Source organism: Macrosteles quadrilineatus, unplaced genomic scaffold (assembly GCF_028750875.1).
Source record: "Macrosteles quadrilineatus isolate MER2022 unplaced genomic scaffold, UCM_ALF_1.0 Scaffold_1__1_contigs__length_201487025, whole genome shotgun sequence".
In the NCBI taxonomy this organism is placed as follows: Eukaryota; Metazoa; Arthropoda; class Insecta; order Hemiptera; family Cicadellidae; genus Macrosteles; species Macrosteles quadrilineatus.
Window position 1 is genome coordinate 171277152 of NW_026542594.1, and position 72089 is coordinate 171349240.

General features: G+C 32.2%; 2 protein-coding genes across 3 annotated transcripts in view; one reads left to right on the forward strand and one right to left on the reverse strand.

Annotated features, from left to right (window-relative positions):
- Positions 1-3817, reverse strand: part of LOC128983195 (uncharacterized) — a 9723-nt gene extending 5906 nt beyond the window's left edge. Inside the window, exons 1-2 of one of the 2 annotated variants that reach the window (XM_054402388.1) lie at positions 3616-3817; positions 761-832 (exon numbers count right to left, since the gene is read on the reverse strand). In XM_054402388.1, coding sequence (XP_054258363.1) covers positions 761-832; positions 3616-3690 — 147 coding nt within the window. In that variant the 5' untranslated portion in view covers positions 3691-3817. The remainder of the gene's footprint in view (positions 1-760; positions 833-3615) is intronic. The other variant, XM_054402387.1, reaches the window with a different exon arrangement.
- A 44446-nt stretch (positions 3818-48263) lies between these two features.
- On the forward strand, positions 48264-59623 carry LOC128983196 (voltage-dependent calcium channel gamma-7 subunit-like). The gene is made up of 5 exons (XM_054402390.1): positions 48264-48492; positions 50401-50521; positions 51577-51701; positions 56950-57247; positions 59107-59623. Exons 1-5 carry the CDS (start codon positions 48276-48278, stop codon positions 59621-59623), a joined length of 1278 nt encoding a protein of 425 aa, XP_054258365.1. The 5' UTR covers positions 48264-48275.
- The last annotated feature ends 12466 nt before the right edge of the window (positions 59624-72089 follow it).

The window sequence follows — 72089 nt, forward strand, 5'->3', positions numbered from 1 at the left end:
ACGCAATTTGTAGCTGACATTAATTATTAATTTATTTTTTGCTGTATTTAAAAAACAAATTAAAACTATCGAATCTCCCACTGCGTGCGAGATAAGGTCAGTGATAAGCTTTATACCAGAAGAAACATATCCGATGCTGACATTCATCATCAGATGACTTACGTTTATAACCCTGATGCAATGATAGAGGGGAAATTGCAGACATAGGCTAGGGAGTTAAAAAGTGGACCTGAAACAGTTCATTTTGGAGGGAATTGTGTTTTTGGTAAGTACCCAGACTTCTCAAAGATGACCAAAAATAAGGAATGGATTTCACGGTAAGTTAATTTTTACACTTCATAACACATTTCCGCACTTACCCTCACTCTTTGCATTAGGTCCATAGTCTTCAGTCATCTGGCGATGAATGTCTGCAAAAAACTTATCACTGATCATCTTGCTTGTGGCGAGATTCAACAATAAAAATAATTTAAAAAACGCACAGCAAAGCCTATGTGTCAGCTACAGAGCTGCAAATGGTGTCATTTAGATCAAAAATGATTCCAGTAAGTTGCAAGGAGCCTTGTTGTGCCGTACTACAGATTTATACGCAAAAATCGCTCTTACTTAAAAAACCACCCTCATAGAATGAGAAAGTGATTTAAAATGACAGATGCAAATGGACAGTGGCTGGTTTTAAAGGTAAGGAGAACGAGATAGTGGAATGCATGGGTCAAATTTAGCAAAATTTTGAGATTATTATTTTATTAGACTTCCTTACCATTTTTATACCACTTTCCAACTCTTCTAACCTTGTTAATGTTTCTTCTATAGATTCTTCAAGCTTTTCCATCTGTAACGATAGTTTTGATTAGGTATTTTTACAAAAGCCTGTGTTGTATCATGCAGTTTTAAGAGTAGTAAAACTTAACTTAGGGCCTACGTTAAATAAGTTCTTTTTAATATCCAAAGAGGTTTCAGACTTAGGGCCTAAGTTACCATTAAGAAATACGTTAGAAATTTCAACTTAGTGAGGAGAGGCTTTTAGTTTATTTTGATTTGGGGATGTCAAGCGAATCGACAGAATAAAATCATCACTTGATACCAACCAAATAAGTTTCTTGGTCTTTGGAGGGTAGCTGTCATCTTGGATGATTTCAAACAGCTGCTGAAGAGTTATTTATCATCCAAAAATATTTGTTCAAACACCAAAGTGATTAGTAAAGCTTAGAAATGTTCTTTGTAACTTAGTTTTGATTTGTTCTCCAAGGGAGTCCATGGAAGCTAACGTCCATCTTGGATTTTTCCGTCATAAGAGTAATATTAATTTTGTTAATTTCAAACAGTCGCTGAAGAGTTATTTACCATTTTAAAATATTTTTTAAACACAAGAGCGATTGTAATTTAACTATCTAAGTTAGTAAACTGTGAGATTAGACATTTTCTTTGTGGTTTTTTTAATGTTTTACGTACAAGTTAGAGCGTCTAGGCTCCAAGGACTCTTTTTATTAGGCTCTAAGTTAAGCTAACTTATATAGGCCTATTTAGAGAATCAACATGACAACTTAACAACCCTGTAGCGTAGGTCCTGACTTAGGTATACTCTGGAGAAATCATTAGGATAGTAATTAAGAATATTAACAAAATAATAGCCTAACTTATTGTTCTAAATATCTTTTGGGGTTATAGAAAGAGACATAGGGTATCCTGGGGATAGCCAACACTTGTAAACAAGTTTTAATGGTTGGTTAAATGTTCAATATTTTACATGCAATGTAAAAAGCTGATAAACAAGTAACTTAAGTAAACTTATGCAGAGGATACCTGTCCGGTAACCAAATTTGGATTAGGCGTCCGGCAGTGACGTCACCAGGTTGTGGGGGCCCGGAACACCATTACCACAACGATACGATGTAGGGCTATAGGTGTTAGTGGTGATTAGGGGTGTAGTGGATAGGGGACTCGGCTGATGTACAAGAGGTATCTAGATCGAATCCCATGGGTGACACCAACATTTTGTCAAAGATTTTGCTTAGAGTGCCATTTCTTCTTACCCCTATGCTAGGCCTATCTTTTGTTAGAATTTGAGTCATTTATAATTTTATTTTATGAACAGAATTTATTCTTCATTCGATTTTTTCATTATCCCTCCAAATGTCCATAGTTTAGGCCTTAATGTCCACCTATTTTTGGCGCATTTGCAAGGTTTTATTAAAACGGATCTGAGAAGCTTAAAACAATGTTAATTCTAATGTTCTATATACCATTTTGTTTGGAAAATCATGGGCTTCAATATTATATATAAAACATAAGGAACATTTTTTCAAAAAAAATTTTTAGGTAAAAAAAATATAATTTCGAAAATTTTCAAAAAAAAAAAATAAGTTCGCGCTCAATGAAATTGTATAAATTATAGGCCTATAAATATTTGAAAATAGCCACTTTGTTCTAAATTTTATGAGGATTACAAATATATAATAATATAAGGAAGTAGATTTGCAAATAAATAAGTTATGGGCAAAAAACTGATTTCAGTACATAGCGTTTAGCTAAGAATGCATAGCCTAACCATAGCTAGGAATCTGGCTGATAATTTACATCAATATCACCACCTACTTCTTCAGGATCATCAACCAGCACTTCAAAACCACTTAAATCTTCTTATAATGCACCACGTATATCACTACTTTTGATTTTTAACACTAAAACAATGATAAACGTAATAAAACACATCAGTCATCGGTCCGGGGGAACCTAGCTGTTTACAAATACACGCACGTCAGCTGTCTGCTACAATATTTTCGGAACTAAAATGAATAGCGCTTAGAGACAGACCTCTGGAGAAAGCTTAGAATATTACGGAAAGAACGATACCTAACTCGATCCAGTTCAATCCGATTCAGTCAGTCATAGAGCCTTCGCCGTAAACGATGTCTGCGTGTCGAAAAATCGACAAGTAACACTACACAAAGTGTGCTGCTTGTCGAATTTTCGTCAAGTAACACTGGGAGGGTTATTAACTTAGCAAGTTTGGTTAGTTAGGTTAGGTTATGACAGTAACTGCCGGACGCCTAATCCAGGCCTGGTTACCGGACGCGTATCCTCTGCCAATAACTTATACTAAAGCTAAGGCTAATGAACATTAAGAGTAAACAAAAACTTTTTTTACATTTTTTTTGCTTGGAGCGATTGCAGCGATAGTAGTTGGGCACTGTTCAAACGGAGTTTGCGTAGTCCTGTTTTGCTTAGAGCCACTGTCGCAAGTGTCGCTAGCTACAGTCGCGGACCACTGCCCTGGGTACCAGTCTTGCGATAATCGTGCCGCGACTGATGCACAGCGACACATGCGCAGAACCTCAAAACAGTGCAGTTCACTCAGTAGGCACATTAATATTAGGGGTTAAAATAACCATAGGGCTAACTTACTTTTTCCCTGTGCGACTATCGCAACAGTCGCCCCAAGCAAAATGGGCCTTAAGGCTTTAAGAAAATCTTTGGTTTAAAATTTTAATAAACTAAAGTTTTGTAAAACATCTATTCATTGAAGTGCTGAGTAAATAATAAATTAGTTAACATAAAATTGCTAAATGCCTATATAATATGTTATCCTGTGTTATGGTAATCCCAGATACTTACATGACTTTGATTGTCGACTTTTACAAAAGAAGAGTAAGACACTGCTAGTTTTCTTGCAAATTCTTCATTTTCCATTTTAAAATATTGTAAAGCAATACGAAAATAAAAAATGAGACGCCAAGTAATCTCTAAATAAAGGTTTACACCAGTAACGTAACTAACCAACGATCTAACCTAAACGATCAAAACAAACAACGAATGAAAGTAAATGAATGACTGTTTGTTACTGACAACAAGATAATGACAAAAAAAGACATGGGTGACACTCACTACAAACAGACCACGGGAATCGGGATAGACCACTGAGCTAAAATTATAATTTACTAGCTGTAACCCGCGGGCTTTGCCCCGTTTAACTTCTTAATTTTCAAGATTATCTCGTTCGCATGGCTCAATCACGTCCTGGTTGAAGTTTGTTCGCTACGCTCACTCACCTTTAGGTTGGAGCTCGTTCGCTACGCTCACTCACCTTTAGGTTGGAGCTTGTTCGCTACGCTAACTCGCCTCCAGGTTGAAGTTCGTTCGCTACGCTCACTCACCTTTTGGTTGCAAATTAGCTTTTGTCATAAATGTAAAAGAAATAATAGTGCTGCACCCTGTTGGTAATCCTTGTAACTTTAATGCTATTGAACATAATAGAACAGAACCAACTTGTCTAATTGAAACAGCTGTTAAGATTCAATAATTCCATTTCTCATAAGGTTATCATGGGAAACTCCGGAGCCACTGGGGTGGAGCCCGAAAGGATTTTTGAAATAAGAATATGCCTATATGTTAATCGGGAATGTGAGCTATCATCATGCCAAATTTCAGCCCAATCCGACCAGTATTTTTCGCGTTCACTTGTCACAAACATACATCCATACATCCATACATCCAAACTTTCTCATTTATAATATTAGTAGGATATTATAGCTCAAGCAGTCTGTGGGGTGGTGGGGTATATACAGGGTGTATATAAAGTCCCGCACGGGCTTAATATTTTCCAAACGACAACAGATAAATCAATAAGATTTGGTACATCAACACCACACCTAAAAATCTACTTTTTCAAGGAACTATGAATTTTCTGTCATATCATGGGGACGTCCCGCAAGAAGTCAGAAGGAAATCTTAAATAGAAGCATAGGTTGACATGTACATCAAATTAAAGACCTCTACTAGCAGAGTACAATGCCGCAAATTTGAACTCAAACGGACAACCGAGCCAAGAATGTTCAAATATTCATTAATTTGCATTGCTATTATACGCTTACTCCTCGGGGGCCCGAGTAAGCCCTAGGAATCGAAAGAAAACTGTTAACGTAAGCATAGGTCGATATGTACATCAAATTAAAGTTTTTCACTAGTAGATTACAGTGCCGTAAATTCAAGCTCAAAAGAACGCCTGAGTAAAAAGTGGCAGTCGTTCAAAGATTCAAAATGGCCGATTCAAGAAATCTTTGAACGGCCGCCATTTTGTAACGGGTGATCCTTTTGAGGCGCGGTTTCCGGCATTGAATTCTGCTAGCTAAGCCCTTTAAACTGATGTGCATATTGACCTATGCTCCTGTTTAAGATTTCCTTCTGACTCCTTGCGGGACGTCCCCATGATATGACAGAAAATTCATAGTTCCTTGTAGATTTTTAGGTGTGGTGTTGATGTACCAAATCTTATTGATTTATCTGTTGTCGTCTAGAAAATATTAAGCCCGGTCGGGACTTTATATACACCCTGTATAGTCAATGAGTCCATAAAATTAGATCAGGTTTACCACAATATTATATACCAAGGCTCTTACTTGAAATCTTCTACTCGTGTCGTTAACATTATCTTTACGCGATTTTTGCGTAGACTACTATTTTAACCAAGACCAGCTGCTTTATTTATTTATTTGTACGGCAAACACCATTTTTACAATAATTTTACATTGTGATACACGCGACAAGATGCTTATTACATGCTCATGCTGTTAAATGTTGTGAAGATAATATAAATACAGTGATACATGCAAAGATTGTGTTCAATGAAAATGACGTGCAGTTGTAATAACAATATGAAGGGTGATAGTTGAATTAACTAGTTTAGGTAAACCTGATAATTAAGTAACATGCTCGGCGAATAATAGACTATAACTAGGTAACAATAACAATTAAATATAAAATATTCTTGGCGATAAATAATCTATAACAATAATAATTGGCAACAATACTGGCAATGGTGATAGATGCAATATGGAAACGAGTAAATAGTGATAACAATAACAGACTAGAAATAAATAACAGTGATAATGAATAAGTATAGGCAACAGTCATAAAATTTATAAAATATAACAAAGTGAGATTCTGATGCAAACAGCAGATAAATCGAAACGCAGAGGATACACGTCCGGTAACCGAAGGTGGATTTGGCGTCCGGCAGTGACGTCACCGGGTTGTGGGGGCCCGTAACACCATTACCACAACGATACGATGTACAACCATCGGTGTTCGTGGTGTATTGGATAGAGAAATCGGCACGAATACTAGAAAAATACCGGTATGGATCATAAACATAAACAAATTACGTTTTTGGTCCGAAAATAAACATTATTTTACATTGCTTGGAACTGCCAAAACACATGTTCAATGCTATAAGATTTGGGACAACAAATGTCATTTGTTTATGTTTATGATCCATACCGTGGAAATCGGCTGATGTACAAGAGGTATCCAGATCGAATCCCATCGGTGACATTAAATTTTTGTCAAAGATTTTGCTTAGAATGCCATTTCTACTTAACTTTACATCTTTTGTTAGAATTTGAGGCGTTTAAAATTTTATTTTATTAACAGAATTTAACCTTCATTCGATTTTTTTACTATCGGCAAGTTTGCTTAGTTAGGTTAGGTTATGTCAGTAACTGCCGGACGCCTAATCCACGTCTGGTTACCAGACGCGTATCCTTTGCCAAATCGAAAACACTCCCCACAGTGTGGTTGTGACCCTTAAGGCACCATCAATAACAAAACACAACACCGTTTCATGACTAGAACACTAGCGACGAGCAAAGTCACTTTAGTGGAGTTCTTCATTCTGCATAGACAACGCACAAACGTTCATCAAATGTCCAATGATCGATGATGGTTGATGTTTGATACGTTTTATGTTTTAGAAAGGCTTATAGTCTTTAATCGACTCGGGGTCAAACTGAAAAACTTAGAACAAACATCATTGACCAATAAAACTGAGTTGGAAACGACCAAGCTTAAATTCGGGCCAGGCTCAAAATTAAGTCACTTGATAAATATTTCCTCCTTCTTATGTCCTATAGCCTAGACTAGAATTATTAACTCGTATTCTGTATTCAATAATTTGGATAGTGAAGTTTAACTAAAGAATACACACAATGGTTCTAGAATAGTTAATTGCAATTGGTACAATGGTCAATTGCATAGAAGTTGTTAAAACATAACTATCTATATTTTAAAACTTTATATATTGTACACCTCTATGGCCTTTTTAGATTCCTACTCAACCTCGATAAAGTGAAACAATTTACAAGAGAGATTTATAACGACGGTATCAAGTCTATTCCAGCGAGAAGGAAACTCAATCAAACTTTCATTTGCTAACATGAGCTGGAGTTGATATTGGACAAGTTTGTACCATTACAGTGTGACTAAAGACTTTCAACTAAAATGTTACGTCACGATATAATCTAGTTTCTTTGTAGCTTTGATTACTTTTGTAATTACTCATGAAATACGAACATAATTTTGAGTATGGGTTTAGATTTGAATTTGTCAACGAATGTTTCACGGATGTTCAACAAGAATAAAAATGAAATGTATTTGTGGCATTTTTTAAAAGTTTTGTATTGAAAGTTTGTCACCAAATATTACATGTCAATGTGATATGAATGACAATAAGCAACTTTTAGATATTGAAAAAATGTTTAATAGATAACGTCATTTCAGTTACCACCCCTCCCATAAAGGTTTTTACGGGTAATCGATATTCTCGGTCAATTATTCAACAAATTAACTGATACTAAATCTTTTCAAATAGTCCAAGTAAAAGTCTACAGTCTTCTTTACATGAGTAAAAAGTACTTTACGTGAGTTAAAACAAACATAACCTAAAATAAATGTCAAAGGCTGCTAATGATTAATTGTATACAGCAGCGAAGCCAGGAATTTCTTTTGGGGGGCAAACCGGGGGTCTGAGGGGTTACCCCAGGGGTCGAGGGGGTCCGGGGACTTCACTAGAGCTTTTTGTATTTTAAGGTGCTAAAATTCAGTATACAACACCCCTGAAGCCTCTAAAGTTGAGAATAGTGTCGGAATAATAACACTTATAATGTATAGTCCATCTGACCGGAAATGATTGATTGGCGAAGGGAGAAAAGTGGGAATGGGTCAGCTGGTTGGTGTTACTGTTGTCTTAATCAGCTGATGACCAAGAGATAACTTTTTTGGCCCTAATTTTAATTTCCACTAAATCTCGTTCAGTTTCCTCATGTGTTATTATTTGTATAGTAAAATCCATAACAACATTTCATTACTTTTAAAAATTTTACACCAGGCAAATGCCTCTTTGGACCTTCTCCACCAACAGATTTTCTATAGGCAGTTTTTTGATGATTTTTGATAAGTTTTAGGAATTAACTGGGCTATAATTTGTTGAAAGTTTCTTTTCAGTTGTTCCAACAATGTTTCGCGTGTGTGATGTGCTGGTTGATCACCACATAATTCAAGCACCCTGTCAACTAAAATACCTATATATATAATAGCTCGTTTCATTAGAGAAGATTTGTTTGAAAAATCTGCCTCAACAGCCTGCTGTTGACCCACTCTGAATACCCACTCTGAATGAATTCTTTGCTAGCCTTGATCTATGCGTGTTAGTTCTTAGGATAACTTACTTTTGCAAAAATGTTAGCACAAATCCTTATGCAAAATGAGATAAAGGGAAGCAAACGAAAGTCCTAAAGTCTGTGAATCTCTAATGATTCCTGTTTCATTAGATTTCTTTACAATGTAGAAAGCTTTTTGCTCAGTTGGACGATTAAATTTACTATATACTCCTCTCTAAAATTCCTTTAAGTTTGTGCGGATTATAAATCTATAAAAACCCTAAACAATTTAAACACATTGAACAGTGTTTGTACTATCCATCTAGTAAATAGGTCCTTATAAATTACAAACCGGCAACAATGAGGTGTTAAATTGTCAGTGTTGCTAAAAAAGGAAACTGAAATTAAATCACCCAATAAAAGCACACACACATATAAAAGAAATCAAAATAAATAAGTAAATCGGTTCCGGGTTTAGGTCCTACCACTAGTTTCTTCCCTACAAGGAAATTTGCTAAAACGAAACTATTCAAATACGATTGTTATCCATTATCAAATTAGAAATCAGTGTTGATATACATAATCTACTCATCATTCATGTACATCCTGCTTGACAGCCCCACCGGGGAACACAACACTAAATATTATGGTACATTTTTTTCGAAGGTGTAAGACAGAAACACATTTCCATTTCATGGACAAAATGTCAGTTTATCAGCGCTGTACGTCATCGATGTGAATTCAATTTGGCTGATCTCCCTTTCAAAAAAGAATTCCCTAAGTCCTACGATCGAAACGGCTTTCACCCTCCGTATTGTATCGTTAACAAGTTTTAGACTGTTTTGGAAAAACGTTTGCAGGAGTTGTGGCGTTTTAGGTAAGTCAATAAAAGGACTTAGTCGTTGCTCGTTTTGTGAAAAGTTTTAAAGGGATAGTCTGATTCCCTTTGATATTGGGAATCCAAAAAAGTTGGTAAACTAATTTGGATTAAGAAGAGAAGTGCGGCAGTTTTGTAGTTGATCTTGATGAATGTATAAACCGAAACTGTTCAATTTAATAGAATTTTTAAAACAACACTAATTAATTTTTGAAATAGATGGGCAGAATCCGTATATAAATTTAAATAGGCTCAAGAGTAAGCAAAACATGAATTAAAAATAAAAAATAACATGGGCCTTATGGGTTGCCATGTTGGTGACGAAATAACAACAAAATATAAACAGAAAATCAAAACAAATTTAAGAAATTCCAATAACATGTTTTATTTACAGCGTAGGGGTGAGAAAATACTCGTATAAGTTCGCGAAATACATACTTTTGGTCGAGTTTTCAACAACGGGCGAGCTCTAGAATAGAGATCGATGGCTCTAGTAAATACTTAATCTTCATTGGTTATAACGGTTATACAGTACCGTTAGGTGAAATAGCACGAAATAAATACTAAACATCAACACATTAAAAATATACAGTTCTGGGAAATCTTCCAAATCTTCATCAGCTGATCCAAAACTATGAAAAATATTAGAAAGTATGATATTAAAACATTTTATGGACGATATTTTAATCAACAAATCTACTGTATATACAATCTCTAAATACATTTAATCACTAACAACGATGAGATAAACTAATTGTAAGTATGTAAAATAATCCATTAATTTTAAACTAAACTAAAAAAATCAAGTGTATTTTTTTTACAAACAAATATCCAATATCCTAAATATCCTTAGTTTACTTACCAAAAAATATCCAACAAAGGCGATATCCTTCGACTTGGATCATAAAAGGTTTCGGTCGTTTGCTTGCAAAGTTATAAAAGTTACAAAAGCCAAGTTTCAAAGCCAGGCTTGCTCAATATACATTATGTATGTATTCATATATTCTTTGATCACAGTCAAGGGATATTCAAATATTGCGTGGTGAAATAACTTGCCCAGGTATTGGTTTTTTACCGATCTTTTGTCTAAGCTTTCTTTACAAACCAACAAGCCATTTAATTATAAAAGAAGTACCGGTATTAAAAGAAGGTAAATAGAAAATTATATTATTAACTTTAAAAAAAGAACCACATTTTTGATTAGTATGTTAACCAGTGTTCCACAATTGGGTGAGAAAGCTAAATGGAATTTACTCGTAGAGTTTACTATCACCAATATCATTGTTTAAATAATTTTACCACCTACACAAAATATTCTAATATTCTTAAAATAATTCACTTTATAACGGCTTAATGCAATCAAATGTTCAGCAGTGCAGGATATATCCTGCATCTATTTATCTATTATAAACAAGTGAGTTATAAAAAACATTAAACAATAATCGGTATCAGCAATCTGACACATACTTTCTCCCATTAGCTTATCAACAACATTTATCATGGGTAAGCAATGAGAATAACTAACTATGATATTTAATAGGTAAAAAGATGCATTAACTTTTGAACGGTAATTTTTACAGGAATGGAGGATTGTACTATTTTGATTAGAATTATAAGGACCGCAAGAGACGAATTTCAATCGGAATCGATTTTTTTTTTCGAAAAATCCATTTTTATTTCTTGAAAATATTTTCCTTTTTTTATACAATAACTTTTGAAACGTGAATTTTACAGCAATTGGGGGTGCAGTATGTTATAGAGTTATATTATTATTATTATAATCTTACTAATATTATAAATGTGAAAGTTTGTGTGTTTGTTTGTTTGTGTGTTTGAAGTTCAATCACGCATAAACCACTGGACGGATTGGGCTGAAATTTGGTATGATAATAGCTTACATTCCCGATTAACATATAGGCATATTCTTATCTCAAAAATCCTTTCGGGCTCCGCCCCAGTGGCTCTGTAATTCCCCATGTTAACCTTATGAGTATTCATATTTAAAGGGAATTAAAGAATTTAGTCAGCTGTTTCAACTAAAAAAGTTGGTTCTATGATATTGGAAAAGCATTAAAAAGTTATAAGATTTACCAACAGGGTGCAGAACTATATTATTTTGCATTTATGAAAACAGCTAATTTGAACTAAGCAACAACAAAAAAACTGTGATTCGCAATGAGAACTGTCAAAGTAGGATTGTTTACAGTTATGTTTATGTTTTTCATTTCATGAATAATTTGTGATATTTTGCGAATTGTTGATAATTTATTTTTCTCTATTGTTTAGGTGAAGTGGTAGAACATTATGGCTATGGTAGATGTGTAATACTATAGAATACTGTAAATTTAAAAAAGCAAATTTTATCAAACTGTGTCCTCCCTTATTGCAAACGCAAAGCTTGAGTATAACTGCAATAAGCAATAAGCATATTCCAACCCCGTACGAAGGACGGGTACTCTGCTAGTTATAATTATAATGACCATTTCAATCAAAACCGGCTTAAAACAAATAGTTTTTCTTATTTTATGGGGATTTTATGGGAAAATAACATAATTTAAAATAACTATTGAACCGTAATTTTTACAGGAATATGAGTTATACCATTTTGTTCAGGACTAAAAGTGCTACAACAAACAATATTTTTATCAAACTCGTTCTGGCCATTTTTGAGAAGATTTAATTTTTCGTTATTTTGTGGGTTTTATGGGAAATCGCCATTAAAAATCAAAACTTCAAACAATAAAAAATCCTGGAGATACCATGGATTAGTAACTACATACACAATTTCATCAAAATCGGACTACAGGTGTGGTCTGTAGCTCTGTACACATACTCTGCATACAGTCTCAACAAAACAGACATCACTTCGAAAACCACTTTTTGGTGGTCAGGGGGACCCAAAACGGATATATCCACTTCAAACTCAAACTCGATAATTTTGGCGAAAACAACACTTTCTCCATAGGCCTATACTATGTATTGGGGGAGAAAGTAAAAAACATTAAACATAGTTATTTTAACTGTTTCGAAGGCCTAAAAAAACATTTTCATTTGGCTATAGTACAGGTAAAATAGGCATGTAATAACAAAAAAATTGGTCTGTTGATAAAACTTGGTGAAAACTTTCCTTTTGTCATGAGAATTAAGAATCTAAAGAGTCCATAAAAAAATTTTAGGTGGAAGGGTGTTTTTCGGGGGGGGGGGGGGGGGGAGAGAAATATCACTTTGAAAAACCGAAAATTCCAATTTGACGAAATATAGGCAAGTGACGCATGTTTTTTGGGTTATTTTTAATGCAGAATCGAATAAAGATAAGAGTCGGGCGATATAACCTCCGTATAAAAAGTTTTTGTCTTGATTACCTCTTATATTCGGTAATTTTCCCAATTAGTACAGGTAAGATTATACCAAAATCACCATAGTATAAAAAATTTCTGTTGATGAATCAGAGTAAAAACCACTTTACATATAGCTTTTGCCATAATAATAAAGAATCAAAATAGCGCATAAAAATAGAAAACACCCCCGCCGCAGCAAACCTGCAGACTAAGCGAATTTCTAATTACCTGACAGGAGTTTCAATTAAATCTGTTTTATTTTTAAATAACACTAGGTTTAACAAGTACCTAGGGTTGCTGTTACAGGGAGGGTAATATAGTGTTTTTAGTAAAGTGTAAATAGCTTAGTTTAAAGTAAATACATTTCCCAAGTTTTATGGAAATATATCTTTAAACAAGCAACCTACAACAAATTGACTTATTCTCCTTAAGAACAACATAGGAATTTTAAATTAACAATTTATTGAATCTTCTCCGTAACCAATAATTATCAAAACAAACTTAAATATACTACATTATTTGTTTTATCACTATATTAAAAGTTTTAAAGAGAAATTGAGGGCTTATGTTTTGACGATTTAAGGGCCAAAAAAGAGAAAAACTAATTTTTACCTCATAAAATCCCCCATAAGACCCAGTTCCCATAGTCCGATCATGCTTGTTCGCGAACTCATTCAACTTTATTCCGCCCTACATCTTCAAGACAAATTTAATCAAAATCGGAAAAATATTACTCATTTCGTCGTGTTCACGGATGTGTATATATATTTATATAAATTTGATGAATAGTGTTTTTGATCTCTAGGGACATCAAAATAAAAAAGTATATCGGTCCCCGGTCTAAGTCTCATTGTGCCCCAAACAGTAATAGCTACTTCCATAGGGAAATTCGGTAACATTTTGGGTGGAAGCATGTGGAAGGGTGTTGTTTTGTGTTTTTACCATTACAATTACACCTGGGAAACTTGTATACCTACCCCTTTTCTCCGAAACCTACAGATGTAAAAGAAAGTACTTAAGAATAAAGGTACTGTAAACCATATTATTATCATTATTTTTTAAAGTTTAACTGTAATTATTTCCATATAGTATTTCTTTTTAATCCACCATACTTACTATTGTGTTAGTAATAACTCTTTCTTTTTATTATTACTGTAAATTAAATGCTTGAATTGATAATTGACGTTATAAGATTCCTCATTGTATTGTTGTATTGCATTGTACTGTATATTGTATTCACCCCGTACGTAGAACGGGTACACAGCTAGTGTGTCATAAAGATATTGTGTCTTCCTGTGCTATTTCTAGATTTTGACCATAAAAAATGGTGATGGTAAAATGTACTGCACTAAGTATGCCCACTCAGTGGGCATATACTTACAAAATACCTTTGGGTATTAATATAAGTATGAATAATGGGTAACTACAGTATTAAATTAATAAACAGTTTAGGTGATAAAGAATATATTGTAATGATATAAAAGATTAAAAAACAAACTTATGTTAAATCATTTGACTATAAGCAAAATAAACAAGTGGTTTATACTAATTATCTTCTTCACAAAAATGGTTTGCCTTCATCTAGGTATTTTTGTTCAATGAGTGGTGGTCCTTTCTCCTCAACTACCATATTCAGACATGTAAGGCCTTCACACACCTTGCATAGGTGAGTGCGTGCAAGTGATTCCACTCTTGCAGCTGCAGTGTTTTTTCAACAAATTTTGCTTTTGCATGTACATGACACTAACTTCAGAATAGTTTCTGGGGTTACATCCAATGTCATTTTAGTTGGTAGCAACAAATTGCCATCCTCTCGTGTCCAACCATGGTCCAACCCCACTGTTCAGGCACTAATTTATTGCCAAACCATGGCTGAACTTGGTAATAACATCTGGATGAGTGTTGAGCTGCACTATCTGGTGAGGGTAGCAGCGATTCCAGATTTGCACTAGCCTTTTTCAAAGATTTGGAAATAGACTGTATCCCCATTCATCTACGGAATATTTACCCTTTTCTCCCCATACATGGACAAAAATAAAGTTTCTCCAGCTTCTTTCGCTTCAATTTGTGTTGAACCTTTTGAGATGAAAGTTGATATGACTTTGTACATAGCACCCTCAGATTCCAGTATGTTAAGGATATGTTATTTACCTTTCCCAAATGTAACATTCTTGCTGTCACAACTACTAAATGAATGGCCCAGCAAATACGTAGTCTGAGTGTTTCAAGAATGCTATTAAAGAGAAGTCAATGACAACTTAAGTTAGTTTTTTTTAGATTTTGAAAAATGTTTTGCTTAAAGGTGTAGGGCGGAATAAACTAGAATGAGTTTAAGAACCAGCATGATCGGACCGAGGGAACAGTGTGTTATGGCTTTTATTGCGTGAAAATAGGGGTTTCTCTTTTTTGGCCCTCAAAACATAAGCCCTAAATTTCTGTTTAAAACTTTTAATATAGTGATAAAACAAATAATGTAGTATATTTAAGTTTGTTTTTAAGATTATTGGTTACAGAGAAGATTCAAAAAATTATTATTTTAAAATTCCTATGTTATTCTTAAGGAGAATAAGTCAATTTGTTGTAGGTGGCTTGTTTATAGATATATTATAGATATATAAACTTGGAAAATGTATTTACTTTAAACTAAGCTATTCACACGTTACTAAAAACACTATATTACCCTCCCTGTAACAGCAACCCTAGGTACTTGTTAAACCTAGTGTTATTTAAAAATAAAACAAATTTAATTGAAACTCCAGTCAGGTAATTAGAAATTCGCTTAGTCTGCAGGTTTGCTGCGGCGGGGGTGTTTTCTATTTTTATGCGCTATTTTGATTCTTTATTATTATGGTAAAAGCTATATGTAAAGTGGTTTTTACTCTGATTCATCAACAGAAAATTTTTTATACTATGGTGATTTTGGTATCATCTTACCTGTACTAATTGGGAAAATTACCGAATATAAGAGGTAATCAAGACAAAAACTTTTTAAATGGAGGTTATATCGTCTGACTCTTATCTTTATTCAATTCTGCATTATAAATAACCAAAAAAACATGTGTCACATGCCCATATTTCGTCAAATTGGAATTTTTAGTTTTTCAAAGTCATATCCCCCCCCGAAAAACACCCTTCCACCTAAAATTTTTGTACGGACTCTTTAGATTCTTAATTCTAATGACAAAAGGAAAGTTTTCACCAAGTTTCATCAACGGACGATTTTTTTGTTATTGGTGGCTTTTTTGGTATTATTTTACCTGTACTACTAGCACACACATATGTTGGATGACCGTAAACAATTAGACGGTTTAATAGTTAACCTCATAATAACATAACATTTTAATTATTTACATAAAATTATTCTGCTTAACTTAAAAAATAGTTATTTGCGTAACTAGTGGGTGAAGTTTGCACTCGTTTAACACATTTTATTTTTCCCACATTTACTGTAGCCTAAATCATATTAGTCTTTCAAAAACTCTACAACATGTTTTTAGGTTAGGTTAAATTTATTTATTTATTTATTAAACATCATCACATTACATCAATTCTCTTGACAGGTGATTTGTCACAAAGTCTAATACTAATACTATACTACATTTTAAAATAAAATAGCTTACAAAAGAAATAAAGCATATAATAAGCTACAAACCTATGGGAGAAGCAATATCTTTCAAATATACTCATTTTCCAGATATTCCTCTAACGAGTAAAATGCCCTCTCCAAAAGGAAATTTTTTAAAGATAGTTTAAATTTAGAGAATGAGGCAATGTTTTTAATCCCAGCGGGTAATTTATTGTAAATTTTTGGTCCCATATACTGAGGGGATAAATGAAAGATTTTAAGCCTATGTTGAACTGGTTTTATAATATTTTTGAATCTTGTGTTATGTGGATGAGATTGTTGACAGTCCATGAATGTGTCGAAATCACTTTTAACCATTAATGCCAATTTGTAAATATAAGAGCTAAAAAAAGTTAAAATTTTAAAATTAATAAATAAATCTTTACAATGTGTTCTACGGGAGACTCTGGCCATTAATCTTACAGCTGTTTTTTGGAGAATAAATATTTTTTTGGCCTGGCTTGATGAGCCCCATACAGTAATTCCATAATTCATAATCGATGAAAAATATGCGTGATATACTACTATTTGTGTTTCTAGATTAGTAGTATCCCGAATTATTGTGAGAACAAATGTTGCTGAGCGTAGTCTTTTTGATAGGTTTTTAATGTGTTTTTGCCAATTTAGTTGTGAATCAATTTCTATTCCCAAATAATTTATTGACTGTTGTGAATGAATTGTAGTTAAGTTTGTATTTACAATTATTTCTTGGTTAATATTGGATGCAGAAAACTGAATTAGTTGAGTTTTTGCCACATTCATGGACAGGCCATTTACTGCAAACCAATCCCCAAGGAGTTGAAATTCCTTAGTTATTGAGGCTTGAATGAACTCATTGTTTTGTCCTGTGCATATTAAAGCGGTATCATCTGCGTATTGAAAGGTGGACATCTTAGTAGCATTGCATAGATCATTAACATAAATAATAAATAAACAAGGGCCGAGAATGGAGCCCTGAGGAACTCCATTGGGGTTAATGTTCCACTCTGATTTATAATTTCTCTGCATTTTTTGTAAAATAAGTCTTTGTTTTCGGGTCTTTAAATATGATATGAACCATTTTAATTCAGTATTTTTTATTCCATGTATACTTAATTTTTCTATGAGTATCTCATGATTCACACAGTCAAAAGCCTTGGATAGGTCACATAGCACACCCACAGTCTTCTGCAATCCATCCAAGGCTTCCGCAATGTAGTTAATCATTTTTGTTATGGATTTTTCAGTACCGAGTTCTGGGCGGAAACCAAACTGTGAAGGATTTATTAAATTATTGCTTTCTAAATATTCTGTTAGTTGAATCTTTACAATTTTTTCAAAAATCTTTGAAAAACAAGGCAGAAGGGCGATGGGGCGGTAGTTAGAGGGATCGTTGACATCGCCCTCTTTGAACAGAGGTTTAATCTCAGCCAACTTTAGCTTATCAGGAAAAACCCCCCCCTCAAGGGACTGATTCACTATTTGGCATAATGGATGTTCTATAAATTTAAAAACTCTTTTAATGACAAAAAGAGGAATTTCATCCCAACCTGAGGACTTAGTGTTACTGAGAGATGTAACAACTTTTCTTAACTCGTCAATTGAAACATTTCTAAATTTAAATGTTAATTTGGAACGTGGATGATTTTCGATTAGTAACTGAGTGGCTTTTAATTTATCTGTTGATTTGTTGGCATACTGAGAAACATTAATAAAAAAGTTATTGAATTTATTTGCTACCAATACTGCACAATTTTGTATATCCCTTTCATGTTTGAATTTAATCTCAACTGGAGTATCAGATATTTGTTTATTAAGTCCTGTTTCATTTTTCACTACTACCCAAGATGCTTTACTTTTATTCTTAGATTTTTTAATAAAATCGTCATTAGCTTTCAGTTTTGCTAATGCAACTACTTTTTTAAAGACCTTTCTGTAGTTTTTGTAATAGATTAAAAACTGAGGGTTACGATTCCATTTTGATTCTTGGTGCAACTTATTTTTATTTTCTGCTGAAGTTTTTATTCCTGTTGTTATCCAGTTATTTTTGTTACGTTTATTCTTTGGACGATCTACTGTTTTGGGGAATGCCTCGTTGAATGAATTTAGAAAGTTTGTAAAAAATTTATTGTAATTTGTATCTACATTAAAGGTTTCAAAAGGGTTCCAAATAACATTATTTAGTGTGTTTTCAAAGGTTTGAAAATTTGTTTCTGTAAACTTCCTAGTAAGTTTTTTATTTACACCCTTAAGTCTTGGAGAGGACATTTTCTCAAATGACAAAAGTAAAACTTTGTGGTCTGATGCACCTATGTCTAAAACTAAACTGCTAGTTTTTTTTTGTCTGCAAGTTAGAAATAATATTGTCAATGCAAGTACTTGAAATACTGGTTACCATAGTTGGAACAAGAACGTTAGGTTTGAATCCAAAACAATCACACGTCCTATACAATCACACGCACAATAATGGATTATTATAAATAATCCAAACACTAAACGAAATGGGATACGCTGCACCAGCTGATCGTTGTCGTAATATCTTTAAGTGTTGCCAACTTATGTTCAAGCGTACACAGATTACGTGTATAGTAAAAGCACGCGGTTTTGTGTTGTTTGGTTGGGATACTGGTGTGCGCCAAAGTAAAAACCGTGCGCTAAAGTAAAAACAGTGCGCCAAAGTAAGGCTTTCTGTTCTATAATCTGTGCAAAGAAGCCCACTTTGTCAGGTGAAAATAATAATTATGTTTTATTTTACATACACGAGAGTAATTTTAACAACAATAGTTGAAACTTAAAAAACTTGAGTAGAATGCGTAAACATGCTCCAACTTTCCACCAAATTTCTCGAATGTAGTCAAAGTTTAATATACCAAAGTCACCAGACTGTTGCAGAACTTAACCCATTAGACTTGGGTTCATGCTCGCTTATTCATACTCAAACTTTAATTGAGTTTTCCAGCCTGCACAAACAATAGCACAGTAAAGTTTTCCGTTTCTTCTGAACAAAAAACTGATAAGACTTTGTTCTCTAAAGATACACATAATTAACAAGTTAAGTTTTCAAGATTATATTTACTTTTTTATTGCATTTGATATATTTTGTCACGGTTGAAACGTTATCAATTTTATTCTATTTAATTTTTATTTATTCTAATTAGAAAATTTCTTGACAATTACTAGCTGAAAGTTAAATAAAAGTTGTGTGTTGTGCAAAATGTAACATAACGAATGTAATGCAGTGGGAAACATAGGTAATGAATTAAAAAAGTGAACTCTTATGTCTTACTCCAGCCTAAAGTAGTATTTATTCATATTATCATATTCAGTAACCTCATGATACAATTTTCAATAGGTAATCCGTCTGGTAGGTTTAAAATAAACATAAAATGTAGATGTGTATTGACTTAATTTGTTTAATGACTATGGTTTCTCGAAATGGATTAGTAAAACTTTTAAGACTGTATATTTTTTAAACATTTTTGTCCTAGGACGTTAGGCACGAAACCGGGATTGCTTTTCGAATTACTTCAGGCTACACCTAGGGGTTGTGGCTTTATCACTTAAATAAAATTCATGGTGATTTGGTGGGATTTGAACCTGGGAACATAGGGACCTAAATCCCGCGCTCTAACCACTAGACCAGCTCGCTCCCCCAATATCATTCTAAATGATACGATCTTGAAATATTTTGATTATCGTATTAAAGTGGAAACACTAATCTATAAAAAGTGTTAACTTCCAAAAAAGCAAAATATTATCTACAAAAACAAACTTAATGGCAATCTAAATATCTGTTGTTTAATATTGTTGAGATAAACATAAACCTAACATAAAATGCAAGTAGCCATTCACCACTATCTTGCCAAAACATAAACGGCAACGGCCCTTTCTTGACTAGTTTTTATCTAGACAAGTTTCGATTAAATCGGATCTTAAACTTTTTAATTCTTGAAACGTTTTTATAAAACGAAGGTAAACGTTTGAATCTTGTAAACGAGACGAGACCAATAAACACATGCATTTAAAGAACTACAATTCTTAATTTTTTTTATTGAAACAAGGATTAGTTTTTGAATTTGCATTCTTAGTGTAAATTAGTGGTTTATATTATATGATTAAATTATAAATTTAAGTTTTCAGTGCTTATTTCTTTCATGTTGTGTATTGATATCGCACGTTAACATGTTAAATGAGGTATTTTTAAATATATGCTTTTACTGCTATGTACAAGAAATGAACAGTGAAATAAACAAGGCTTAAATCAGTCGCTAATTATTTTCATGGCTTACTCATGTATATTTCACATAAAATATAAAAAAATATGCTCGGGAGGTTAATAAATTTGTTTTTCATCGGTTAACTCCATTAGTTTAACAGGATATGGATTAAAAGAGATAAATCCTCAAACGCTTCTGATTTAGGAGGATTTTGTGAAATGGATTTACATGTGCATGATTGATTGACAAAAAATAAACTGGTTTATGCAAATCAAATAAAAAAGCCATTAATTGACCATCATCTGATGGTGACGTCATCAAACTCCGATCAGCTGATCCATCCCCACATCTTCACAGTTCAATAGTTTTTTTGTATTTGTTTGAAATGTATATTGTGAAAAGTTAAAAAATATACAATGACAATACTCAACATCTTTGTCAGTTTTACTTAATAACTTCCAGATTTTTAATTTGTAAAAGTTATAACAGCAGGTAAATAATATTGGAGAAAATATCCATTATGCAAATCACACACTAATATTCCAAGCTGCTTAGGTAATTTGTAGTAATGTGCTTTAGAATATTTTGGGAACGTTTTAAAATAAATATGAAGCAATAAACTGTCATCATATAAGCTGAAATTTCTAGAAATATCTATGTTATAGGAGAAAACTTAATTAATGTGGCACTTTTAACTTTTTGGCACCGCAACATACAATTACAGGATAAACATGTAATCTTTAAAGTAAATTTAAATTATGGAAAGTATTTTTTTCTTAATTTCCAATATTTTGGAGGGAAAACACTTTTTTGTGAAAGCAGCAGCCTTCCGAACTCCCATTAGGTTGGTATGCACGTTTGACCAGCATTATTAAATTATAATCAAAGATTTTTTGCGAGAGTTTTTTTGCTTTATGTGACCCAATGAAGGGAAAATGAAAAATGACTTCAGTTTCGGAACAAAGTCTTAGGATGAAGTCATAGTTTTTATGTTTTTCCTTTAAATACTAGCATAATAGGTATTTTTGCCGTCTACGTAAAGTCCTATAATCCTTAATAGAATTTCTACAGTTTTATGTGTTTTTATACCGTTTAAAAATAAGGGCTAACCACTAATATGAACTAAATAATAATTTAATTGTCTGGATAGCCGAGAAGTTATAGTGCTCGCCTTCAAATCTGGAGGTCGCTGGTTTAATTCAACAAAACTAGATTGCTACAAGGAACCAGACGCCATTTGTTATTGGGATATTATTGGGCTGCTATGATGCCATTAAAATTTTTTTGACATTATGTAGTAACAAGACCAGGGGTTTTACTGATCCCTTACACAAACATTAAAAAGTCAATTGCGTCGAAACACACACATAAAAGAATAACATTAAAAAAACACACACACAAAATATAGGTACAATGGCGTATGATATGCGTTTTGTGGATGATAACTAAAGACCCTCTACCAATTAGCAAGCTCCCACACTAATGCAAAAGGATTGTAAGTTATTTAATTGTCAAAAGGTTATATTAAGTCAACTGACCACATATATTGAAGTACCATATTTGATGGCTTATAAAATATTCAAGTAAGGGAAACAAACATGAAGAATTGTATGTTTACTGTCTTGATTGCATCATACATTAAACATATTCTCTTATAGATTCATCATTCTTCTAGATCAGTTGAGGCATTCTTAAGTTATTTTTATTGTTAGGAGCAGAAAAAATTTAGCTCAATAACTTTTGTTTTTGTTTTAACCTACTTAAAAACTATTATAACTAGAGCACCCCCGCCAAAGCAGACCTGCAGACTAAGCAAACTTCAATATGTATGATGGGTTGTTACTAAATTATGTCGTTAAACAAGTCAAATTTATTCCCTATTTAAACTACAATATTTAATGAGTAACTAAGTAGTGGTTTGCTGATACGGAGGGAGAAGAAGTGTTTTTTAGTCAAATGTTAATGGTATAGGATTAAATGAATATCTGCCAAATGTGTAAAAAATATGTTCATAAACAAGCCAAGTAAAACAGTTTTCCTCCCATGACAATTTCCTAAACATTCATACAAAATTAAAAAAAATATCAAAATAACTCTTAAAAATTACATGTACAAATCCTTGTAGACTGTATTTTAATTCAAAAAAAAATCAAAATCATCATATTACATTTAAATATCTAGTAGACATATTTAAATGTAATATGATGATTTTGATTTTTTTTAGAATTGTACACAATTTGAAGTTGGGTTTGCTTCCAAAGTTAAGCCATTTAAATAATACGGAACAAAACGCAATATGTATAGTATTGTAAGTATAACTGCAATTATTTTATTAAAATTCGTGCGATAACTCACCCCTGTATATGAAACATAGCTTGTTTAAGCCGAAAACTGACAATTTTGGTATTGATGGCCGTATGAAGTGGGACGGATCCCAGCTTAAAGTAAGCCGTTCATCAGAATTCTGTTGGATTTGTCGACTAAATCGTTGAAATGTAAACGTTTCCAGGCTAAATAAAATATTATTTCATTTGTGTAAGATATTTCAGCCGACGGACTGGGGCAGACTATATTTGGTATTTAGATCTTTAAACCGTTAAATAAAATCTCAGCAATCAATGTATTTAATAGAACTCTGAAAGGTTATTAAATATAATTATTTTTAATGTTTAAATTATACAACAGACTGTAACAGTATTTAATTTAATTAACTTAACTATTTGCATAAACTTCGGATTAGGCTGGTTAAAGTATTATTACAGTAGTATAAATATCAATATTCTACACATTGGTGATTGTGGAGATTTGAACTCTGTGGTGTTCAAAACCGAAGTCTAGCACTCTAACCATTAGATCATAGTGTAGGTTTCATTCTTTAAAAAAATGTTGGCGCATGTAAAAATCCTGTTCAACAAAAGAAGAAGCTGTTGGAAAAGCAATATGGGTTGAACCATTACACAAAATATTTGAATACCTTTTGACTGCGATCTCAGAATACATGAATACATCCATAATGTATAGGCAGCGATCCTGGCTTTTGCCTTTTGATGCGGGCCTTCGTGGATTGTAATTTCCCAACGTTTTCGGTTCTGCTAATACACATTTCAAAGGGGTTCTTGATGTTCAACATATTACATATCACTTACTAGATAACAGTGGATACAATTATTATTGTACTAAATTATAAAACACAGATAAGATAGTTCTAAAGGAATTTTCTTAGGAAATTTATAATTTTTGTTTAGGCATTTTACTCCGAAATAATTTGCTATTTTTGACTATCGTTTCGTGACTACTGATAAAATTGTATGAGTGTTAATGTGATTAGCTATGAAGTTGTCTTGTCTAGTCGTTAGATCATACCATTGACTATTGGATACTGAAGTTGTATTGATAGTCAAAGATAATACGGAGCCTTAGGTTTGAACCATTTGCCATCAAGTTCGCCATTCAACAATATCTAGCCTATCTGCTATGCGACAAAGATTTTTTCCGTCCCAACTCGAGTTGTGACTTGTGGGTCTAAGTATGAAGTCAAGATTGGTTTATAAGGCGAGAAAATCGGCCTCAAAATTTGGAGGTGTTCCTTTTAATCTTATATTGATAGGCAAGCATGTTTCTTTTAAAACCTGTTTTATCAGCTCGTGTGCATCGCAGGGGAAATCTACGCATAGGACACTGTTAGAAATATACTTTCCTGTAGATGTGCAGAATTCCTTTAGAAATAAATATAGGCTCAAAAATGGAGAGAAAATGAATTTAAAATTTTAAAAATTAACACGGGTCTTATGGGTTGCTATGCTGGTGACGAAATAACAACGAACTATAAACAGACAATTAAAACAAATTTAAGAATTTCCAATCACATGTTTTATTTACAACGTGTAGTGAAAATAGAGAAGTCTGTACATTACATATTTTGGTCGAGTTTTTGACCAATGGACGACCTCTAGTGATAATAAGAGCAGTAAAAATAATAATTAAATCATAAATAATTATTTCATAAATTAGTTGAATTTCATTTGTTAAAGGACAATCAACTGTTTAGAAATAATATTTGTATTTCAGATAATCTAGTTTTAAAGTTGGTTGATTTAACAAGAAACAAATAATAAACAACAAAACTGTCTCTCTACATTAACCAGGCAGAACTAACCTTAAAATAAATGTCTAACCTAATATCTAAGGCTGATAAATCTACACTGAAATATGTTAAATCTATTTTCAATATATTGTTGATCATGTATATTGTACGATGCATCCTACAGGTTCTAAAACGCTTGCAAACCCTTAAATCATAGTCTACAACACACAACTAACAACATTACCTGCAAAAACAGGTTGTCGTGTAAATGACAAAACATAATTGGAGCTGTGACAAGCGGAAAATACTTACATTTCCAAGTCGAGAACTCAATTTAAGTTGTATTACGAACAAGCGAGCATGAACTGAAGGGAAGCAAGTTTTGAGTGCAGCAGTTAAATGACTTGGAGACATTTAAGTTAAATGTGACGATTGCGTAATCTGGCGGGAAGTTTGAGCTCTGCTTTAATTGGAGGGTTAATTGTGGCGGGAAAGTTGACAGCGGCGTGTCGCAGTGAAGCAACTCTGCCATTAGCGAGGGAATTTCAAGTTCAAATGCGAGGGAAGTTAGTTGGGTAGACGCAGCAAAACCAATGCAAATTAACTAGTTGTGTTTCGCAAATGTATTATGTTTCGATTTGTATTAAATTACTTGTTGGTCCCACAGTTCCCAGATTAGTTTGATATGCAATGATAGTATGATTTGCTGTCCTTTAGCACGTGGGAGGCAAGTAAATAGGATTTGGTTATTATTCATGTATTTTTCATTGTTGTGATGGTTGACATTGCAGGATGAAGAAAACAATTAACTGAACATTAGTGTTGTATATGAAGATTACACATCTTGCATGAGTTCTCAACCTTTCTAACTCTCTTCTAAGCTTGGTTAAATATAACTCCATTATAAAAAATTAATCACTTATCAAAAATACTAGGTTTCACAAACTGTAAAAATAAATATTACAAAATGCCATATTGAATACATTTCCATTTTCCGAGGCCACTATCGACCATGAAAAGTTCACACGTCTAGTTTATTATTAATAATTTAGAACATTGATTATTCCATTTAGGTTTATCACATCCATTGACGAAATAGGAGTTTTAAATAAACGACATACAACCTAATACGCTGCTACAAACATTCATTTGTTATACACGCAACGATCTCGTAAGGCTTATTGTATTAACAACTCAAACAATGTTAATTTAATAGATTAATTGAAAATCAATCCAGGCAAATGGAAATTTGCTTAGTCGACATGATTGCTGCACCGGGGGTATTTATATAGTGGAAACATTCCTATGGACTAATTACATTGATTTGTTGTGCTTTTATTTGCATAAAAGAGGGTAATGGTCTTATTTTAAGTAAAATAGCTGGTAAAATCGTAACATGTAGCAATTTTAAAGACATCATAACCGGAAACTGCAGTGGGTCCAGACGTGACACCCGAGTTAAAAACACTTCTTTAGACACATACATCAACATTGAATGGTAAAACTGTCTGTATATGACTCGTACACAGCCATCGATGTCGGATTTATATGCGTTTTTGCGCAAAATTAGGTTGTTTTGTACGATTTTCTAGTTTCTTGTCGTGATCTTTTGAGTAAAGCATATCGAATTTGGTACTTTTGTAAAGCTCTTTTAACGTGCTACAACTTTGTCTTTAAGTTATTTCTGATATATTGTATCAATAAAACGTTATCGACAAAAATAACACAAAAATGTTTAAAAATATAGGTTTTTGCAAAATTACGAAATATGTACTAAACATAAAACAAAAGTGTAAATGTAAGAAAGATAGCATGTAAACTTATCTTTCAAACAAAAAAAAGTTCATTCCGATCCGATACATGGTATGTAAAATATCGTTATTTTTAATATAGCCCTTTCCGCCATTTTAATGACGTCATAACCGGAAACTGCAATGGGTTCAGACGTGACACCCGAGTTGAAAACACTTATTTAGACACATACATCAACATTGAATGGCGAAACTGTCTTTATAAGACTTGCGAACTGCCCTAGATGCCGGACTAATAGGCGTTTTTGCGCCAAAATAGGTGTTTTTATGAGATTTATCTAGTTTCTTGGCGTAATCTTTTGAGTAAAACATATCGAATTTGGTATTTTTGTAAAGCTTTTTAAATGTTCTACAACTTTTTTCATTGGTGGTTTTTGATAAATTGTATCAATAAAACGTTACAAACAAAAATAACTCAAAAATATTTAAAAAATACAGGTTTTTGCGAAATTACGAAGAATGTACTAAACATACAACAAATGTGTAAACTTAAAACAGGTAGCATTTAAAATTATCTTTCAAACAAAAAAAAGTTCATTCCGATCCGACAAATAGTTTGCGAAATATACGATTTAAAAAAATCAATGGCCGCCATTTTGATGACGTCATAGCTCGAAAACGTACCAGGTGCGAACTTGACACCCGAGTGGAAAACACTTCCTAAGACACCTATATTGAAAAGCAAAAGCAAAATTCTCTATACACGACATGCACACAGAACCCTAGTCAGGTCCTGGACTAGTGGTTAAAGATATTTTTTAAAGTTTTATTTGAAAAGTTCATTGTTTATATTTTTCCTTTTTCTTCACTTTCATCAGTTGTTTTTAAAATGCCTAACATTAAAAAATTCCATGTGTTCAGATATGGTAACAGTGTTTCTAGTGTTGCATATCTCTACATGTTGAAACATGGGTTGTTTCCTCAAGTTGAAGAGGGCATGGAAGACTTTGTCTTTGTGTTCCAGCATGGTGGGGGGCTACACCTCATTGGCCCATGGTGTCCAAAGTTTTTTTTAGACTCACAGATGGTTAGAGTGGTCACTGTGCTGATGATAACTAAGATCTCCTAAGATGGCCACCCCTTCTTTGGACCTTACTGTATGTAATTTCGTTCTCTGGGGCTATTTAACATCCTGCCATTAGCTCAACCCTGCCGAGAAAGGATCGCGTTGCAGTGACGACGGTAGACCAGGATAAGCATACCAAATTTTGACCAGAGCTGCAACATAGACTGGGAACATGTTTCGCTGCAAACGGACATCATATTGAGCAGCTTTAATGATATAAAACCCAACTTGATAGCAATCTCTTTCAATCCATGCAGTTTATAGTAGCAAACATGCACCTTTAAGTTCAATAAAGTATTTTAAAACCTGATTAATATTTTATGGACACCCGGTTTAGCTAGTTTCCCGAACAGGATAGACGCTGTTTTCATTTATCACAGAGACTTTTAAAATTTGTTTTATAAAAAAAATACAAACTTCGTAAACACATTCAAAAAATGTAATGAAACATTTTTACCAATGGGTCAATTAAAATGCGAATAACATGAAAACACAGTGTGATACAAAACTATTGCTATTTATATAATTCATACTTATTGTGTTTGAACATTATTTAACCAGTGTGCATTTTCAATAGGATGTAGCGTATTTGCAAACAGCCAGGGGCTGAATGTGATACATGTTTCTGATGTAGGGAAAGTTGCTCTGACGATGTACGTCCTGGAGGCTTTTAATCCAGAACTCTACCAAAATCTGTGTTAAGCCTTTGTAACATAAAAAGGATTTATTTAATTACACATATCTCAAAATCTAACGAAAGCAAATATCTTTTAATGTCCTTCTAGTAATTATTTGCTAGTTTTTGAAAGCTGAAAAATTGATATTATAAAGTTGTAGGAAGTTTACTAATCCCAAAACAAGCAGACTTATAAACGTAAAAAGATTTTGAACTAACGTATGATTATACCATTAATACTCATATTGTTACAGACAGTCAAAATCATAAATACAATAACTTGAATAATTGCAAACTTACAGATTATTTCAAGAATATAAAACATAATCAAACAAGAAAAATATTTTTTCCCCAAAAATATCAACAAATATTCTGGAAAGCAAAATATTGAATTTTGGAGTTGTTTTGTATGATAACGTTTTAAGATGTTTGTAAGAAGTTTTAATAATAAATGTCACAATAAAACCGTCTTTTACAAATTTTGTTTGATTAAGGGTTTTTTATAAAAAACAACCAATATCGATAATTGAATCAATTGAGTACCAAGAGCCAGAAAATTATTTATTTCATAACAAATTAATTACCGAACATCTAAATCCTATAAAAAAAATGGGTTCATCTTCTTGAAATAGACTTAAATCAAATTTAAAATACAGAAAATATCAGAATTACGTATAGTCCTGAAAGCCCTATTGTAGAGATTTTTCAAAATAAAATTGCATGTATACAATTAATCCACGAGTTGTAGTGAATATTTTGTTTTTGATAAACTTACTATAAAGTATCCTTGCTGTTTAAAAAAATCATAGTAATTGATTCTGTTTTGACAAAGGCATTACACACACCAACTGGTAACATTTTAATTTCAATATTTAATTAAATAGAATGCTTAAAACTTAATGATTTGATTCTTACTACCATGGATCAAACTTACCACCCAGGGTTCTTACATTGTCTTTGGTCAGGAAAATAGTTATAATATGAAAACTGCTTGGCTTTCAGTTCACGCCCTTCACACAATTTAATATTGAATTTATCTATAAAGACTAATATCTGTGTTTTCAGCTGAACATGAATTGCAATGTTAATATGAGAAAACTGAAACTTCAAAAGGTTCGTGGACACGAAGAGAGTTCTTTCAAACAGTAAGCAAAGCATACTTACCATCTATCTGTTTGCAGGTTTGTTTCAATTTCATCGCAATTCAATCAGTAATTTCTGAGAAAATGATTTTTACAAAGATACTCTTAACACTTTCATGTAATATTATTGATTATAAAATATTCAATTGGAAAATTAGAAACAATATGCTGCCTTTAGCGCAATAGACGTTTCCAATTTTTTCTCTATTTTAACAATAGTTGTTGCTTTGTATTACGTTATGAGATTTATATTATCAAAATAACATTTATATGGTGATAATGCTTTGAATCCATGGAAAAAAAAAACATTTCATTAAGTGGATACGTTTATAGGAAAATGTCTTTTGATTGGGAAACTCTTTTTATTTAACGACAGGTGTTGTTTGAAATTCTTCGGCCAGGGTTCAGTTTCGACTACTTGTAGTTGTAATCAAATTTTCACAAAATGAACTAAACTATTTGTAGGTTAAAAGTGACAACGGAATTGACCACAATGCAATCAAATTCATTAAATAAATCAATATTAGCTGTGACAGTACATTAAATTCATGACAAAATACAAATGTGAACATAAAATAATACGGGCTGGTAGAGATTAAGTAAATTGCATAATACATTAACAGGCTGACAGTTGCAGAACCAGTTGCAGGCTTTTAGTTGCAAAAGGGGTTTTCAGACAATTAATATAATTTTTAGCAATAAAACTTACGTATAACCAATTTACCACAATTAGGCACACACAAACAATTTTGAAAATAAAAACTTGTTATTTTAAAGCACTGTGTATTTTTCGAGAGGTTTGTTTTTAAAAAGTAATACAAAAATAGCTCTGAATAAACTTAAGCTTATAACTTGCGTTTATATTAATTTTAAAACACACAGGGGAGAATTTGTAGATGACAAAAATTTAAATACAGTAGAGTCCCGCAAACTCGGCACTCAATAACCCGGCAGTCTGGATAACTCGGCCATCAACCGGCTCAGAAAATTAGTGATATTTTAAGTCAGAGTTAAACATGGACTCAAGCCAGCTCAAGTAAAATCATTCACAACTCGTACCAAGGATTTTTTGTACTATATCTGATGACTTAATACTGAATTGTAATATAAAAAAAGGAGGTTAAAAAGCTTAAAAATTGTATTGTCCTTATTTTTAACCCTAGTTCCCGATAACCTGGCATTTCACAAACTCGGCACCCTTCCAGTCCACATTACGCCGAGTTTGCGGGACTCTACTACTATGTGTATTTTACCTGGTTGTGAAACTACTAGACATGAACTAAGTAAACAAAACTGCAGCTACCAAATCATCAAGTATTATTATTATTTTCTAATAATACAAATTGTCTGGGTAGCCGAGTGGTTATAGTGTTCACCTTCAAATTTGACGGTCACTGGTTCGAATCCAAACAAGATCGTTACCTGATCCAGATGACATTTATCATTGGACTATCAGTTAAAGATGCTTTCTAAGAACAGGTTGACGTTAAATAGTATCAAGACCATAGTTTTAAGCGTTCCCTTACAAAAATGAAAATGAAAATGAAAATAAGATTAAAAATAAAAATAAATGGCACTTTCGTAGTTAGACAAAATAAAATAAATATAGTATCTAAAACAATGCACAATATTTTTCGTTTGCAAATTATAATCTCTTTTACCTGGGAGCTTTATCCTAACAATTCAAAATACAATGAAGTTTATTCAAAGGGGACTAAAAAAACAATTCTACACTCTGACATGTTTCGGGGAGTCTTTTGTAGTGGCAGTTCCGTAATTGACATTCAAATTCATCCTTTGATCCCTGTCTTGTGTCGAAATTGTTCCGCATGGCTTTCAGTCTCCTAACAATAACCTTTCATCATTGTTTATGTTTGAATTAAATTTCAACACTAATTCGCTCTTTGTAGCGTCATGATTTCGACAAATCTTTTACAAAAATTATATAATTGGATAAAATGAGTTAGAAGGGACACGTAATGTATAATTTCTACAGAAAAAATAATTTATAACCAATACATGATTATTTTATTTGAAAAAAGCAAAAAAGCTAACCTTGGTTTTTTTTTGACAGTCCAGTTATTTTATTACATACACTGATAATATGCACTACATTTGAGATAACAACTATACATATAGAGAATAAATTAAACAAGAATATTTTGTTGGAATTACTTCAAAAACTGAGTTTTTGAATTCGATAGATCAATAATTTAGAATCACAGTAAAATATTAAGTAAACTAGTCAGTTACTATATACAAACTATTTCTTAATTGATACAGATTTTAGTAATTATAGGAAATTAAAGTTGTGGTTTTACATATATACAAATATGTAAAAGTATATACAAGTAAAACTTATATGTATGTATTATAAGTGTCTAAAAGTAAAAGTAAGTACAACAAATATGTAAAAACTTCCAAAACAAAACAGAAGAAAAAACATCTATGGTTGTACTTGGTAGCTATAAACAACAGATTAAAACTACATTGTTGTATTTCGTTGGCTATAAATGATATTGTGCTGCACAGAAAACATTGATATTGCGAAATTATTATCTGTGGTAGCGAACAAACTATATTTTTGACTAAATACAAATATTTGATAAGAAATATCACTGAGTCTTGTAAAAATCTCGAAGTGATAGGAAAGTCTCAAATCGGAGGAAGGTCTCAGCTGGGATATAATATTTATGAAAAATATCCTTCCAAATCAATACCTTGGTCCCTAGGGTAATGACCGACACTGTCTGCCCCAACCCAGCTTCTCTCCTGTCAGGAGTACATTGTCTGCCGGGCTTGTTAGGGTTGATTTACTGAGATAAGACCCACCCTGCCACCTCCCGTGACGTCACCCCCGCCCCGTCTCTCACCCTCCCTCATTCCTCCCTTAGTCGGTGTCGAGCACTCGCCGGAAGTACACGGTGCGGAAGTGCGTGAAATGTCGTCGATCAGCTGTGTCACATGCTTTGAGAAATGGATATTCTGGACTCATTGTTGCGTTTAGTAAGTTTAAGTTTTACTTTTTAGTCGTAGTTAATTTAAAAATAGTAGGTTTGTAAACTATTTAAATAGGAGAAGTTGTAGAGTGAACTTTTCATTTCGTAATTTGAAAGAACAAATTTTTCTGTGTTTAAACGCATGCTATATATATTATTTATGAGTTACACGTATTTTAAGACATTTATAATTAACTGTTAAGGGGGTTAGAATATATTATTTACGAATGTAATCCTAACCTACCAGAAAAATATGTATTTAACAAATATTGTATGAGAGATGCTGAAAGTAGTAGTATTATAATAAATTAGAACGACGGAAGTCAAAGAAAGTATTATAAAATAAATGAGTAATAAATAAAATAATAAACAAAAACAGATGGTGATCACGTACATGTTTATCTAGAAGTAATTATTTTACTGTACAAAAAATAAACAAATAATACTGAATTAGACGTCCATACTTTTACATTGAGGTCATCTGTCGATTATCCCAGCTAATTATATTACCAAAATGTCGACCACAGATGTTACTTAATGACCATGACATATTAATAGTTCTGAGATTGCATTTAGTGATGATATGGCTTATAAGTAATTAACAGACATGTTAGCCACCTACTAGTTAATAATTCATTGGGAGATTGTGTGTATTAAACATATGTTACATAACTAATTTAGAGATTTCCCCTAATGATTTGATAACATATAAGTCACTCACACATTGTACCTACCGATTAAAAGACGTATTATAAATTCATAAGCTCGTCATGATCCGATGGTATATAAGTAATGGGTTCATTAAACCTAACTTTCAGATGACATCAATAGATTATTCAAATATTGTACCTACTGATTTTATGACAAACATAAAAGAGGTGTAGCACGTAATAATCAGATTAATTATAGATTACAAACATATTGCATTACAAGGTATTGTAGGTCTTAATTAGATGATATCAAATTACTTATCCAGAGCCCCACACTGATAAAATTTCACATGAATATTTCCTGAATTCTGAATATAGACTTTATCTTCATTATAATCAACCAATTTACAACCAAGGCTCCGTTTCCAAGTTTTGAGAGCAATAGAAGCGAACAACTGTTCAAGTTAATGAGAATTCTGATTTCCTAACCATGTTCAGGTAACATTTGTGAACCGATACATTCATCCAATTATTATTTTAGCGAATCGTGTTTTAATTTTAACAATTGATCACGTTAATTTTATGCTCACATAAAAAAAAAACTCAATGATTTGATAAAAGCATGTAATGTTATCAAACCGTACAAAAATTATGAAGAATTATTAAGATTAAATATTGATTGTACATGAAGATGGAACGGGTTACTTATTTATGTTTAATTACTCGTACTGGCACTTTTTTCGTGGGAGTAAGCTTTAAAATACTTGTAATGCAAATAAAATCAAATAATTCATTCGGTCATTGAATACAGGCAATGTACAATAGGCTAAGTCATAATAATCACAATAATTAAATAAAACATAAACAAATTGAACTAAATTAAAATAATAAAACAACAAACATGCCAGCATGTTTTTCATTAGTGTTGATTTCTTTTAAATCAATGTTTTCATTCCGTAAAAATATACAAATAAAATATAGCTAAAGGTATGTAAAAAGAAAATATAAGAAACGTGTATCCCAACTATAATTTAAAACAATTACCAAATCCCTCAAGAAAGAGATGTTTTGTGTAATATATACGAAAAAGACCACGGAAAGGCTAAATGTCAGGGATTAAATTCAAATGTAGTTGGGCTGTAGATCAGTGAAGATTTATGTTGGGTTAGCTTTCTTGGAGGATTTCCAACAATAGGGTAACGCATCCGTGTGGAATACGCCATTACATGTGAACCCCTCACTGGACCTTTTTAGGACTTAGATTTGATTTTTACTGCTACAATGATATTTTATAAAGATAAACATATACTAGTTGGTTCATAATTTAACAGAAAATAGATGTTATGCAATGTTGTTGTTGTTATGTAGTATCAAAGCAAACAAAAATAAAGAAAATTTACAAAGAAAGATAATAAAAAATCTTAAATACCACTAAATAAACTATTTTAATAAAAAAAACAATAAAAACTGTTAATTGGGTTAATATTGACTATTGACTATTTTGAAAATATCTAGTTATTCATGTTCGTTTTTTTCTACTGGATATACATCAAATCTTAGTACTTATCTAGAGCCCCGCAATTATGATGAATTATCACGTAAATATTTTCTGAATTCTGAGTATAGACTTTATCTTCATTATAATCAACCAAGTCTCCGTTTCCAAGTTTTGAGAGCACTAGAACCGAACAACTGTTCAAGTTAAAACATCATGTAGAACCCAAGAATAACAATAACACTTCCAATAACACTGACTAGTCATTGGAAGTAGCTACGTGAATTGTAAGTAAATGTAAAGTAAACAAATAAATGTATTATGTTTCCCTCAAAATCAAATGTAAATTGCCATCAAACATTTATAGAACCTCAATCAAATTTAATCGTTAAGTATTACATATTTTTGACTGTTTAGTCCTTCAACTCCTATTGGTACTATTGGTTAAATTGCTTTCATAATTTACACTTTCTTTGTCTGGTTTTACAAAACCTTCTAACTACGGTGTATTAAAATAATAATCTTTACCAGTAGATGATCCTGTTATGTGTACATGGATTGATTAACGAGCATCGGCCAACTAATCCTTATATACACAAACACACACATATTTGGTACTTAGAACCTACATGCGGTGGGTTCTATAATCAAAAAGTTGTGAAGTCAAACTTCATTTAACTATTTAAATTATGATTTTCAAGCCCAGTTGTTGTAATGGGTGGCTGATCACGCAAAACATTGGACCTTTTGAAAATAGCTGACATTCAGTTAAATTATACTCTAGACATTAACTTCTTGACGAGTAAAAAAATCAAGGAAAAACTTTTATTTAATAATAACTAAACACATTTAACGTATAATAAATGTTGGGGTATCAACAAAATGATTGAAAGGTAGGTTTTTTTACTTTGAAGAATGCATTGTCTTGATGCACTTGTGGCTATTTCCTAATGATTGGCAACTGAGCTGATTGGATACATCATAGCTCTAATTGATACAATAAACCTACTTCCACCATAGCACTTATGATAGTTGAAACTGATTGTTGTAGACAAGGAGCATATCGAGGTTAAGTGCACTGAAAACTGTCATGGGGAAAGCAATGAGATTATTATCAATGTTCAATTATCAACTATCTGAGATGGGGACGCCACCCATCACTAGGTGCGTATTAAAACCCAAATACGAGTGAAGGATGAGTGTAGAATATTGTGAGATGACCTGTGTAGATTTGTTACTGACTGAGATCAGCTGGTTTATCAGTCAAGATATTGAAAACCCAATGATCAGGAACAGCTGGGTAGAACCATCAAAATGTTACTGACTTTTCTCACGATCGAACCAGCGAGATTTTGATTGTTAGGAGAGTAACACCCAGCTCCGCCCAGTTGATTGTTTTATGTCCAAGAACCATTAACGTAAATAATTTAAGCAATTCTTTTAAAGTTTGAATATAGTACATATACCCGTGTTTTGAAACGGAGTTTGAGTTCAAGTTAGTAAGGCAAAGTCACTGTATGCAGTAATATTCACCGTTTGCTATACACCCAGTCAATTCTTTATAGCACCATCACCACACAATAAAATAAGACGTTTGTCATTATTACATAAGTTTTCCGTTTGGTTTGTTTCAATCATAATTTTGTGATAGTTCAAAATTGTAAACAACAAAGTGTTGAATATTTTCATTAAGTTTCACTGCAATCACATAGATGGCCTGGTACATATTAAGTACTGAAATACGCATATTTGATTTTATGCCTATAATTCGTAGAAAACGAATATGAACTATTGTAAGATATCATTTTTTTCAATAATGGAGAATAGATATTAAACACTGTGGCACTCCAATATAGTTATATTGGAGTGCCACAGTGTTTATATCTATTACTTAAAAATATTTTGCACCTGAAATTTGAATCAGTGAGCCCTCCTCATATGGCACCCTATTATAGCGGGTAATAATTTAAATACCAATTTTCTGTTTGTATTTTTTTTCGTTTCATATCTGTGTATTCTCTTCTGCTTTTTCCATAACTAAGCCAAGAGTTTCATCACTTCGCCGTTCCAACGAAATTTGTTTCTTTGGAGAACTATTTTACTAGCAATAGGCAAACATTTCTGAAATAACAAATTTGGTTTTTCTCATTAGGTTCTGAAAAAGTTATGGTGCTTCATGTTTTATGGATGAAATTTGTTGAAGATATTTTTCATCCGGAAAGAAAACATTGCACACTCTAGCATATTTTAAATATTAAATCAATATAAAAGAAATTGAACTGCATTATAACACTGCTATGTTTGATAAAGTAGGTGTCCCAATATGTCATTACAAACAGTAATAAAAAACTACATTTCTTAATATCGCAAATCTTTATGCCTTATAAAATCCATATTGTAAAAAAATGATATAGTATTATTTTATAGGAAAATACGAGGGTTACAAAGTAGAAAATAATGGAAGAATAACCAATTGAGACCATTAAATAACACATCGACAGCAGGCCAAAACCACAAGGGACCTAGAGGGGCTTGACACGACTCTGTTATTATTGTTGATGCCGATGGCGTTGTTATTGTTATTTTCGTTTTCCCCAATTTTCGCGTAACCTACCTACAGCAGGTGCTGTGTTAGTTAATATTATCCCAATTTAATTTTATAGTAATCGATATTTTCTCCAGAGAAAGAATCTTCATGTCCGTTTCCTTCAAATAAATTCCACTGGAAAAAATTAGCTGACATTGTAATGATACCACACCGAAGAATGTTATAGGAGAATTTTACATCAATAACTATTTGGACTATACAATGGAATTTTTCTACAGTCACCCGACAAAGTGGGCTTCTTTGCACAGGTAGTACAGAAAGCCTTACCTTGGTGCACAGTTTTCCTTTCGCGCACACCAGTATTCCAACCAAACAACACAAAACAGCTTGTTTTCATTATGCGCGTAATCCGTGTAAGCTTGAAAATAAGTTGGCAACACCTAAAAATATTACGACCACAATCAGTTGGTGCAGCTTATGTTTGGATTTAACCAAACCTAAAAACTTGTTGTACATTGTTCTAAAGCTATACTTTACTTAATACTTTTAATACTTGTATTAATATAAAGTAACTGTATGTAAAATATAATGTGTAACACGAATGCAAACTGCCTTTGCTGCAATCGAGAAATTTTTCACACTCGCCTACGACTCGTTCGTAAACATTTCTCTCGTGTGCAGCAAAGTGCCACTTTGCCCACTAGCTATACAAATAAATATTTAAGTTCAGAGGTCTTTGGGAAGATAATATTATTTATCGGTTTACCCAGCAACAAATATAAAACTATTTTAGTGTTTGTGTTGGTAAAGCTGCCCTTTTTAGACTTAGTATATTTAACTCAGTAGAAGGGGTATGATTTTCACAATTTTGCTAATTAATACTATAATGTGATGTTACATTTTTGTACGCCTTAATCGAGTTGATCACTAGACACGATCGCAACAAATTAATTTGTTTTGTGTAAAAGGTTGTAATTTTCATTGATACATTGCAGAGGTTAGTTTTTAAATATGTGTAACATATATTTAATTAAAAATTTTATATTCGGTTCTTGTATTCATTTAAGTTCCAATACAATATATTTAGGGATTGGTTTTGTTATTTCGGATCAAATTATTTTATATTAATATTTAAAACAACAAAAGGTAAAAAGTACAACAATAATAGTCAATTTGAATAGTTATTATTTTACTCTAAACTTAATATTTTTACCGCCAAAGATGACTTAAGAGCTCTTTAGAAATGTTAATGAGATGTTTCATGACAGTAGGGCAGAGTTTCAATAGTGTGGGATGGAGGAGATTATAGCAGGGTTAAGGGGAAGCTGTGCTTACGTCATCTACTCAACGGCATTATGGGTAGTGTTAGGTAGTGCATAAGATCTCATCTTGCCAGCCTGATAAACAAATATGAGGAAATCTTTACTTCAAAACCCAACAACCAATATTTTCTTCAAATTATAATTTAATTTTTGAAGAGTACAAAAATACAGAACAAAATATTTTGAATGGGGCAGGGGTGTAAACATTTTGTTAGATAAGAAGACATCGAGTTAGAAATAAAGTATATTTTAAGTAGTTTTACTTTCAATATAGAAAGAAAAACTACCGACAGAAATTGTCTGTGATTTATTTTTATTTTATTTGTCCTCTGATTTGTTTATATTAGTGTAAAATTTCATTACAGTCTGATTTTCGACGATTGAAAAAACACCGCAACGTCCAACAACAACAACAACAGCGTCACAGATGTTTCGAGTGTCTTATGGTCCGTTGTTATATTGAAATTTTTCCTGTTTGAAAATTTATCATTTCTAATTGATTTTTGTTGTTGTTTAAAAAATATGATGTATGACATGCAGTCTGTGGTAAAGTTATGCTTTCCTATGCTCTGGATTAACCAAACTATAAAATTATTGTTTGATTTATCTAGAACTTAAACTACGCATAAAATTATTTTGTATTTTGTAATAAAAAAAAGTTGGGGTTTAAATGTTTGTTGACAGATTTTACAGAAAGTATTAGTTATTTAAATTTAAAATATAAAATAATAAAGAGTAGACCTACTGACTTTTAAACCCCAACTTATATATTTTGAAGTCAATATATCCAAAATAATCCAACTACATACAGGAATTTAGCTATAAAATCAATCACTTGATAGTGATGTTTCATAGATTAAAGACAGTTCACCGTAATTTTTCAATTCAAGCCAAGCCTTTTTACAGATTCATTCCAAAGTTCCAAAGTTTCCAATTTCCAAATTCTAAAGTCTTCAGTGAGCATCCTACGAAAACTTTATACCTTTCTTTAATCCAATTTAACCATTTTACTAAGCAACCCACAAATGGACTCACTGTAAATAATGCATCATCAAACCCCTTTCAATTCAAGTAAATGAACAAAAAGCTAAAAAACTGCATTGACCAGCTGTTTTATTTAAGTAGTTAAATAATGTAAACTCCGAAAGAATGTAAGGCGTAGCCCTTTAGAGATCAGCCTTTGGGACAGACCCTTTTGGGAATTTGTTCATATCAATACTTTTTGGCAAACATACACATTCTAAGCTTCATTTTGATGTTCATATGCCTATATCTTTTTTCAGTTAATGACCTTAAACGATGACCGCAAATTTGATTGTATAACTAAATGTGATTGATAGACCTACTATACAGTAGAAAAAATAATAATAATAGGGAAGAACAGTTAAAATATTGTTTTAATTGATTAATAGTAAAATATAACTATTGAAACACGCATTTAGTTAACTAATAAATTATATTAACTTAAATAGTAGTTCATGTAATATTATAAAGAGCTTTGTTCAATGATTATGTACTGTTCTAGACACAAATGGAAATTATAGACTATTAAGTACCATTACAACAATTTCAATCTCCTAGTAAATTGTACAGCTTACATGTGAATAGCAATTGATGCACACTCTGACACTATGTATTCAACAACTGGGAAATTTGAAATGTTCTTTGATGAGCCTAGGTGTCTATCTATTTGCCAATAAGTGGGCCGTTGTAATATTTATTTGCCATTTTACCTATAGGCCTTATAATTGATTGATGTTACATTTTGGATTAGTTTTATAATAGTACTTTGAAATAAACAATACTTAAATGAAATAAAACACAACTAGAACGTTTAATTTACGTTTCAAGGTTTGGTTAAAAACACTAGATATGTAATTTAATAAAATTGTACGTTTGTACGTATAATTAATGATTATTATTACTATCCTATATATAAATAAGTATTTTTTTTTTAAAGTTTTTTCTCAGCTCGCGTGTATTGCAACTGTAGAACAGATATTTTCCGGTAAATGTGCAGATTCCCTTTATAAATTAAAGTAGGCTAAACAAGCACAAAACATTATTTAAAATAAAAATCAACTTATGGGTTGCCTTATGGGTTGCTATGCTGGCGATGAAATAACACCTAAATATATAAACAGACAACCAAAACAAATGGAAGAAATTCCAATAACGTGTTTTATTTATGGGGCGAAATTAGAGTAGTTTCTACCTCGTAAATATTCTTTGGTCAAGTTTTCGACCACTGGATGATCCCTAGTTATTATTACTATTACGTACTTATGTGTGTATTTCTATGTAATTTTTTTTATTAAATAACTTTACAGGTTAATTCATTAGATGGAAGACTTTATTGCCTCTAAGGTATCGTTAATTAACTGTACTTGGTACAGGCTACGCCTCACATAGCTTACGGTTTTACGTTCTTTTTATTACCAGCCGATAAAGTAATTAAATTTTTCTGATGGAATGTGGTCAAAGAGAGTTTTGAAATTACGCATTCTCTGTGAGATTCCGCTCACTGCCTACCAAACAATTCTTGATTGTATTATAATGTAAAATTATTCACAGTTAACACGCAATGGATTTTCTACTAATAAAATATTATTTTTGTATGAAAATTAATTTTGAACAAGTTACTATTTGAAACGAACATACTTTTTGAAAGAGAAAAGGGTTTTGTTTTTTTGGTTTGCCTTTTAAACAAACTTTAAACCCTATTGAAATGTGCAGTTTGCATATAAGTCCCCTCGACCCAATATACAGTAATACAATCTTGGTTCAACACAGGGAAAATAAACCATCATTTATAAACAAGAAAACTCTACAAATAAGGCACGAATTCTACATTGACGCTTAAGAAGCATCGACAATCTGCAGAATTTTTTCATAGCGGATTATTGTTTTCCTCCAGTTCAAATTCCTAATACATCTAAAGATGAACTAATTCTTTATTTTCCATATCCACAAATCACGAGTTAAAAATAACTAACACCACTTATAGTTGTCAAACTAAATGTTCACTCGAGAGCACCGTTACAAGTGGAAACTTTAAGGACCTCTCTAAAGTTCTGTATTTGTTAATGAGTTGTTCTTTTCATGCTAAGAGCTGTTCTTGAGTCGTGGTAATGAGAGACTTAAAGAAAGAGGAGAGTGGGGGGGGGGAAGAGGCTAAGGAAGATGATGGTGAAGAGGAGGGGGAAGAGGAGTTTGTGGAAGTGTGGGAGTGGGAGGGATGATGTCACACCAGTCGTGACGCTTCACTGGTCACGTCATTAATCAAATTAATGTCCTATTAAGTAATTAAAATCGACAGCTCAACCGTAATCGATGTGTTTTGATCAAGCGATGAAATCGCGACGCCCGTTTACGTCAAATTATAAATGTCACCAGTACTCCGTAGTTTATTGCTTTAGAAACATTCCCTCTTTTAATTTCATTCGGATTTAGGTGAGCGTGGATGGTAAAGTATGGAATCAGAATTTTTTAAATAAAAATCTGCTTTCATAAAAATGGCATATATTTATTAAAACAAACACACAATTGAAATGCAAAGCAAAGTAGGAAGATCAAGCTTTATTTTATTTAATATACAGCAGACAAACCCTTTTATAGTAGTTGTTACTGACAACCATAATCTCTGTTACAAAAAACACCATAATCTCTTTTGATTAAGACATTTATTGAGGAAAGTAATCTAGTTAATAATCTAATTAGATAAAAAATGAAAATAGTACCAAAAAATATGTTATGAAACATGACATTTTTTCGATGAAGGGTATTGAAAAACTACTGTATACTATTCACACATCTTAACCTCTAGTTACGTATTTCTTAGCTTATCAAACAAAGGTTAAATGTGCACATCCTAAAACACTCTTTAATTTGACTTATATAAAAAAATACGCAATGTATAAGAAAAATTCAGGATTACGTCTTCTCGCCCAAAAGTTTCATGGTTGTAGAATAGATTTATTGATGAAATGTTATTTATAGGTCCCATAATTTTTGTTTAAATTCATACACGTCACCGGAATTCTTTAATAACGTTTGTGTACGTAGACAAATCATAATAAATGATATGCTTTAAAAAATAACTTCAAATTCCTCTTCTCTCCAGGAGGAGTACACACACAAAATAAAAAAAAAAAAACTTAAATATAAACATTATTAAATTCTCTAATGCAATACGCCTTTTACTGATGATTCGGAACATTATAAAAAATATTGTCAGATGTAATTAATGGTTTTGATTATTGTGGATTCGTCAGCTTTAGTTTAAAACCTTTGTAGGGAGGTAATTAATATAAAAGAGGTTTTAATTTGAAATACTGATAGAAACGTGTATTAAGCATAGGCAGAGTTTACTGTATGTATACTACAGTAGAGACGAGATATATAGTACAAGAGAATATCAAAACTATCTGGTACCCAAAGCAGGTTTTCTAGCTATTCATTAGTCATGCATGGGGAGTTTTCAAAGTGTAGTGTTCAATAATGGGGAGAGTTCATGCTACCTCAAACTACTCGCCACTACATTTAATTTTAATTAAAAAATAACTATTTGGTTAGCCAACGAATCTTTTAAATTAACCCAATTTAATTTTTTTTTTAACTATATAGTGTAAGTATCTTCATACATTTCCCGAGATTCAAGATTACTGGAATAATTTAGAGATAAATTAAATCGAGCCAGTATATAATACTATTAATGACATTTAGGTAAAATATGTTATTGAACTTGTTTGAAATACTTTGTGACTTAATTAAAACAGAAGGAGTTTATTTGTTTTATAACATAATAATTGAATTTATTTACAATTTAAATGGTCATGATACCAGTTAGGTCTCTGTAAAATTTTCAATGTAATTTACTGTGTTATGCATAGGCTAATTATTAAAATATGTTATAGTGACATGAAAGATAAAACGTCTAGAAGAATGATTATTTAGTATTCTAAAACAATTATAGAAGCAATATAACAGTTATTTTAAATTATTTAGCTGCTGTCATGTAAAACAAATAATCTCAACAATACTGATATTAAACATTGAAATATTATAGTTTTTACATCATAATGCCGTATTGGAAACAACCAGCCATTATGCCAGCAAAGGCAAAAATAAATTTATATATAACCCATTTATTAAAACTCAAACTTCTCATTAAAACCACGATGTACTCTTTTGCTCATGCTTGAACAGCAACAGGATTTAAATTTAAATTGATTCGTAGTTGTTCATATAATATCTCTTCTGTCCTAAAACAATAGAAATAAACGAGTAACTAATTTAATAAATTAAACGATGAGACGTATTTTTTCCTATTGACGAATCTAGTAAAATATTTTTGAAAACCTACATCTAAATTAAATTACGAGATATAAAGTACACTCGAAAAAACACTGCTTGAGATTTTTCGGTGATAAACGAAACAATAATATTATAAATACGTATATTTTTTATATTTGATTGCATAATCAATTTAGTGTTGCACAATATAACCCCCTGATAAAAGTATAGGAGATAAACCTTACTACCCGAATAGTTAAAAGAGGTATAAAACCTTTCAATAGAAAATATTAGTGTTTCGAAGTCTTGCTGGTCATGAAGTTTTAATTAAAACTTCGTTAGAGACCACTACCTTGGTTATCAATCTCAAAGTAATGAAAATATTTACCTTTAAAAGTTCTGCGGAATTATTTTTTCTTCATCCATTTTTAATAGAGTTTCTATTTATCACGATACTGTTTTTGATACTTTGAAATATAATAAAATAAAATGCAGGGATCCGAATCAATTTCATTACCAATTATGTATTTTTCTCAGTATTTGATGGTTTTTTTGTTGATAAATCGTTGCCTATTTTTCCAAGGAAAAGCTGAGTCACATTAGGCTACCAAACAAGAATAAGGCGTTTTTATGATTAATAATGATATATGATACATGATATATTTCCTCAAATTTCATAACGTTTATACATATAAAATATAAAATACAAACTTATATAAAACCACTACACACTGTACAAAAACTGCTATTGTAATGCTCTACAGAGGAAAATAGGGGCCGAAAGGCTATGCCTGATTCGAGATCATAATTTTATGTCTAAATAAAATAAATAATTCTTTTGCGGTAGTAGGCACAAACATAAATAAATAAATAAAAATATTCCCATATTACAAAATACAGTACAATCATAAACAATTTATCTTCAGTACAAATTGCAGAAGAAAATTAAAATTCAGCCCTCTAGGCAGTATTAAGTAGCACCTCCACTTTTCCTTGCTTTTGTTTGAAAGCCGTTCTTATACACATTCATGAAACTTCTTAATTATTTCTTTTTATTTTGAGTTCATTTATTAAACAGTTCGAGCTTTGTGTATTTATAAGTTTGTTGTGAAATATGACAGATTATGTTTTGAAACACGAAAATTGAACGGATTTCTAAGGCCGAGATCAGCTATAGTTTTCCTTCTGGAATCCACCAACTATCACTTACATAGCTTATTGCTCTATTGTCCGAAAAAAGAGCAATATCGACCATTCAGTGTACTACTTTCCAAGTCATTTACATATACGTAAAAAGGGTTGTTCCCATCACAAAACCCTGTGGAACCCCAAGTTTTATAGTTCCAATTTTACAAAAAATACTATTGTTTACAATGCATTTCTCAATATTACTTATGTAACTGGCAAACCATGAATGGACTATCCCACATACACCACAGTCATTTAATTTGTCCAATTGAATGCCAACGATGTAAATAACTACACATCGTTGTTGAATGCTAGAATAGTCTAATAGAATTCGTTCAGCGAATCAAAAGCTTTATGAATGTCCAAACAAATCCAGCTGATACATTTTCTATTATCAATACCACCATTGAACCTATCAACAAATCTAAAAGAGCCACCTTCGTGCTAACCCCAACTCTAAATTAATTTTAATTAATAAAAAAATTCACATTATTTTTCATTTTTCTCTTCACATTTTTTCAACACCCTTATGGTGGAAACTGAAGAGATTGGCTGAAAATTTGAACACATGCTGAGTTAACCTTATAGATTGGAACCACAGCAGCCTTTTTAACGTATCGGAGAAAATAATTTCACAATAAAAATGTTACAGATTCTTGAAGGAACTCTTACAGACCTGTTGGATATGGATGATGTCAGAAAAAATAATGCCAAGCACAATACTGCATATCGAAAGAAACTATTGATATTGCATTTATGTAATAGCTGAAAATTTAGGGAATACTGTCCTTAGTACATAAGAGGTTTTTTTATTATGCGTGTTATAAATCTAAAACTTCGTATTAATTTTCACATTATGACCAAATCGTTAAAGTGGATCGTTTACCTTGATAAAAGGGTTTAATTTGTAAAAAGAGTTGCCACAAATTATCAGCCAACATCTATCTGTAAGAGGTATATAAAATTTGCATGGGATAATATAAATGAAAATCACATTTTTACATCACTACCTGCAAAGCAAAAGCATATAAAAAACGCTATCCTTATCCATTTCATGGCTTGAAATCACGTGCTTAAATGCATGCAGAAATTTGTGTAGTTGTACATAGTTACTGTCAAATAGAGCTTATATTATTAGCTTATATTATTATGCTATAAAAATATTCACAACCGATATCCCAAAACCAATTTTTATTATTATGTTACTGCACTGGAACATCGATGTTTCTTTGATAATTTTACTTGGTAAAAATGAGAAAAATCAATTCGAATGAAAAATATTCCCTCTAAATAATAACGCGTTTTAGTAAATTGAAGAACACCTTTTTATAAAAAGTTGTGGAAACTAGAAAAAAATATTTTTTTTGGTAACCCATTTTCGCATGAACTGCAACAGAGAAATCTAATGATGGACCTCAAATATATGACACATGAATACCAATTTTTAGTGGTTTTAACATAGTGTAAAATATTCAAGACAGTAAACACGCATAAACTTTGATTTTAATTGGAAAACAGGTGATAAATTATCTTGCTATTGGATTTTAAACGTCATGAACAAAAATGTTACGCGTAATAAGCAATACAGGCGCAGCTTTTAATTAAGATCGCACTAAATTAAGCTAGATGAGTCAATTCACTGGAGAGACTTGATATATTGTTGGGACTAACCAATTAGGTTGAAGTATTTGAATATAATTAGATTTATGACACGGTAATTGAAATGAGTTTTCAGGAGAATATTGAGTTTTTTAGTGAGTTTCCCTTTACAAAATAGCTATTGTATGGCATATTCATTAAATAACATATACAGACATTTAAAAACTAATATGTTTAAAGTAACATGCTTAAATAATAATCGAGGTCAAACGGTGAACAGTTTTGTGAGTTTCAATAGGCAGATTTTATGAATTTTATTTATTTTGTAAGTTGTGCAATAAATAAAAGTACTGAGTTGTTGAGTATAATCTGTGTTACCCTGAGACGGTTTATTCATAAATTTTGATTCTGCGTGTTGGTTTACATGGGTGTTAATTAAAATAGTGTTTTAAATTTTGTTTTGTTTTGTATCCTTAGCAAAATGATCACATACATATTAAATTTGCTAAGTGCCAATATTATTTAGCTTGACTAAAACTTAATGATATCAGTAAAATATTTATGAGCGATGAACAATTTTACAAAAAATAACTATGAACACTTTGAAACTTCTCAGAAAGATCAACTGGAAATACAATAGTGCATATAATGGGAAACATAGTTGCCAACTTATCAACTTCCATTTTCCAAAACGATTAAACATTCACTTGTAAATTGGCTAGCACAAAAACGCCATATACATGCTTTACCAAGTTTAATTGTTATAATTGGACTAAAAGTTATTCTTCAATGGGCAAAGTAGACTTCTAGGGGAGATAGTTACCTTGACGAACTGCCCTTGGAGCAATTCCCGCTTCTTAAATGGGTTGCTTCAACTCGCAACGTAGTCCGTCTGTATTTTTGCTAGTTTAACGAAACCTCTAAATCCTAAAGTCTAAGATTATGCTCTTGTTTTTGTAGTAGAATCACCTTCTTATAATATTTCATTGTGTTGTGTTTTCAGACCAGTGTATATAGCGAGGATGTGCTGTAGTAGCAGCAGTGGCTCCCTGTCTCGTCTAGGCATCACTCTAGGCCTGCTCTCTCTAGTCACTCTGGTCACAGCATTGTCTTACTTTGTTTTGTGTTTTCAGACCGGTGTATATTGCGAGGATGTGCTGTAGTAGCAGTAGTGGCTCCTTGTCTCGTCTAGGCATCACTCTAGGACTGCTCTCTCTCGTCACTCTAGTCACAGCATTGTCTTACTTTGTTTTGTGTTTTCAGACCGGTGTATATTGCGAGTATGTGCTGTAGTAGCAGCAGTGGCTCCTTGTCTCGTCTAGGCATCACTCTAGGACTGCTCTCTCTAGTCACTCTAGTCACAGCATTGTCTTACTTTGTTTTGTGTTTTCAGACCGGTGTATATTGCGAGTATGTGCTGTAGTAGCAGTAGTGGCTCCTTGTCTCGTCTAGGCATCACTCTAGGACTGCTCTCTCTAGTCACTCTAGTCACAGCATTGTCTTACTTTGTTTTGTGTTTTCAGACCGGTGTATATTGCGAGTATGTGCTGTAGTAGCAGTAGTGGCTCCTTGTCTCGTCTAGGCATCACTCTAGGACTGCTCTCTCTCGTCACTCTAGTCACAGCATTGTCTTACTTTGTTTTGTGTTTTCAGACCGGTGTATATTGCGAGTATGTGCTGTAGTAGCAGTAGTGGCTCCTTGTCTCGTCTAGGCATCACTCTAGGACTGCTCTCTCTCGTCACTCTAGTCACAAAATTTTCTTATTTTGTTTTGTGTTTTCAGACCGGTGTATATTGCGAGGATGTGCTGTAGTAGCAGTAGTGGCTCCCTGTCTCGTCTAGGCATCACTCTAGGACTGCTTTCTCTAGTCACTCTGGTCACAGCATTGTCTTAATTTGTTTTGTGTTTTCAGACCAGTGTATATTGCGAGGATGTGCTGTAGTAGCAGTAGTGGCTCCTTGTCTCGTCTAGGCATCACTCTAGGTCTGCTCTCTCTAGTCACTCTGGTCACAGCATTCGTCAGTAACGTGTGGGTCTACACTCAAGAACCGGTTATTGTCCCTGTTACCCACGCCTCTACTACAATCACTTTCCGCATAGGATTTTGGCGAGCCTGCCCTTCTGTCAGCCGCGTCAACATTACTGGACGTAAGTGATTTTCACCATATATGCAGGATTAATATTACTTGATCACCGACTTCATACATTTGATAAAAATTGATTGTATGCAATGCATGAAACGTGTTTTCATCCTTACATGAATGTGGGATGACGTAAGATTATCTATGTATCCTACTGACTAAAATAAACTACTTTTTTAAGTTAGACCATTGTTTAAAAGCCCAGTGAGAAAGGGCAGCTGTATCGAGATTCTAATAATGGACAAGTTTACCAAATGTGTTCAGAATTAAACTTAAAGAATATAAGTTTTAGGACTATTTTATTGAAAAATTATCATTGCCTTGAAATACAGATTGCAGGTGAAATCCTCAAAATTCTAACCCCGCATTCCATGTTGCCATACAATTAACACAAGACTATAGTTTTTAAAAGTGCCTTACACATTCTTGGATATTGGAGAATAATTTTGTATTGCATGAAAACAATTGATTTTAAAAGCGTTAAATTTTATAATCTAGAAAGCTGGATTTTTATCAAATTTATGTATTTGTAAGTTATGTTTAAAGTACCTTCACCTACGTTTTATATGCAGTATAACGAGCAAATAATGAGAGGCACTCAAGCAATAATATTCGAGTCTCATAACATAGTTAGATATCCAATATCTGTAACAAAGCTTACGTTAATATAAACTTTCATAATACTGGTTACGCTCTAACCAAACTTTCCAATATAGCCAGGAACAGTTTCACAAGCTACATAATTGAGTATATGTTGTACTAAAATATATTTCATCAGTTTAAAACTGACGTAGTTTTATTCTCAGTATCGAATGTTTAATTAAATGTTCGAAAGAAGGAAATTGTTAGATAAAATTGAAAAAGTCTTAAAATGTCTTCTTTTCAATATTTTTTGCTCAAAATTTTTATAAAATATAAATATTTCAATCCAAGTATCTGATATGTGCTTTAGGTAACTGTTTTTTGTGTCCATCTATACCAATGTCATTATTTAAAGTTTTTGAAGTCATGAATAAAACATTTTTTGAGGCTAGCAAAAAAAAAAAAAAAAATAAATAAATAAATAAAAAGTAGGCTACAAACTATTTGTGTAAAGTGAATATAATGGTAGTGAAAAACCAATCATATCAGTTGCTACGATTTAAGTTTATATAACGGGTTTCCTGTTCAAAGACTTTTAATACGAACATAAAATCCTTTACAAAAAACGAGCAAAAGGAGTAATGCTAAGCTGTACAAACGCACTCTATACGTCTGAACACAATATGTTTTAGGACTTTAGCTTTAACACAAAACTACCCTTTTTACGACCATTCCGAGTAGACCATTAGTGTCTGAAAGAGGTTCATACTTTTGAAATATAGAAATGTGGACTCTTACGGCTTTCAAATGGATGTTTTAGTGTCGTTAAGAAGTCTATGCCAAATGTGGGTTTTCTTTCATACTTAGAAAAGTTGGGTCCATATTGTATTCTAAACTTTGATCGTAAAAAAAAAAATATTATTTTGTACAATGATAGTAGCAAATATTGATTTAACATTAAATTAACAATTCAGAATGTTATCTTTATGAAACAAATAAAGGCATTAAGCAATATTCGTTCGACCAATTTATTTAAAATAACTAACATTTTACGCATTTAACAATTTTAAAATAAAAAAATCCATTGCACGTGAAAACTGTAACATACAAACTAATCAACAAAGACTATTTAATGTTTCAATAAAGTATATGACTGTTTCAAAGTACTTAAAAAATAAAATAGGGTCATCTTTATTTAATCTTTGAATACGGTACCTAACAGTAAAATAATTGTTTAAAGCAATGGTGAAAACAATACAATTAAATTTATATTTTTATATACATCAAGTCGTATATCTGACTATTGTTGTTTTTATTGTTGTCATGTTGGTAGACGTGCCTTCGCCAGCTTGTCAGCTGATCAAGTACTCCCCCTGGGACGAACTCTACAGTTCAGACCTCGGCGTCGTCTGGACACCGCTGGAGTTTACCCCTACCTTCGTCTCTCGGATGAGGTACGGTAGTATAAGTGAACTAACTCGCACACTAGAACCTCAATAGCACCTCAGGCAAATCCACAAATTCAGTGGAATTAATAAGTCAAGGCATTTTACATGTGTTATTTCTATCACTGGGTATAGCTAACAAGAAAGTATACATATATAAAGGCTACTTGCAGTCTTCGCAATCCTGAGTTAATTGAGCACTATGACCGTTTCGGAGATAACTCCATCGTCGGGTGCGTAGTCATCATACACTAAACTGAACTATTTACACTATGGAGTTATCTCCGAAACGGCCGTAGTTTGCTCAATTAACTCAGGATTTCGAAAACTGTAAGTAGCCTTTATACAGGGTGTTTGGTACTCAGTGTGAAAAAAATTTTTTGGTGTAAGTACAAAGTAAATGCAGTATGATGTCTACTCAAATCCATTTACAGGTAATTGAGAAATAGCTGTATTAAGTTTAAAAACATAGTCATTTTTTAAAAACATAAAATAATTCTTTGGGAAGCTAATTTTTAGACTTGGGACATTTTATATGCATCATCATACTGCATTTACTTTGTACTTACACCAAAAATTTTTTTTCACACTGAGTGAGTACCAAACACCCTGTATATTTATTACACGCAATCTGCCACAATGAATAATCTAGAAAGTATGCTGTAATTTAAGTTATACTGTTGTGTATGACACACATGTTGTGAATAAAAACATGAGATACTGCAAAAACAAATAAGACAAAGTAGACTCACTTTATCTGGACTCCTCGGAACCGAGGTCAGTCCGAATAACGGGGTATTAGGATAAACCGACTTCTTTAAAGACTCGTTGAATTGGGAACATCTTATGCTTACTATATAAGCCAATAATTATTATTACGTAAAAATAGTAAAAATAGGCACTTTGGGTTAGTTACTGTGAACACAAATCACTGCCCACTTCCTGCTGATCTGATGTCCGGTTAACAGGTTGTTTAGTCAGATATCTTAAATTTGAAATTAGTTTTGAATAGATCACATATTATGGAGGCATTGGCTGATTAACTTACGTATTTTGTTTGACAGATTCTCAATGCCATTTGCTGCGGTGTCGCTGATCCTCACACTGTTGGCTGCAATGTTTGCACTGATGGGTCATTGCAACACTGACCACAAGACTCTCGTGGCTTGCGGGCTCTTCACTTTGGCAGGTAAAAGAAGCATGGAGACCACGTGTCACACCAAGGATGACGTAAAGCAAATATACATAACCTCAAAGCTTAGGACTGTAAGCTTACTTTGCTCTAACCATTGCTTTCTTGAAGAATTAGCCATTATTATTTCATAACAGTTCCTGGCCATGCTCATCAATTCAGAGCAGTGGTACAGAATATTGTTGAAAAGAGCCTTCCGGGTTAATTCTTTTTGTAAAGGGGTGGGGGTTGCATGAGTGACTGCATTATTCCCGGCACAGTTCTTCTTGGAGTGATTCCTTACACAGATTATTTAGATTTTTCTGATTTTTTATAAACTTTACCATAAATTGTAGTGGGACTGAAATAGCCACGTGACTAACTCCTGACTTAAAAGGTGATAGGTGAAAGGGAAGGAAATGCAATTCTTCTTTCTGTTTGGAATTTTACGGGTTCAAGAACCCATTTTAAGATTTGTTTTGATGTACATGTTAGCTAGTTACAAAGTAAAAACTAAATTTAACACCTGTCAGATTTATAAATATAAAAAGTATTTTAGATATTAGCCTCCAAATTAGGTCTTATTTATGAAATTAGTATAAATACCAGGTTTGTTTTAATCCAGAATTTTCATAGTGTCATATTTGGTTTTGACTTTCTACGAAGTCATCTTCAAGTGTAAAGATGTCATAAGGACTACCACTTCATAAGAGGGTCGGCGATTCACACAAAGTAAATAAACACACGAACATGAATACGGACAATGGCATCGTAAAACGGTACTTGTAAAACGATAAAATACCCCCCCCCCCTACAGCAAATCTGCAGACTAAGCGAATTTCCATTTTCCTGATTGGATTTACTCTAAAATATTTCCTTAAAATATCATATTTATTTATTCCCTATTTAAATAGCATCATGTACTATGTAATGTATGTAATGTATGTATGTACTATGGTATAGTACTATGGTAATAACTTATGCCCAATAAGGGATACTCGCTAAAACCAATAAAAATGATAACTGCAGTATGAGGAATGATTCGTCACGACCGAGCGACAAAACACGAAAGGGGGCCCAAACGTCAACTCAAATTTTCGACAAGATTTGGAGTTTATAAGATTATTTGCGACTGCTGCCCTGAATACATTACAGTATAGGCCAGACAGCTTGTTCTTTCAAGAAAAGATTCAAAGAACATATAAAAAAAAACACACAAAAAACAGCATCCGCTCAAACCTCAACTCTTAAAACCGAACAAGGATTACAACGAGGCAGGTATCTACACCAATTCCTAATTAATAAAAAGTTAAATAATTTGAAAAGCCATCACCAATAAAATGATGGTGATTAATTTCAAGTTATGCGGGAAATATTTTAATACACATAAACTCGTATTTGCATTACATTCGTTCTATAAACTTGTTAAAATCATCAGAGATGAATTGAAATATGAAAATGTAATTAGGGTATTTAACTAAGCGACAACATCGATATAATTGTGGTCGCTGACTTCAACATTTGTACGGGTTGGCAAACAATATTGGTTAGCAAAATAAACATTTCGGTCAAACATTCTGCCATACAATGTTGTCTCTACTTTTTTTATAGACTGATAATTCAGTACATTAGGATCAGTTATCATTGTTTAGTAAACTTCAACATGTATTTAAATGCTCTTTGCTGAACACTTCCAATGTTTTACTTACTGTTTTAATTTACTTTGCTCTGTAACACGTGTTTGCATCCATATTAAACTATTCTCTATTTTAAAGTATGTTTTTAAAATTTTTTACTTTACAATGCCAATATAATAGTGGCTTTCTCCTGTGCCCATTAATAAGTGTGTTCATTATTTCTCTCTCTCATATTCTTCAATACCATTTCTCAACATTACTCTCCAGTCCTTAAAATATATCTCATTACTCTTGATCATTTTACTCTCTTTTATCTCAATCATAAAATTTATTTTCCAAAACTAATATTTTAAACTCTGAAATCAATTAAACATTAGTATGCAGAAATTATTGATAAATCTTGATAAAGCAATGGTTGTCACAGTCTCACTATACATGAAACTAGAGCAAATTAAATAACTTTCTTAAGATACTTCTTTTATTAATACATCAATGGGGACCTGTGTCCTGGCATCCCAGGACAAAATCCTGTCAATTACAAATGAAGATGCTCTTTATAAAATAGCATGACCTTTTATTCCGTTTGACCTGTATGCACACTTTTACGAAAGAGAAATGAAAATTTTCTTGGTTAAGTTGCCATCATGCCTAGGGTGCTAGTATCCTTAATATCATAGTATCCTTAGTCCTTAGTATCCTTAGTAACCTAGCCCGCATGCTATTATGATTCAATTATCGCAATCCCACCTTTAGCATATATTTTACAATATCAAACGACATTTCTTCACCAGACATCTTATGAGTGACCCCTTTTGTACATATCATTGCAGGTTTTACTACATCTGGGCCCTGTTTCATAAAACTACTAGTCTAGTATTTACTAGTCCATAGACTAGTAATACTAGTGTATTTTACAAGTCTACGTTTCAAAAACCTACTAGTGTAAAATACTAGTTACAAGTGTAGGGACTAGTATTTACTAGTGGTTTTTAATAGTGTAGACAGCAATGTGTTTCATAAAGTTTTACTCTTGTAAATTACACTGGTAAATACTTGCCATTTTCTAACAACCTCTCTACACCCGTATTATTTGAAGTAGACTAGTATTTTTTGGAAAGAGAGTTATTTCATTACTCACATCATTAAAAAAATGAATTATTAAGTTCTTTTTGCAAGTGCAAATTGGCTCACGTTTGCAATTTAAGATAAAAATAGATCTGTGAGTGCTAAAATGATAATTATTTGATATAAATTACAATCAATAAATGTGGCGTAGTACAAAATGAGATAAATAAAATTTTATAATGTATGTACAATCACCCTATTAGAATTAATTATAATTATAAGTTATCAATTTCTGTGAAATTTTAGTCTAATTTTACTTGAGTTCAATTTCATGGTTATATAAACTATTAGCTATCACACAGAAAATATGTTTAAGCTTTGAGAGAAACCAAATTAAAACCGCATACCGTATTGCATACAAAGATGTAACAAATGTATCCAACATTGCAACATTAATCTGATTATTTTACACCCAATGCTCTTGGTTTTATTTAAAGACATTTGAATAGGAAATAATAGTAAGACACTTTTAAAGAGGAGTTGCATTGTATTTTTTGAGGTGCTTATTATTTGCTTCCCTAAATAGCTAAAACCCTGTGATGTACTTACAATTTTGGAGGCCTATATTTGATGTTTGGGCGTTGAACTGAACTGCTTATCATAAAAACATTACTTTTAATCCATTTTGGTATTCTGAATTTGTTATTCAAAGTAATAACAAAATTAGATGTTGATCATGTTTTTTTAATGTAAAAATATGTAAGAGTTTAATTAATGGAATAAAAAGTATAATGAGTGGCACGGATTTGAACCAGGGACCAACCACTTGACTAGCGACAACTCTACCTCTGAGCTACGCCCTGCCGTAGCGATTATGCCATGTTTTACTATAGCTGAAAACCTACTTCTCCATTGCTTGTAACGGCGTTGCAATTATTTGTTACATCAATAAACGTTTAGGCTTATTATTCATGGTTTGTAGACTCAAAATTAGAAATCACCAAATGCTTTCTAACCCAAATATCCTTATGCACTCGAATATTTGAAAACATAGGTAAGGGTACTTGAAACCGTTCCAATAAACAAAATGTCCTTAGACGATTTAACTACATTCAAAATTTGAGATTTCTTTTCTTTACTCATAGCAAGCTTATTTTTATATATCAGACTAAAACAAAAACTATACAAATCACAGCGAATGCGGCAGCAACAGATCAATTTCCACCCAACTGCTGAGCGCCGCAACTAGGCCTACAACCGGCTACTACAATCACCGTGTTGGTTGCAGCGACGCGACGCCTCGCCGCGCTGGCGCGTTGGCGGGCTCATTGATGAACATAAATAATAGCGGTTTGATAAATAATGTGTGATTGTTTTACTTATGTGTCTATATAGTTATTATTAAAAGAAAATACTGCGTTTCTACAACTATTTACTTTTTGTATCAAATGAAAACAAAATTAAAACCCTTTATAAAGGGTTTGAAAACCCGTGATTGAGGTTAGAAATTTGTTTTGAAAGTTTACCTTGTAAAGTTGGTCACGTGACTAGTAGTTTTGGTCACGTGACTAGTAAAATACACTAGTATTTACTAGTGGTATAATAGTAGTTTACGCAACGATTGCGTTAAGTGAGTCTTTACGACACGAGTAGAAAATTTAAGGCACGAGCCTTGGCGAGTGCCTTAAAAACTTCTACGAGTGTCGTAAAGACTATTAACGCGAGTTGCGTACACTACTTTACCTACGACCGTTTTTTAATTACTATCAATCTGGATTTAATTACTAACAATAACTACTGATAACTTTTTAGAGAGGTTATGTTTTCGTGTATTGTCATTGCCACTGAAAGTATTGCAACGACTTGTTGTATAATCAGCTGATTTCCTGTAATTACGTGTTTGTTAAACTTCGTTAAATATTACATTGCTAGCAGCATTCTTACCATAAATAATATTGTATCAGGTACAATTCGGCAAATATTTAATTTATTTTTGGACTTCCACCAACTTAATTAAGAATACGCGAGTATCAACATGAACAAGTCGGATCAACAATTAAATTGGTCAACTGATCAGCTGATCAGCTGATTAGTTGACGTTCGAAGCATTACAATTTTAATTCTTTTCTCTCAATACTTGAACCTCATTGGTCCTTTACCTGTGTGGATATGAGAATACTATGCGGATATGAAATGAAACTATGCGGATATGAAAGTAAACAGCTGTAAAGTGTAACTTTTCAATTCTAAGAACTGGACTGAAATGGCTACTTTAAAAAACGGTCGTAGGTAAAAACGTTTATGAAACACAAATTAGTAGGACAGGTAAATACGGGACTAGTATTTACTAGACTAGTATTTTTATGAAACAGGGCCCAGGGATTATTTCAACTTTCCAACACATAGTACAGAATTTTAGTAGCATCCTAGAATGTGTAGGTGGGACATAAGAAAATCAACTCTCTCTTAAACCATTACAGTTCTGACAACATTAGGGTTTGTACACTTTCCAACTCTGCCTCTGCCACTTATACTGCAGACATTTCACTCATATACCATTGCAGGTCTGACGTTAGCCAGTGGTCTGGTCGTATTTGTCTCCGTGTTGTCCGACGCCTACCAAGACCGGCCTCGACGTCCCGGCGCTACCTCCCCCTTCCACTACCAGTACGGCTGGTCCTTCGTCACAGCTGGGGCGGCCTTCGTCCTGGCCGAGGGGGCGGCGCTGCTGTCCATGACGTCATACCTGAAGCGCTTCGCCACTGTGGAGGACATGGTCCGTACCATGGTACCAGGAGCTGACAGACGTCTCCAGGAGCGACAGCTGTGCAAGGAGTATCTCGTCAAGAGGTCTAGCTCTGTGTGAGTAGATTGTGATGATTGTACTGTTGGATATGAAGTGAGAACCTTAAACGAACGTTTAAAATTAATCTAAAAAGGCAAGATAAATTATAAATGATTGAAAATAGGAGATATAACAGAAGATAATTTACTTACAGATGAATTTTCTAACGAAAAACTCAACAGGAATAAAGGTAGCAATAAGTATGAACAAAAGAGAAATGAAAGGTAAATGATAAACAATTGTATAATTATGTATTTTTTTTTTAATTATTTTTGGAAATGCAAACCGAAGGAAATGTTAGGACAAAAGGCAATACAGTAGTAAGAAGGCAAATAATTTAAAACCGAATTAAGTAGGCTTACAATTGAAAGCAACCGACAGATAAATACTAAATTGCAATTTTAGCCCCCAAGTATCCTATTTCGGGGCAAGGCAGCGGTTTTTGAGGAGAACGAAGCCGCATTAACAGTTGACCACCGTAATATAACTTTCGTGACGAGTAGTAAACGATAATTTTCAACACGATACAAATAAGCACACAACGCTTCTTGTTTCTGTACATAATAATCGAGTATTATTATGTACTTGACTAATTCTCTTTAAAGTTCTCATAGAATAGTTTCGAAGTTTGTTTAGAGGAGATGTTTGTACTATATTCTCGTAATAAAAAATGCATACACTTGTGCTCCCATTGGGGGCACCCGTTTTCCTTAAACCCGTTTTCCCGTTTTCCATAAACGGGAAATTTATTTTTTTGGTACAGGGAAAAGTTTGTTTGAAATATTCAATGCATTGTTTGGGACAGCAAAAATTAAATTTAGGCTGGCAAAACCCTGTTAAATTGAAAATTGATGATTTTCGTACAGAGTGATGAAAACAATATAAGGAGAAAAAGTGTAAAACAATAAGCTAAAGAGAGGATAATCAAAAGTCAGAAAAATCAACAACACAAATAAAAACATGTGGATAACGTCAATATTATTCACGCAAACATTGAAGTTCCCGATACAACATAAATACACAACCAGGTAAGAATAACAAATTCAAATATGCAATACCCCGGACAGTGACAGATTGACTCGGTTACCAAAACCAACGAGGATTGGACCAGCTTACGTTTGCATTTTGATAACTCATTTCCATTGAAGAATGGATTCTACAATGGATCCAGTGTACAGGGTTCATAGCTATCAGACTTGCTGATGAACATTATATGGAACACTTTACTTTATCAAAGCCATATAGTTAGTTCTGTTCTCAGTCCATACATTGTACATACATGAATATGGACATTGTCCATAAAGTCTGTTCTCAGGCTAACGATGACCGTTAAACATTGTTAAATGTTTTTCTAGCAATGAGTATTTTATTTGGATATGCTGTAACTTTTTCCTTCAGGATGATTTCAGCTTAAGAGTATTTTTTGGGGATTGCAAATGTAGTTGAGGCTCTAGAACCCGTATGAACACAGACACAAGTAAAACAAAAAAGTGGATTAAACATTATTTTCTGCACTCTATAAAGCTAGACATTACTCTCCCCTTCTTTTAGGTATTCGATTTCAAGTGTCCACCTTTAATAAGCAAAAATTATGTCGTTATATCAATACATTAGAGGTCCATACCAAAGCCACAAGCTACATACAATGCTGGTAATAGTGCGGTTATTATTTTACGAGTTGGTTAATAAATAACCAGCTTGCTGTATTAATGGTAGGTTCGTACCTCGTATCTCCAATATCATCCATTAGAGATACAAGTAAATATAAATATTTATATATGAGTAAAAGTAAATATTTTCACTTTTTTGCTTGAGTAGTTTCGTTGTACTGGTTTAAAGAAAATCTGCTATTTTAAAATATTTAAAATCTTTCCAGATTGAACCCAGACATGCTGCACAAAGGCGAAGCTTTAGACACCAGCGAGGAAGGCTGCGACGGACCCCTCCTCACCTCCAAGACTCCTCCAGACATCTGCTCTACAAACACCATCCTCCAGGAGCCGACGACTGTTCCTATCACCCTCATGCACAAGAGGCCGCAGTTCCCCGGCCAACCCATAGCCTTCCAATTTCCCACCACGGACTTCCCAAGGTACGCCACCATCGGAAGCTGCACCATCGTGCACCAAGGAGTCCTAGGGGTTTCCGAAGGAACCTCTTCGTCCTCAGGCTCTTCAGCGTCTTCCGCAGGTGTAGTGACGTCATCAGGGAGCTCAGCGTCTAGTAGGAAGTTCCAGTCGTTGCCTAGAGCGAGAAAGATGTCCACTCCTTCTGGGTTCTCCACCTTGAACACCAAGAGGAGCGGGTCACCATCCAGTCTGAGTCAAGGGTATTGCTCGGGTGGAACTGGATGTCAGCCGATAGTGATTCATTCGGATGAGGAAATTGTGTAGAAGAAAAGGCATGGTTCAATTACATTGCTGATTTATAACTTTATATTATAAAGAGAGGCATTTATACTGAAACACAGTCTACATTATCAAAAATATTTGCTTGGTTTTGGTTTAAAATTAACTAAAATATAATGGGTGTTACTCATCAACATGTTCCAGTATTTTGTGTCGACCAAGTTAATTTATACCTAACTTTCTATGAGGATGTCAAGTGATATGCATAAATTAAACGCAATACATTCATTAATAAGGATTGTATATATTTTGGTTCACGAACTTTTTTCAAACTAATAACTCTTGTAAAAATGAGCTACAGGGATAAAGTTGGATATTTTGTATTGAAATGTGTAAATAATGTTTTTACCACTTGTATTAAATAGATGTTAGTTGGATGGAATTAATAAATATTATTTACGTAATTATAATGTTATAAACCCTTTCCTTTTGGTAGTAACCAAGTTTAAGATTTGGAGATTTCCCTACATGATATCCCATAAAATTTTATCCATGATATTGATTCTTTAGAGAGTAACTAAACATTCTATATAGTCATATTAGTAAGTAGCTAAAAAGAAAACGAGTTCACAGCCCGCTACATTTTACAAAATGTTTTCAACTCCCCTCCTCTTCTATCTTACACGATTTTTAATTGCAACTGAATCACTAAAACTAACGTTAACAAACAATTGATCAAATATTGAGATAAATGTTACCGAAATTCTATCTATGGAAATGAAACAGAAGCCTAAACAAGCTCTGTGGTCTGGAGTCCCTACAGACCTGACCACATTGTCACCAAAACGTGTTAACAGCCGCCCCATCATCAACATGCTGCCAACCCTGCCACGCTGAGGTTGTTTGAATTGTGTGTGTGCGGGTGTGTGTGTGTGTGTGTGTGTGTGTGTGAGTGAGTTTGTTTGAGTGCTTTGCATTTTATTCAAACCCCATTGGAAATACTCTTGACCTTTCGAAATTCTTAGCAACCAATTGGTTCCACAGTGAAATCAGTTAAGTATTTTGCATGTTAACATTTTCACTTACCTTACTTTAAATTTAAGCTTTTCTTAGCTAAGACTAGGATAGAAGTCTAGTATATTTAAGGGAATGGTCTTATCCAAGTTACGAGGTTCTTTACCCCAAGTTCACTTTCTACGTCGTTGGACGTTACATATCTACTCATATTTTCAGGATAGGCCTCGTGGGTCGCGTTATTATAGTACAGTATAAATAAAGTGATTGGTGGTTGGTGGGATTCGAACCTGAAGACTGGAGCCCCGCGCATAACCACTAATCCAGGTCGTTTCTCAATTATTCAAACCTAGGGGATGCATATATCATACCATGACACATTTTTGTGAAATTCGCTGCCACTTGTTTAAAAGATATTCGTTATAAAATAACTAATTTTCTTATTGTGTTCTCTTCAATTTTTAAGAATTGAAAGATCAAATTCCATTTAGGCTGTTGTACGGTGCAACAAATAAAAAGGTTGAATTGTTTTTATAAAAGCTATCTCTAATCATACAATCATAACACTATTAAAATAAACTTTATCTTCTGTTTATTAATTACTTTTCTCCGTGACATAACATGTAATATTATAAGATTGATTATATTAAATATGTTTTCAATTTTACTATATTTTATATTGTCTTGTTTCCTGTTTTGTTTTGTTATTGATTATACTTATTTATTTGTTGGTATAAATATTGTTATTTATCAAGATGATAGTTGTTCTGAAAAGCAGGTACAAAGAAACGCTTGATCTATAAAGGACTTTTTAAATATTTTATTCCTTTTTAATTAATACATAATTTACCATTATCTAGGCTGTGAATTAAAATAGTCGCTCTAAACTACTATGCACGAGTTCTTATATTGACTCAGAAAGGACTGAAGCTCAAGTAAACGTAGGAGGACAACGTTTCATGTGGAACTAAAAACTTTTGTGAGCTAGAAAAATTATAAATGTTTCTGATAACAACAGTAGCACTATTCCTATAACTTCCTTTAAATATTTGGCAAAAAGGAAGTAGTTTTTACTTTATAAATTAGAAATCCTGCAATTAATATCTTTTCACAAAACCAGAAATTTTTATCATTATCAACAAAAAAATAAAATAGCTTACTATTGCTCTAAATGCTATGTTATTTAAAATAGCAGATTTTTCTGTTTTCGCATACAAATTTTAACAAAGCCCCCTCCCTTGCTCTCAAAATAACTTTTAATAAGTTAAATAAAATTAAAACATTAATAAAAAATATTTATTTACTTTACATCTAGTAACATAAGTTTTCATTAACTAAATTATTAGTGTTCTATTAAGTATAACAACTATATGTTTTTTCAAATCAAATCAGTTTACTAACTCTAGGAACTTTAACAATATTGACTTTAAATCACTTACGCACAATTACCTGTTAGGAGAGAGTATATTTCAAAATGATAAATGTTCCAATAAAGCTTAGATTACGAGGTAAATTTTGAAACATTGGATTAGAGGAGATTATAACCAATCGCCTTAAAGTATTACACCACACTTAACATCCATGTCTAACTAAATCTTTGTAAATGTACAGCTTACTCATATGTAAAGTATTAAGGCAACAGTAAAACATCATTTTGTTTATAAATAATATTTTTAATAATACCAATAATGTAAAGAGTGTTTGAATTTGCCTTTAAAATAAATACAATTGGGAATTTCTGTAAACATGATAATCGAACAAATTGTGGATTTTATGTGTAACATAAACTCGAACAATATTAACACAAAATATTTTTACAGCGAATGGGGATGTAACAAGCGATGGATAAATTTTATTATTTTCGTATTTTTATGTTTATGTATCCGTGTGAACTTGACACACATTGATAAATTTGTTAATTATGAATACTTATGGAACATAACGAGTTGGAAACAATTTCCAGCATAAATGTTAATACTTAATAAAATAATGGTGGAACATTTTAAAGGATGGAATAACTATCTTTACAGAAACAAAACAAATAGTTTAGATTTCAAATGTTGTTTGAGAGGGAGAGAATCACCTTACAATTAAACAAAAGTCAACCTCATTTACACTCGACGCCGGCAAATCTGGTTTTGCAAACTGGCTCCTAATAATAGAAAGGCCAAAGTGGAAATGGGTCCGCTTTGTATTACAATACAAATGCTATATTAAACATTGGTTTTAATGTAGGTTCTATGTAGCTGAAAATAAGGTTTCTTGAAGATCAGGTAGTAAGTAAATACCCCGCCGCAGGAAACCTGCAGACTGAGCGAATTACCATTTGCCTGATTTGATTTTCAATATACAATTCTATTTCAATAACATTAGGTATAAGAAATACCTAGGTCTTCTGCTAATGGGAGGCTAATAAAGTGTGTTTTTAGTAGAATATTAATATCTTAGGATAAAATGAATAAGTTTGATCAACTACAACAGTTTACAATAGTCTCTGTAAGAATAACATGGGATTTGTAAATTACTTTTTAGAATTTTCTCCGTAACCAATAATCGCACAAAAACTTTAATAAACTAAATTATTTGTTTCTTTAAGCTATTCAAAAGGGTCTAGAGAAACAGAGAAATTGGGAAATGTTGTTTTTTAAGGGTGAAAAATTAGAAAACCCAATTATTATCTCATAAAAACCCCCATAAAACCCCTTCCCATGGCCCGACCATGATGGTTCGTGAACTTATCAAATTGTAATAGCTTTCCGTATGGGAAAATTAACTAAGAGAAGAAACAAGTCATTTATGCTAAGGCTTTAGCTTGCCCAGTCTACTTCCGGCCCTGTCCGTAAAATGCACTCGTGCCTCGTGCCTCTCTGTAATCGTTTTAGTTTTAGCAAATTTACAATTTAGGGAATAAGCTACCCTCGCCACAGAAACCCTGCAAACTAAGCAAATTTCCATTTACCTGGCTGGATTTATACAAAACTATTCCATGAAAATTGTCTCTACATTTTTTCCTATTTAAATAACATTAATTTTAATGAGTACCTAGTTTGTCTTCGTTATTTGTATGTGAGAGATGTCAATATTCCGACGATTCCATCCCTTACGGATCCTTTTTTGGTCTGACGATGGAGTTTTAGATAATCGCTGAAACGTATGTAGGAAATTTTACTACAAATTACTAATAGAACCCCAGTTCTTAGAACTGAAAACAATATCAACAATTTCCGTTCAAAATCCACATGATACAAATTGTCTGAAAAGGTATGTTTTAGCCATAAAAAATCATATTTAATAAATAAGTTACATCATTTTAAAAGTAGATCCAGTTTTTTTTTGGAGCTAAGATAACTATTGAGTATACAATTTAGTCAACATTGTTTTTGTCTTGGTTTAAAAAAATTGTTGGCGATTTAGAATATTAAAAACAGTCTTAACAGAATATAAAAGGCGCTTATTTATGATTAAAGAAAATAGACCTCTAAACGACTTTTTAATCGTAACGTAAATGAGTCGAGCTAAAACCTTTTCCTTCGGATACACAAATTAAATGTTTAGTTTTCAAAATCATTGTTGGAGGAAAGAGTAAGGCAGTATACCATTGCCATTATAAAATATACATTTAAATTAACAACAGAACCTCTAAATTCATTTATAAAACTGTATACGTACAACAGAAACATGACCTGAGTAGTTTATCTGACAATGGAGTTTCAGATAACTGCTGAAACGTATGTAGGAAATTGTACTACAAATTACTAATAGAACCTCAGTTCTTAGAACTGAAAATAATATCAACATCCGTTCAAAATCCACATGATACAAATTGTCTGAAAAGGTATGTTTTAGTTGTTATAAAAAAAACTCATATTTAATAAATAAGTTACATAATTTCAAAAGTAGATCCAGTATTTTTCGAACTAAGATGACTATTGAGTATATAATTTAGTTAACATTGTTTTTGTGTTGGTTTAAAAAATTGATTGACGATTAAGAATATTAAAAGGCTTTATCAGAATATAAAAAGGGTTTATTTATGATTAAAAAAACATACCTCTTAACGACTTTTTCAATGAAATTTTGTACGTAACAGGGTCTAACTTTACACAAAATCGTAACGTAAATGAGTCAAGCTAAAACCTTTTCCTTCGGATACACAAATTTAATTTTTAGTTTTAATAATCATTGATAAGGAAAGAGTAAGGCAGTATACCATTATAAAATATACATTTAAATTAACAACAGAACCTCTAAATGCATTTATAAAACCTTATACGTACAACAGAAACATGATGTTGATGGTAAGAGTAGTTTACCCATTTACTCCAAAACGGGAAAATCTCGTTATGCTAACTGACCCCCATAATGGGTAAGGTCAAATTAAAATGGAAATTGTCTCTCTCGTTGAACAAAAAAACTCATTTTATTTGGTAATTCACTCTGAAACTAAATAAAAATTATGGAAATAAAAACTAATAAACATTTGATTGCTTGAGGTGGGATGTTAAATTTAATCAAAGCTAATTAATTCAGTATATGTTAAAACTAGTAATTTATTACACCAGCACTGATAAAAATATTGACTTATCCGTTGGTCTATTCCTAGGTAATACTTATTTTGTTACTAATGACGAAAACAATATGGATATTATCAGTATCTGACTGACTTTATATGCTGAGGGGTGGAGATCATATTTATTCACACTCAATAGGCATATCCTTTAAGTGTGTAATTTGTTAAACCATGCATGAATACAAGTATTAATATTATTATTGATCTATTCATAGGCAAGATTTATTTTACTATTTATTGCTACAATGAATTGTTATAGTCATAAACTGCTTGGTTTTTGTATACAAACTTTGAATTTTCCTGAATAATGAACCTAAAAGTTCTAAAATACAGTTCATGACTCTCTTTAAAAAATGAACGACTGTAAATTTTTTTTAGGTTAAAACTTTCTAAATAAAGCTCAATCTTTTAATTTCAAGCTAATCTTTGTACATATCAACTTAAAATTTGCTTACATTTTTATAAATAATAACAATATTTTATATGAACTTCAATACTTTATTCAAACTCCTTTGTGGTTAAGAGTCCTTGGATGATAGTGGCTATCTTGCATAATTTTACACAGCTGCTAAAGAGTTAATTATCAACCAAAAATATCTTTTTTCAAACTCGATATTGAGTATAATTGAAATAAAATGTAGGACACTTTAAAATTAGAACATTTCTTTGTAGTTTTAAATTGTTGTTCAAAAGCCCATGGAAGCCAACGGCCATCTTGGATTTGCCCGCCATAAGAGCAACGTTAATTTCGATAATTTCAAACAGCCACTGAAGATTAATTTAGCATCTGAATATATTTTTAAAATACCAAAGTAATTGTAATTTAAATATCTAGTGCACTGTGGGATTAGAAAGTTTCTTTATAGTATTACATAGTTTTATGAGTTAAAACGTCTCGACTCCAAGGACTCTTAAGAGCACCCAGTTTAAAATATATGTGAAAAGGATTCTTTCTGTGCTGAAGATTACTCCTAAAAAATATTTAATGTCTCACATAGTATTAATCAATATATTACAATTTACTCTCTTCAATTATATGAACCTTCACGAAAACATAACTATCCCTTTAATGAAAAGTCTTGTTTAACTAACATATTTCACGGTACTAAAAAAATTTTGAAAAAATATAGGGACTGACGTAACAAGGAAAAAAGAAAGAAAGTTGGCAATGAATAAAATTACTCAAAGTAACAGCTGATTTGTGGAAATTTGCATCGGAAGAGAGGCTGTGTTGGACTTTAGCTGGTCTGTAGAACAAATATTTTACTTCAGGGATCTTGCTAACAGTACAACATTGATGTTTTTAATTTCAAGTGCGTGTATGTCAATTGAAGGAACTAATTCTTTGATTACTCATAGAAGGATAATTAAGGATTTTATTTAAATAAATATTTTGTGTTGTTCAATAAAACAGTGTATTGTTTAAACAGCTTTAGGTAATGGGTTGGTTGTATCTGAGAAAGTAATATTGGAAAATTATGTATGAAGTTTTATTCAAACAGTATCGTATAGGAAAAACTATTCAAGTACAGACCTTCAAATGTTAGTGAGGTTTTGAAATAATCAGTTTTGCATTAGTTGCACTATGATGGATTATCCATTAGTCAGAAAGTTACAAGACTGCTTCGACATAGTTTAATCGATTAACAATTTTAAATAAATCATTTGACCTGTTAATTAAACGAATTATAACTCATCTTAGCCATCATATTGACTAATAGTGATATAAATGAAATATTTAGAAGAAGGAAAGATTATAAAATACACACATTATAATAATGTATGTATTAAAAAAAAAACTGTTGTAAGCAAGTTTGATTTGAATTTGATAATTATCGACCATGAATCAGATTGGCTCTACATTACCCTAATTACTTCTTGATTACTTAATAGGTAATAACTTAGCCAGATTATATAGCTAGTGCAGATTATAATGTACACCACCATGAAAATATCAATTAGCAAAACAGCTGAAAACTAATTTGACAACACAGTATTCTAATGTGAGATAAAACTTTTAATAGAAATGACAATGTTTAGCCAATGTAAATGATTTTGTTTTAACGACCATTATTTAAAATATACAGTACTAGCAGATTACCCGTCCTTCGTACTGGGTTGGCTTTCGTATAAAATGCTTATTGCAGTTATACTTATGCTTTGTGTTTGCAATGGAAGAGGACATGGTTTGAGAAAATTTGGTTCTTTTAAATTACGGAAGCTATAGTATAACACATATACCATAGTCATAATGTTCTACCAGTACACCTAAACAATAAAAAAGTAATTATCGACTATTAACGCAATTCCAAAAAATTATTTATAAATTAAAAACATAAAATTAACTGTAAACAATCCTATTTTAACAGTTCTCATTGTACGTCACAGCTATGAAACACATCACAGCTAGTTTGGATTTATTTTTCGTAATTGTTGCGGCTTGGTTAAAATTAGCTTTGTTGTCATCTATGAAAAAAATCAATAGTGCTGCACCCTGAACCTTATAACTTTTGTAATTGAAACAGCTGACAAAATTCTTTAATCCCTTTAAAATATGAATACTCACAAGGTTAACATGGGAAACTCCAGAGCCACTGGGGCGGAGCCCGAAAGGATTTTTGAGATAAAAATATGTCTATATGTTAACAGGGAATGTGAGCTATCATCATACAAAATTTCAGCCCAATCCGACCAGTAGTTAAACTAGTTAGCTTGATAGTTAAACCAGTAGTTAGCTTGATTGAACTTCAAACAAACAAACGCACACACAAACTTTCACATTTATAATATTAGTAAAATGAGATAAGATTATAAATAAATGAGTCTAATTTAATAAACAACCAGTAAATAAATTAAAAATCTTGCAATAATTAAACTAAATGTGGTAAACGCATGGGAGGTCAGCAAACCCCTAAGAAGCTTAGTGTCAGGTTTACTAAAGCGTTCATCGGACCATCCAACCCCTTTCCAAGAATTCAAAATAGAATAGGTAATTGTGACGTGTATTTTAGGAGGATTTATAAAATATAATATGTTATGTACTCAAGATAAAACTTCACTGATAAGACAATTTTTTTGAAATTTAAATTATTGAACTAATCATGAATTTATTGATTTATTTATTCACTGGTGAAAACGTATTTCTTTTAAGTTGAAAAAGTAAATGAATGGAACTAGAGTAATGCAAATACTGCAACCATAACACTATACAATACAATATTGATATTTTCACTGCTGTCATTTACTGTACCCCTCTGTTCACCACCAATCTTTATTTTATCTTCTTTTTCTAATACAAATTCATCGACAAAAGACTTAATATCATAAAAACTGTAATTCAATAGCACTACTTAAATTTTTATGCAATCTAAAATAAAAAGTGCTAATTTGTTTATAATTTAATTTTAGTAATATACAACAGATTTTTTTACTGTAAAATATGAAGGTTTAAAAATATAAGATATTAGAAAATCAACCAATTGTTAGCAATAAATAACACATCAACATTGGGTCAAAACCACGCAGTGATCAACACGCCTATGTTATTGTTGTGCTTTTTGACACTGCCATTGTTGTTGCTGATGGTTGTCATTTCTTAACTGTGCTTTTGTTATACATCTGTATGTTTTGTTTAATGTCTCTGTATGTTTGATCTACAACAGCTGTAGCATTTAATATAGTTAGGATAGTATTTATAATAATACATATGCATTTATAATAATATGTTTGCTATCATCTTCCTAACACTGGAATCAATTAGCGAAAATGTAAATTAAGAAACGTAGAAAAACCTTTTGTTAAACCGTTACTATACCATTCAAAGACATAGGTTTTATTTATATTCAAAGACAAGATTTACTTTGGCCATTTTTAGTGATTGTGCTTTGGGTAGTAATATTTGACAATTCTCCATTGCAAAAACAAAATAAGTTATTGTTATTGTAACAAAGCTAGCACTGCTAATCATATTACTGATAGGGTCGGTTTTGCCTTTTTTTATTGTGATATTTTGTTGTTTCCAATCACTGTAGATTCGTTATGATTTTCAATTTTTTTTTCGTAAAGTAACATAGTATATTGTCGCAAATACGCATTTTATAATGCGAATTGCACAAATAAGATCACTAGTCATTGAAGAAAAATGTATTTAGGCGCTATATAACTGATAAAAATGAGAAACACCTGATCAACTATTTAAAGTAAAGAACTAAGTTTACTATCAAAAAATTAGAAACTTTGTTTCAGAAGGTGAGGTAGAGTAGGACAATTTTGTTTGACTTGAAGTAGAAGAATAGACAAACAAAAAAATCTTAGTTCAATCATCTCTTAATTTGATTGTATGCAATTTATTTTTCTAGCTTATAAAGTCAATTGAAAATTACAGAAATCAGTATAATTTTTTGAGTCTGATTGACAAGAATGGAAAATGTACAAAAACAACAATAAGTAGAACAACAGTAGTTTCAACAACAGCAGCAACAACAGCTGCAACAACAGCGTCACAGCACAGATGTGTTGAGCGCATTGCATTCCCTTGTGGTGCAGACCCTCTAACGCGGTGTTATTTATTTGATTTGTCTCAATTAGGTTTTGTTTGTTAGGTAAAATATGATAACCACCTGTAACTTTCACAACTACCAAAATATTATAAATTATAAACTGCATACTATGCTTAATGTTTACTTAAAGAAGGTAGATTTATTTTTGTAGTCTAAAATGAAAAGTATATATTACGATTATGTGGAATGAGAGAAAGTATTTGTACAGGACAAAGTGACAATCAGAGTGTCAAATATATTCCATTCTAAATATATATAGTTTAATGTGCCACCTTTATTTTCTACGACTAGGTTTTAGCCCGTGACTGTTCTACACGTTACTTTAGGTTAGTCCTAGATGGTCACGGCATTATGACATGGATAAAATCCATTGGCGATGCTGGATTTGAACCTGGGACCTGTTGCTTCGAAGCTCCAAGCTCTACCTCTAGTCGAGCCCGCTCCTTAAAGCTATAATGTCTCTACTATGCTTGCTTTCCAATTTTTTCCATAACAGTAATGTTAAACTCAAAAATACTGTCAAAAAAAACTACTTAAATTTAGGTACAATTTTGTTTCCAAACAAACCAAATTATATTTGACAATAGAAAACCAAATATAATTTTCTAAAATTATAAATTTATAAATAATTAGTTTCGTTATAGTAAATGTTAAGTCTTTAAAGAAATGCTCACTGATGAATTCAAACAAGATTTTTTGATTTTGATGGCCGTGTTGGATTAAAAATGTTATTACGTTAAATGGAATATGGATGTGACTTTAGTACGTTCATTGTACAGGGTTATTCTAAATGATGGACCCATTTTTAATGCTTTATAATTTTTATACTATTGAACTTACCGCTATAAAATACACATCAAACGAAAAAGCAACTCAAAGAGTTTATGCTTTCCATAGACACATCATTTAACAAAATCGATCCAGCAGAACTTTAGATTTAATTGTACAAAGTAGCCTAAATTTGGCTTAAAATAAAAAAAGTGTGAAATTTAATGTTTGCTATGTTTATTGTCTACATTGAAAACGGGGATTTTCAATTTTTTTTTTCATTTTGAGGCAATTGTTGGTACCTTTCTTGAGTATTTTCAAAAAATGCATAATAGTAGATTGTAGGAAATTTTATTCTCTTTCGGAATATTACCTTCCACTTTGGTCGATTTCCTCACCATTTAAAAGTTATTTGCAAAAAAAGTCAAGTAACCTCCAAATTTATAGTGGTAAAAAAAGTTGGAGATTACTTTTTAACTTTGTACAAATAAATCTACAGTTCTGCTGGATCAATTTTGTTAAATGTTGTGTCTTTGGAAGGCATAAACTCTTTAAGTTGCTTTTTCGTTTGATGCGTATTTTATAGCGGTAAGTTTAATATTATAAAATTATAAAGCATTAAAAGTGGGTCCATCATTTGTAATAACCCTGTATTTGGAGAACTATAATTGGTAATCATTTTGTAATGAAAATGTTATTCTTGGAGAGAGATTATTTATTCAAAGTTTAACAAGCTTTTTATACTGGAGTGCAACTATCAATTTAAACATTAGTCATTCAATTGAAGTGGCGTGCACCTCCTTTATTAAAACAATTATGAACATTGATAATTACTGGTCAGAAGGTCAAAAGCCAAACGGAAGTCCACAGTATAACCTAGTCCCATCGAGGACATAGCTATCAAGAAGGCTGTCTAGTTATGGTCAAGCATCTGGCCTGTCTAGGTTGAAAAACCCCGTTTGTGTAAAGCTTGGAAATTTCTTCCTACGCTCTCGCAACATTGTGGAATATCGAACAACATTTTCAGTGGAAACCAAGTGATCTATTTTGGCAGTCAAGAAGAACTTAAAGGACCAACGGTAGAATTTTGAGTGCTGCGAGGTAAGAAGAAAGTTATCAGTAAACTTTTTCTATTTTGTTGTTGAAGTTTGAAATTGTAACCAAAACACTCAGAATAATTTTTAGTTATTTTAACTTCCTGCTTCGGATACGGAAATAACAAAGTAAAAATCTTACCCATAAATCCATAGTTTTACCCTATAGTAGGGTAAATTGACCTATAGTAGGCCATTTTGACTTTTACTTCCGTTGCTTTAAAGGTTATTTTTAGCTAAGAGATGCAGGCTCGAAAAATGTTGAGTTTGTAACGAAACTAATCAGCAAAATTTTTTAAATTACAACCTGAACTTCAGATGAACGCAATAAAACAATTTGTCATAAAAAATATTCGACGCTATTTGAAACGGATTGCTATGATTTCCAGCGAGTAAAGATTTTTAATCGTCAGAGAAGCTTTTTAACATTTTAAATACTGATATCCAATTGTTTTTAGATTGTGATAAATATCTAAAACACGTATTTCAACAGAATGAAATACACT

What these genes read in the sequence shown, in the direction of transcription:
- LOC128983196 (XM_054402390.1), top strand. Translation starts at nt 48,276, where the DNA reads ATGTGCTGTAGTAGCAGTAGTGGCTCCTTGTCTCGTCTAGGCATCACT. An exon ending in ACCTTCGTCTCTCGGATGAG is followed by an intron (nt 50,522 to 51,576) that starts GTACGGTAGTAT and finishes TTTGTTTGACAG; the next exon opens with ATTCTCAATGCCATTTGCTG. An exon ending in GTCAAGAGGTCTAGCTCTGT is followed by an intron (nt 57,248 to 59,106) that starts GTGAGTAGATTG and finishes AAATCTTTCCAG; the next exon opens with ATTGAACCCAGACATGCTGC.